The sequence below is a fragment of the Cololabis saira genome, chromosome 14 (assembly GCF_033807715.1).
Source record: "Cololabis saira isolate AMF1-May2022 chromosome 14, fColSai1.1, whole genome shotgun sequence".
In the NCBI taxonomy this organism is placed as follows: Eukaryota; Metazoa; Chordata; class Actinopteri; order Beloniformes; family Belonidae; genus Cololabis; species Cololabis saira.
The window spans coordinates 22,327,163-22,399,251 of record NC_084600.1 but is presented as its reverse complement, the minus strand read 5'-3'; the positions used below and the strand labels follow the sequence as shown (position 1 = coordinate 22,399,251).

At 41.2% G+C, this 72,089-nt stretch overlaps 2 protein-coding genes across 2 annotated transcripts; one reads left to right on the top strand and one right to left on the bottom strand.

The window, feature by feature from the left end:
- Positions 1–36,682: 36,682 nt before the first annotated feature.
- rnft1 (ring finger protein, transmembrane 1) lies at positions 36,683–42,985 on the top strand. The gene is made up of 9 exons (XM_061740167.1): positions 36,683–36,852; positions 38,747–39,189; positions 39,277–39,353; positions 39,458–39,558; positions 40,350–40,503; positions 40,585–40,743; positions 40,853–40,918; positions 41,001–41,102; positions 42,066–42,985. The coding sequence occupies exons 1-9, from the start codon at positions 36,827–36,829 to the stop codon at positions 42,198–42,200; spliced, it is 1,263 nt and encodes a 420-aa protein (XP_061596151.1). The 5' UTR covers positions 36,683–36,826; the 3' UTR covers positions 42,201–42,985.
- A 288-nt stretch (positions 42,986–43,273) lies between these two features.
- Positions 43,274–63,443, bottom strand: rps6kb1a (ribosomal protein S6 kinase b, polypeptide 1a). Its single transcript, XM_061740166.1, has 15 exons — positions 63,286–63,443; positions 60,522–60,565; positions 59,536–59,656; positions 55,924–55,992; positions 55,399–55,546; positions 55,197–55,254; positions 54,185–54,285; positions 53,943–54,033; positions 53,717–53,807; positions 53,538–53,645; positions 53,394–53,456; positions 53,144–53,221; positions 50,703–50,810; positions 48,226–48,338; positions 43,274–45,925 (listed from the first exon to the last, which is right to left on the bottom strand). Exons 1-15 carry the CDS (start codon positions 63,415–63,417, stop codon positions 45,661–45,663), a joined length of 1,590 nt encoding a protein of 529 aa, XP_061596150.1. The 5' UTR covers positions 63,418–63,443; the 3' UTR covers positions 43,274–45,660.
- Positions 63,444–72,089: the final 8,646 nt, after the last annotated feature.

Here is a 72,089-nt window from a genome sequence, read left to right as displayed (position 1 = left end):
GCTAAATTAGATTTGCAATGTGCCTTTTATTTATTTATTTGCCTTTCAACAACTGATTAGTCTCCCATGGCCCCCTCAGAGTTTCATGCTAGACTTAGCATTTCAATTCAGCACACATCTAGTTTATCCTGGAGCCAAATAAGTGTCTGTCTCCAGTGGGAGTTTCAGCCCACAAGAGCGCAACCACTTCTGTGCATGGTGGAGGGGTGGGTGAGGACGACAGGAGGGGAGGCAAAAGAAAGAAGGGGAGGTGGAGGGGGGAGGCATTGCACTCACGAAGATGAAAAATGACAATGGCTGATCGCCGTGAGGGGGACAAGATCTTCTAGCATAGACGGCAACGCAATTACAGCAGACAAACTTGACAACACATAATATCGCTCCCTTTTTAGTGAGCTACACACAGCTGGAGAGGCAGGGGGGCTGTTCTAATCTTTTTTCTTCTTTTGCTCTCCACAGCACAAGTCCAGAGGCAACAACAGCAGAAGTGGAAGAGGGCGAGGGAGCTGAGGGCGGCTATTTGTAACAGGAAAACACCTTACCAGTACATCTTAATGACAGGTGACGAATGAGCCTCAAGTTCAGTTAGGTTATTCCCTCTTCATAAATCAAGACAAACTGCAGACAGGGGTGTATGTAAGAAGATTGGTTTACTCACTGCTCCAGAACAAACCTAAATGACACCAATGAAGCAAGCAATCTAGATCACAGATGTAGGCAGGGGGGTGTGTGTGTGTGAAATTTCTGCTTGTAAGCACTCCGTCACGCCAGCAGTACCTCACCTTTTATGACCCACAGAGTTCTGGCCCGAAAACCATTTAAATGCTTGAATTATTACATAAATAGAGAGCTGCCGTCATGATTTTTGGGCTTCTATTCAGCGGCTACAGTTTTTGTATTTTTTCACCCAACGGATCCAAGAGGAGTCTCGTCTGGATCTCATGGGAATTCTCCATTTTTTTTGCCAGCCTATCTAGGGGTCGCGGTTATGAACATCTGGGACACACACCGTTCTGGTATGTCGGGACTTTAATGACGTTAAAAAAAGAGAGAAAAAGGCTGGTGATTTAAGACCCTTCTTTGTTGGGCCATCTATTCTTCCAGACTTCCATTTCTACACCTCCCTTACCCTCTTACCGCAGGCTGTGCTGGATGAGACGGATGCATTTTACTGGACTTTTCATTTGCCAGTGAGCTTGGTGCAGGAATAATTACCTGTCTTTATGATCAATTACCTGATTACTCACCAGAGACGCACAAGATGTCTCAGGAACAGAGTCTGGGCCCAACTGCAGCGGAGGACGGGATCTCTGCGCTGCATGTGCACGGCAAGCACTGAAAAATAAGCATGAAAAAAAGCACGTGAATGTATATGATTAAGCATGCATAAAGAAAGTGTATGAATTGGAAACATAATGCTCACACACACACAGACACCAAGGACAACAGTTTCTACGTTTTCCCTGAAGCTACAGAGAGAGTCAAGGACACGGGGACGAGGGAACCACTGAGAACACAAGGAAGTCATTATGAACCAGTCTGACACACATCACAACTAGGGAGCATCCTTTTGTGGGGAAAATTGTCCCTCCACTCCTTTTTTATGATGAGAAATGATTATCCAATATATAAGGTGGGAATAAGCTGTAAATCAGGCCCTGGATGATATAATGTCCAGATGTGATACCCATGATCTGAATAAACACCCGAATCAAACCAATAAACAGGCTAATAATTAGCACTGTACTGTTTATCAGGAGTTTTCTGAGCATTAGTGTCCTTTACCTGAAAGTACTGCAAGAGGAAATTTAGCAGAGCAAAGGGTGATGCATGGAAATAAGTGCATGTGTATATCAACATATATACCACAAAAAGAAATAGATGAAAAAGTACTTTTCTACAAAACATTAAATACAAATTAGTATTCTTTTACTTTTAATGCTTGAGGCAAAAATGTTTGATTTTGCTGCAGGTGAAGTCACAGGACTGGGTCCATGTCTGGAAGAAGTAGCTCTAAACCACTACCAGCTCCTTGGCTTGTTTGTCTGCAGCCATAACCCTAACTGTAAACGTGCACATGTGCAGGAGGAATGATGTTATATGATTAGTCTGCAACAAAAGCTATTGCCAGTGGAGTTTTCAGCTTTTGTCGGTGCACGTCCAGTGAGCATGGATGGAGGTATGTTTGTTTATGATGGTGTGATGTGGACTGTGCAGATTGAGACATGCAGATCTGCTTTGTTTTGAAAATTCGGTTTTGAAATGGACTAGCACAGATGTAGAAGTGATGTATTACAAATCACTCCCCCGAAGCTCCTTTTACCCAGAGTTTGACAGCTCTCTGTCAGGCAGCCGGCTGTCTTGACAGCTGTCACTCTCAGAGATCAGTCTCTAGTTAACAAACTAGCAAGCTATAAGGGTGTCCACCTTTCTCTTCCATCCACAAACTATCAGTTGAGGGATATGATTGAAGTGAAATCCAAATCAGCAATAAAGGAAAATCTATGTGATGCTTGTGTTATGAACACACCCAGGAAGCTCAGCCAGGCTCCCGTTAGTGTTCCTTTATCTTTAATTCTCAGTTCATTGTATTTCCTTTTCAGGTATTAGGTTGTCAGTCCCCAGGTGGTGTTGTTGGGCCTTAATTCATGTTTTACACTCCTAATCACCCCACTCTGCCACACTTACCGTTTCAGCGCAGCTAGCCAAGAATGGAGCAACTCAGGCGTGCTCAAAAACAGGATAACTGACAGGTTAATGCTTTTTTTTAGCAGAATGAGCATGCAAAGTTCAATTTTCAATTAAATTGTATTTATATAGCGTCTAATACAACAAAAGTTGTCTCCAGATGCTTTCCAGAGACCCAAAACATGACCCCCGAGCAATTATTACATAAACAATGGCAGGTAAAAACTCCCAAAGTCTGAAAAACAGCAGTTCAAAATGTGCCTGAGGTACTCCACAAGTTATGATGATAGGCTCAGACTTATGCTCATCCATGGAAACAACAAAGCCCCTGACTTTTGAGATATAAAAAGGACACGGTGGAACCGCTCAGTCAGTTAAGCTACATGTTGTCCCATGATTAAGCATTAAATAACAATCATGAGTATTATTTTTGAAATAAAGAGTTCCAGTTCTTGAAACAATAATTGAGCATGACCTTTTTAAAAAGGCCTTTTTTTTAAGCACCCACATCAGTTCTGCTTCTGTTTATATGAGGACTTGAAGTTCAGAGAGGAACCTGTCTCCCATGAAGACATTTCTTTCACACGCTGAAAACAACAAAATCTTTCCGATCCGTTTTCCAAGTTTCCACCTGCGATGACGACCGGCACAAATGGAGAAAAAAGCCAACCATAGGGTGGAAAAGTAGAAGCATTACCAAGTCAGATATTATGCTAACTCATTTGTCTTGGATATTTCAGTGAGGTCTGGCTTCACTTCACAAGAGGTGAAAATGTGTGATTCCAGATTCCTAGAAAGAATGACTCAAAATGAATGAATAATGTACATTTTTTTCTTACTCAAAGAAAAACAGTCGTTCCTCAGACATATTGCACAGTTTGGTAAGTCAGTCACACAGACAAAGCTGCACTCAGGGGCAATCACAGCTATGAATAGCTCTGGTGGAAAAAAACAAAACCTTGAAGCTGACTACTTTGATGAGAGACTGGCTGAGTGGCAGGAAAACACAAATACTACTCTACAGCCCTTTCTTCTCCTCTTGTAGATGCCACATTAACATAATATAGCCCGCTTGGATTCCTTCATCTCCACACAATCATGAGTCCCCATTTAGCGCTGTACACTGGTCAATAAATCCTAGGCAGCGAGTCACAGCCACCCTCCATGGCTCATAGATATGCAGAAGTTATGATCCAGAGGTTCTCTTATTTTTCTCTATGGGAGAAGCTATTGACCTTTTCCGGGCGCTGCATGCATCAACGCGAATAAGAACAAAGCGGCAGCCTGGCAGACAGGCGCTGTGGTCACAGCAGCCTATCATCATTCAGGTTACATGGAGGGGTAAATCATAGAGGAATTCAGAGCACAAGGAGGGCAGCACGGCTTTTGTAATGTCGAGAATATCAAAAACGGTGGAGTCAAAGGTGCCGTTAAAGTGATGTGAGAGCTTACTGGGATGTTTCTGAATGAACAAATACCTGGAATAAAGTACTGCTCTGAGGTGAAGAGAATCAGAAGCTTCTGAGTGCAGGAGACACATCAAACACATGGCTTGTTCAGTTCTGAGGAACTGCAAAGGGGTTGGAACTCAGTCAGTTCTTCTTTTATTTATTTATTTTTTCAATTGATTTGCTTAGATAATGTTCTGTCTTGCATGTACAACGTCCTCCGAGTCGTCACAGCCTCCTCAGTACTCACACTTCCAGCACCATACGGCTGTAAAGATCCTTAAGAATCTTCAAGTAGGATTTGATCAAAAGAGTTGGGTTAAATCATGTGCATCATTTAAGTTTTTATTTAGTTTTGTGAATTCTCATTGTGTTATTGGGGAGTCTGCTGGTTCTCTAGTGAGGAGCTGCCCTGGCTTTGTAATAACCTTTCTATCCTCCTCCTAACCTGGTTTCCCTCTTCTTTTTCTGTCGAAAGATATAGAGAATTTAAAAATAATACATAAATAGATGAACAAATCTGCATGTCCAACTTTTTTTTTTAAAGGTTTTTCCCAAAGGGGGCACCTTTGATCCAATATTTGAACTCATTGTTTATCTTTTTAGCCAGTTAAAACTCCTATGAGAGATTTAATTGATAAATACTTAGTTCAGTAGAAAGGGTCTGGTGACATTGATGGATTTGAAGCATGAATGGAGAGGCAGTCGCCGTAACATCCGCCTTCCTCACCGTCTTACCCACTAATAGCTCTGCCCGGCCTGGTCTGGCACAGCGCATGTTTGATTCCATAGTTCTCAAATTATAGAGCCACGTTTTATAAAGAAATCCACAATCCCCAACCAGAGCTGTCAAACGCCTGTTGAGTGGGAGGTTGCTATTGCTATCCACCACACAGTAATTACATTTTCATTACTATGCTTTGCTGTGCTCTACCTTTCTGTAATGGGTGTACATTTCCAGGCAGCTCTTTTGATCAAACATCACAGACACACTCGTAGAACAACTTCTGGATGAGGGCTGGAGCATACATGCTTATTTTCCAAATGTTAGCTTCTCTCTGCAGTTTTGAAGTGGTTGGAGGCTTGTTTTCATGTCATGACTACGCTGTTCTCGTAATGGGCCCCACTATTGGCAGCCTGTTTCAGTAAATTGGTCATATTGTGACTTTCGTTGTATCTCCTTGAGATCAAACGTTTTGGCTTTTTTTTCTTTGGCTTTTTGTCAAATCGCTCATTTCTGAAACTTTAAAAAAAATACTCATTTGCATGTCATGTTTCTTAAAGGAAGATATTATGTCATTTTTTTTCAGTTTAATGTTTATGGCATGCTTTGTTTATAATAGTGCAGCGATACAGTCCTAGCTCCCATATCTTTACTGGTCTGATCAAAGCAATCGATTTGGGCGGGCGGCTTCGGGACACACAACGTGACTCCACCCCTCTGAAGATTGCATGCTGGTCCATCTTTTGAAATTGGTATTACATCTTTGCACCACACACTTCTGAAGAACACTAAATGCTGCACCACGTGACTTTAAGAGGAGAAATTTAAGGAAAACCTGAATGATTTTACTCTGATCTGGATCTGTGGCATCACAGTTCACTGCAAATCTGAATGAATGAGCCTGCTGAAAACTAAGGTACAGGCTTGCATTTACTGATCATTTCAGATACTAAAAATACCGGAATTTTCTTCATGTAATACTTCCAATTTTTAACCCTGGTTATGATGAGCTTTCCAAAGCAGAAGTAACAGTCGCATCACAATTCCAGATAGGCCAAAGGATGCAGGAGAGGTGCAAAACACAGGGGACGAGGAAATTTAAGGCAAACATTGTCAAAATGAGAAATTCAGAAAGAGACTGCAGACAGAGTAGTAAGAGTACAGTGAGAGGGACTGCAGTGCTTGTTGGCAATATATTATGTAATCCTCGACATTTTTCTACTACCTGTGACTAATTTGTTGTGGCTTTAGGATGATCATGGCTGACTGAAAAATCTACACCAGCAAAAGAGCTGGACCCAAAAGTTTAATCAATGTATAATAACAATAGAAAGTCTCGGTGGAGTAAATTGTAATGAATGCTGTGTAGACATGTAGTGCGAGTCACACTGAGTCACTCTCATTGTGAAGGTGGAGAGGCTCAATTATACAAAGATCTGGGATGAGGGAGGGGGAGCAGGGATTTTGCACTTGTTTGACTGCACGCCTCATGACTTCCTGGGAGCTTTCCGCCTGCATTCATTCCTGACACTGTGAGATGTTAGCGAGAAACTCCCATTAGAGGAGAGGAAGAGAGGAGGGGTCAGGAGAGTAGCAGGGCAGGAGCGAAGGAAATGAGAACAGAGATAGCGAGAGACATGCTGACAGAGAGGGTGAAAATGGGTAGATGTTAGAGGAACATGAAAAAAGACCTCTCACCTCTTTTTCATACTGATCATACTGATGAGAGTGCTAATAGTTATCTAATTATCAAATAGTAACCTCATGGAGAGGAAAGCTTGAAGAAAACTCAGAATGCACTTTGCACCATAGTTGGACATTTGACACTGTTCGTAGTGTAAATCTCAGCTGGGTTATATCTGTTCCTGCTGTCACCGGGGGAGAGGCGGGGGTACACCCTGGACAGGTCACCAGTCCAACACAGGGACGCAAACAGCCATGCATGCTCACACTCCGCCCTGCAGTCGGGTTCAAAATCACTAAAACACAGACATGTTTTTTAAACTGTTGGAGGAAGGTGGAGAAACATCCCCCAAACACTTAGAGAGACCCAGCCTAGGAGTTGAACCGGAACCTTCTTCTTGCTATGATGCAACAGTATTAACCACCACAGCAGTTTCCTACGCAGAGGGAAAGAGAGACAGGCCTTTAAATACCACTAAATCACCAAGACTCATCAGTGTTAGACTAGATATTTAGGAACATTTGGCCTCTTCTTCCTTCTGAAGCAGACTGGCTGCTCCAGTTGTTTATCTTTTAACTCCTTCAAACTGCTCACAAATCTGCAGGGCTGTGAGCAATTGGGATCAGGATCCAGTTGGCAAGTCCTGATTGATATGGAACTGCACATGTTAAAATATTGTGCAGCTCTCTGACCACTGGTGTCGCGACCGCAGGATCAAGAGGTTCTGAGACACAAGCCTTTCCCTTCAATGACAACCACTGGAACCGCCTGCAAGAGTTGGCAGCACGACTCCTAAAGTAGACATGAGCCGACACATCCTCCTCAGCACTAAATTAGTGTGTTCCACCCTCTGTCTTCTTCTTTAAACGCAGAGCACATAAGCATAGACCCTATTACCTGCTGGGTTGAAATATTTAAGAGGTCTACTTTCCAGCCCTGAGATTTCTGCGAACAGCTTTTATTCCAGAAGATGAATACATATGAAATAATAAAAATATAAACCTGCTGGTGCATCATTGGGTAACATTATATTATTCAGCATTCAGGGGTAAAGCCACTGAAAATCTGGATGGCATCCCAGCAAAGGATTTTAAGGTGTTTACATTGCAATTAAACAAGCAAATAGGAATAACATGTTTCCTAATTGAACTGAATTAAATAAGGGGACAAGGGGAAGAAGCATGAAGAACCACGAAGGTTGTCAAATAAGTCTGACAACCTAAGACAAGTCTAATTGCAAATATGCACAAGAAAATCAAGATTAAAGCTAAACTAAATAACACAATAATTAAACAAAATAAAAGTCACAGGAGAATGAAACAGTTTTAATATGTAAAAGATGTGCCACCAGATATGGGGGGAGGATCCAGATACAGACGGAACCCGGTTGCAGTTTTACCGTGTAGCAGGCAATCTCACAAAACCAGAGGAGAATGAAGAGTTTTTGATTCAAAAAGAAAATAAAAGGATGTTGTGGGTCAAAAGATAAACCAGGCTGAACTAGTTAGCAGAGAAGTATCTGCAGATGGCAGGTGTGTACAAAGCAGGCAAACTGATTGAAACAGAGCACAGGTGAAGTGGGTGTGGCAGAAGGGTAACAGAGAGCAACAAGAGAGACTGAGGACATCTGGTGGCTGAACAGTGTGAAACATGGAACTACAGGATCCAAATGACAGCCAATCAGAGCTGGAGTCCAGCCTCTTCATGAAAGTTAGACATAACTTGTGGAGCGGCTGGCTTGGTGGAGAGTGAGTGGGTGTTCCTTTTTTTTGGGTGGCTTTCAGGGTGGACCATGGACGGGGGTAAGACTGATTACACAAGCAGCTGCACAAGCATACTCCCCCTGGCACTGTTGGTTCTGGCTGATTATTTAACAGGAGCAACTGGAAGTGGTTGACATGGTTTCATGGGCTTTGTGCAGTGCACACTCCTCAATTATGGATGGGAAAAGTGACACTGTGACAGCTGTAGCTCTCAGGGGGTCGGACGGGGAGGCAAAGTGAGAGACGGCGAGAGAGAGTATGCAAGGAGTGATTCTTCCCTCCCCGAGCAGGAAGATATGAGACAGTCTCCTGCATAGATGTGACACACACATAGACACGTGCACAAATACACGTGCATGCACACATACACACACACAAACCTTCTTCCTGTTCTTGTTAAATTAAATATGCCCTGAAAATGACGGGAAGGGTGGGGGTAATGAGGAAATTATTCACAGTCCTTGACATGCTTTAAATCAGATTATACTCTCCCCCTGCCTCACCGGGCCCAGTCGGAAGACACAGACCAATCCATTTTTTGCTTAAGGCATACCACCTCTCTCCAACTCCCTCTCTCTCTATCTCTCACTCTCTCTCTTACACAGACACACACACACACACAATGAGATGTATAGAAAGGCTCATCTGCATCCATCTCAGTTAGAGGCAGGGGAGTGAGCAGAGGCAAATTATCCACAGCTTTTCCCACGTCTGGATGCAAAGTAGGAACTGGGCTCAGATCCGCCGCCATCCTGGAGAATCATTACATCCAATCCTGAAGGGAGCCGTGGTGGGTGCAGCTGAGACGAGCCAAAAGAGCATGGTTGTCTAATGAAATGCATATTAACCAATTGAGCAGGAGAGAGGGGTGTGAGAGAATGAGGGTGAGGGAGATCACCGGCACGAGCCCGCCCCCCTTTTCCATGCCATTACATAGCTCCAATGAGGAAACAGAGGACCCATTGTTTAGCGTCAAGGGCTCTTATAGCGAGAGAGACACCCTCACCGGTGCACCCTGCAATTATGTGATAATGAGGTCTATGTATTTGACATGTCATAGCTGGCAGCAGGGACAGTGCAGGAAGAGTCACAAGGAGCACAATGCAGAGTCAAGTCTCAGCTGCTTTAGCTCCTGAAGTAAATCTAGAACACACTGTCACACACTACATGCTATCTTACTTAATATGAAGGAGCTTTTCAGCGGTGACCTTGCAGGCAGCCTACCATATATGATCTATGGTAATGTATGTAAATTCAGAGCAACGATTGCATAAATTAAAGCTTAAGATGTGTATTTAGAGATGCATGCTTGTGTGTGTGTGTGTCCACATTTGATGTGGCGGGTCACACAGCCCACAGCAGGTTGGGTTAAAGCCCGCAGCCAGGTCTCAGAGGTAGTAACATTCAGTCTGTGCAAACACAGTTGAGTGAAAAAAAAATAAATTAAAAAAAGTCCATCCCACACTCACACTGTATGAGGGGTGAAATGAGACACGGAAAATAAGATCCAGGCATAAAGGCTCATGTGACTATTAATTCAGTCCTACATGTATATGCATGTGTACGTGTGAATTTTATCACGTTAGGGATGGGAATTGTTAATAATTTACCGATACTGGCTCCATTAACGATATCGGTTATCAATTCAGTTCTTTATTGATTCTCTTATCAATTCTCATCCAGTTATATAACATACAAATCTAATACAAATGACTTTGGTTGCATACACACTTTAATTTCAAGTATGTACCAATATTTTACACTCAACTTCATCTAAATCAAAGCTGGCCTAAGCTGAATAACAGGAAACTTTTCAAACGAACATTGTGACATAAATACAATCGTAATGATCAACTTTTGGACACAGTTTTTATGCAGAAAATGTTTCAGAGTGTTGGAGGTATTTCCCCCTTTGATGTGACCAAAGCTCTGAACCTGTTGCAAACAAGCGCCAACCCTCTCACTTCCGCATCGATGCTCGTGCAGGACTGAGGTTCGCTGCAGTTCCTGGACTGACCGATAGAGAACGGCTGCAAAAGCAGAACAATCTCCATTGACTCCCATGTTCAAGTGTCCCACTTTAGAGCATAAATAATCATATTTAAAGCCTGGTTCAAAAACTGCTGGAATTGGTTTGTACCACGCCAGGAGTTTATATTACGCATTAAATTTATTTCTAATATAATTATTTGGCAGTCGGCTCAGCCAATTGCTGGCCATTATCCCTTCCTTATTTGTAATTGTCAAGCTACCGCCCTTCGCAAAGAAATCATCCGTTTGTATGAACCCAGTATAGATAGGTATAGGTAAAGGGGACAGCCATTTTTGATTTATCCTTTGAGACAATATATCAAATGATGCATCCTGCGGTAAAAGTCTGAGGACAGATCTGCAGATATTTCGGCGGGGTTCGGCTGAAGGCGCTGTGAGCAAAATTAACTCTCATTGATTTGCAGTGGGCGTATTCCAGAGGGACAAGGCTGCGCTCGGTACGAAGGAAAACAGGCTTCAAAACTGAGTCAAGGGACCAAATGCTTCGTCCATTGTTATATAGGCCTACAGTCTGTGTTTGCACCTGGCCCTATTGTCCTATTTTCGTGAAATATGACCAAACTTTGGTGAGTTTCTGCCTCCATGCCACATTGAAAACATTCTGAACCAAAATACGAAGCGTGTAGATGACATCATCACGCAAATACGTCAGACGTTGGCAGAACCATTAACTGAATTGTTAAGCAGACGAGTTAACGATTCCAAAGGAATCGAAATACTCAACTTTCATCCCTAGCAGGTGTATGGATGTATAAGCTGTTAAACAAGTCAGTGAACTACAGTAGTTCACAAAACCTTCACTGCATACCTGCTACAGCTGAAGAGCCTTGTTTTCAAATAACCACTCTAAAGCTTGAATTATGGTTCCACGTTAAACCAATGCAGAGCCTACGCCGTTGCCGTGATGCCGTCGTGAATCCTTCGGACTTCTCCGTCACTCCATTTCGCCGCGGTGCAATACCCCCCTGAGCGCTAGTTGATACTTTTGTTTAGCTTCCGGTTTTTCCAGTCACAGTGAATCAAAGAGATAAGAACAACTATTGTGCAAAAAAACAAAACAACCCCCCAAAAAATAATCACACACACACGAATAAAAGAGCGCTGAAAGTTCACTACCGCTTCACAAACCGGAACCGGAAATGCGTTGCTACCAAGCAAACCAATCACAGCCCTCTCGGTCTGCGTTGGGTCTGCGTCGCCTCGACGCTTAGTCACATTTTTTGAGAGGTGCACGTCAGGCTACGGCGTAGGCTACGGAGAGACTCCCGTGTAGCTGCGTACCCTACGGCGTAGGTTTAACGCAGAACCATAATTCAGACTTAACGAGTTGTACCTGATGCCACAATGATGCACTACATCCAACACTGGTACTGCAGAAGTCGAGCCTTGTGCATGGACAACAAAGCATGGCGATATTGACCAAACATCTTATCTCAAAATCTTTGGACACAATGATGAAACACGGCACATGGCACAAGCATTTTCCATTATTTCTTACCTTCTTAATGTTGATAACAGTGTTATTGAAAACCATTCTTCCTGCAAAAAAGTGTTATCATGAAATGAATTCCCCATATTAAACAAAGAGAGTGCTTTGATTTTGACCTAAAACACAGTGAAAAGGTTGGTTGATATGCACAGCTCTTAATATGCACTTGATGCTGCCTTGATTGTCCTCCGTTGTAAGTCACTTTGAATAAAAGTAACTACTACGTGTAGTTTAATGTAACGCAGTGCCATGTGGTCGGCTGAATGTGCAGCCGTTCAAAAGGGCAAACAGAGTAGTGTCGGATGCAATGAGGTCTTCACACTGGATGAGAGAGAAAGCTGCTCAGACTAAACTGCATAGTTTTGTCAGCAGGTTGTGGTTTAAGCTACATTTGACAAGGCGGTAATACTCACCAGACTCAGATTAGTCATCAGATTTAGATAGATATGGTTTTATTTGTCATTGAGCCAGCGTCCCGACACAACAAACTAACCAGAGAAAAGGAGAAGAATGCACAAACAAAATGAAACCCATATGACAGTCATTCTTGGGGTTTTCTTATCAGACCAAACTGGAAGAAATAACAGTATGATCTCAATTGTTTGTTTTACATACAAAACAAATTATTTGCTTATTCTAATAATTTTTGGGAAAACTATAAACATGAAGGCAACAAGGTACCTACTGGTGACTCAAATCAATAAATAGATGTAATTTAGAAAAACAAAAAACACAATGACAGTCATGGCAATACTCTGTAGCAATATATTGACCACACTGCAAAATCAGCCCCTCTAGAAATAAGCCAAATATTTCTAAACCTAGTCAAAATTGACTTATTTTAAGCAAATATTTCTTTGACAAATTTTTCATGACCAGAATTTTTTAAACTAGCAAAACATTTTAAAATAGTATTCTAATTTTCTTGAAACAGTGCATTTTAACTGTCTTAGAAATTCATTTTTGCAGTGCATCTTTTAGAGTGAGAAAGTGAACGATGAAACGAATAGCACTACAGCTTCCTGCTGCAGCATGTTGATCAATTATGACTGGAAGAAAGGAGTCATATTTCTAACAGGTTTGGAAATAGCTGTATTTTCCAAGACCAAAATGGCCATATTTACCCTTTAAAACATTGCCACTTGTGACACACTGACATCCTGTTCCCAGTAGTGCTCTTTGTTCGCGGCATTTAATCACCATAACAAAACTAATAATCGTAGTTTTTGGACACTTCTGATGCCACAAACTTTGCATACAAGGTTGTAACCAGTATGTACTGCTTACTGGTCCAGCGATTGTTGTTAGTATGTAGTATGCCACGATAAAAGCAGCCTTTTAATGCACTGACACATTGCACAATGGGATACAATATGCGAGGCAGACTGGTCATTTTTACCACTGATATGTTCACATAGCATCCAGGTATTTTTAGCATGCTGCTGACAGCGCAGTGGTCTGCAGCCTGAGGGACGTGTACTACGTTTTAGCAGAGTCACTCACTAGTGCACATATTGTATGGTACTTTGAAAATACCCTCTGTTCCTGCTTTCCCATTTTGTATTTAAAATAGAAAACTGCAGTTCCTTTGTTTTCCTTTAGCCTGTTATTCACTCTTGACCTTGGAGCGGAAAAACAAAAGAAAACATCCATACTTTTCTGATTTGATGCTGAAGCATGAACAACCCAAAGCACAAACGATACATTAATTATACCTGCAGCCTGGTGATGCCAGAAAGATATAAGGATTGGGTCTTCATCTTTGTGGGTCTATTCCTGACCAACAGAGACAGCTCCTGCTTCATGTCATCAGTCACTCAATATATCAGACCAGATCGTATTATCTTGTCCCGTCAAGAAATGTCTTTTTAAATCTTATCCAAATGAAAGATTTCTAAATGCACTCTTACTCCGATCAAATTCACTTTTACAGGTCAAGCATCCCCTTGCTGAGTAGGGTTCTCTTCTTGTTTGTTTGTTTTATTTTGGAGGGGCTGAGGATGTGTGGAGGGTGGGGTGTTAGTATTTAACATTACCCTGTGATGAATCCTGAACTGAGTGCAACATCGACACCGCACGTGTGTAACACCTTTGCCGTCATGGAGAGTGAGTGAAGTTGCTGCCACATGTTCAGAGGTTTGGTGGGATCATAGACATCCTGAGTCACCTCTGGTGCGATGGGAATCGTTTGATGCCTCGGATATTAGTTGCGTAGGAACATGCGTACGAAGGTGCAGAAATAATTTCATGACCATGTGTATGAGCATTTCTGCCTCTGTGCCCCTTTTCACCCCCCATAATTCAGACAGACAAGCAGACAAACAAATGCACAGTTGCATTTGCACACGTGCGCAATTCATTTTCACATATACATAAAAATGACTCACCCAGATGTGCTGTGTTGGCTCATTTGCAAACACACACAAATACAACCAACTATTAAGACAGAAATAAAGAGGTGTCCTGTATGACGGCAGCCTTTTACACTGACCATTTTCACCTACCGGCAGTAATCTTACTATCTACGTATATAAAACAGCAGGATGGTTAACATTCTTGTTTGCGGAAATGTTAAGCACCCTGCTGTTTCCAGGGTCAGAAGCATCCGCCTGACTTTGTCCCTGAGGAGAGACAGAGTAAGCTATTATCTTCAACATCTACCTCCACAGCTGAGGCCAAGGGCAATGACAACAAATATGGCAGAAAATAATGCCTTAGACACAGAGGGACTGAAGTGGAGGACAAATGGCAAACACACAGAATGAAAGGAGAAAGGGATACGGAGAGATGCTGGAAATGTTGTCCTTTAGTGTAAACAATGAGACAGATGAGTGGCTGCCAGTGAATGTCCTCAAATAACTGCAGACACTCGTGGAGGAAACACATGCCGACGGGTATTTTAGACCTAGATTTTAGACCCACAAGGAGGAGATTGATACACTGTTTGACGTTCACCCAGGATGTGCACTATCTACAATTCTGTCGGAGCACTTGAGGGCATCGGGACACACACTCACGTTTCAAACCGTTTTTCAGGTTCAAAATCATTCTGAGATCTTTGAATTCCTTTGTAAATTAATTTCTGATCAAATAATGTTGTAATTTCTTTATATTAAAGTAATAGCCCAATGATGTAAACATACGTGGAAAAAAATATGTTTTGATGCATTCCTGAAATTATTCTTACTGGGGATTTTTCATTTCTGTAGGAGGCATCTTGCCTGACGACAGCTGGGATGAACTCCAGACCCCCAACAAATCTGAACAAAATGGAAACACTTTACTTTTAGCCTAAAATATGACTTATTTTCTATGTTACATAGAAAATAATTTGATAATTATAAAAGATAGCCAGCTTGGTTAATTTAATACAGTTAACTTCACTTGTTAAAAAATAATAATAATAGTAATAATCACCCCAGGCAAAACTAACTGCTCGTGCCTCACATGGCCCAGTTTTTCCTTTGGAGGATCTGGATCTTCTTCTTTTGGCTATTCCCTTTCAGGGAAGCAGACCCTGACAGAATTGACCCCCCCTAAGCGAAATGTTATTTGGAGGCCCCACACCCTCACACCTCTCCCCATCCCAAATGTATCATAGGTATAAAATGACTGTATAACAACATGATATTTAACTTGACATCCTTTATCAATGATACAGATTCACTGTAAGTACAGATACAGTAGTTTTACTGTATGAGTCAAATAAAATAAAGTAAAAAATCAACCTGAAAAAATTATTATTATTATTATTAAATAAACTTAAATAAACTGAAATAAATAAATATCAAATTTAAAAAATCAACCTGAAATAAATAAATAAAATATTAAATAAAAAACTGAAATAATAAATATTGAATACAAAAACAAACTGAAATAAATAAACAAGATAGCCATCAATTACTCATCAAAAGAAAGCTTCTTCCACCACCTCAATCCCCCACAAAAAAACCTCAGAGCAGGTCTGAAATTAGAAGTAAACATGCACGTGTGCCTTTTACAGATGCACATGTCTCTATTTTCTGGATTCAAGTAATCAATGAGGTTGAACACTTCTTAACAACATCAATTGATATACAACTAGCCAATATGTTATATATTGGCTGAAGTTTATAGCTTATATACAAACAAACTGATCATTTTACCACTCTTTTTCAGCAGGCATTCAATAAATGTTCATCAGGACTGCTGGAAAAACACAATTCTCTAGTCCAGACAGAGATTCCTATCTAATGAGTGGCAGCAGGTGTTTGTGCAAAAGTTTCATATTCAACAACATACCCACCTTCAAGTCAAGCATGAGTTTCTTCGTTATTTGCCTTTTTTTTTAATCTTCTGCTCGCTTCTGATTCGTGATGTCTTTTGAACAACATCCAGAAATCTCACCTTCTGCAGCTCTGCAAGAGCCTGCCTGCACACACACCCCTCTGATTGGTCAGATATCGAGTGCCGTCAATCATTGGGCGGTCAGATTAGAGGTCTCTTCTCTCCTCCTCCTCACGGTAGCGCATATGCACAAATGTGGCCCCCGTTGGAAGATGAGGCCCTACGCACAGCGTGTGTTCAGCGTTTAGGGAGGGATGGCCCTGCAGGGAAGCCACTGGAAGCATCGGGGAAGCATCTTACCTCATCATCTGCATCTTCCTCTGTCACACCAACCAACTTATCTTCATTCAGAGATATTTTTCTTTGGTCTTTGTATTTTCATTGTCCTGCCTGGCATCTTCACCTCAAGCATCCTTCCACAGTCAGTCACTATCCTTCCTCCTATGTGTCCCAACCATCTCAATCTTTCCTCATTTACTTTGATGCCCACTGCTCGCCTTGCCCTTGATGTGCTCACTCTTAATCCTCTCCATCCTTGTCATTCTCAAAGAAAATCTCCGATCTAAAATTTGCGCGCTAGGAAGTTTTAACACTCTCAGAATCAAAGAAAACCTTTCTTTGATTTCATGCAAAACAGCTAAAGTGTACTCGCTGGTTATTTTAGATTTGTATCAGTGACTTTCCAAACTGACTGAACGAAATGCAACACGTGTAGCAGCATGGTCTCCCTCCTGCAGCTGTCTCGACGTCTCTATTAATACTATCACTTTGCAAGCCTGTGAGATGAGTCTGTAGGAGTTCAGCATGAACAAGGACAAGATCGTACTTAAGAGCTGATTTCTTATGCATAAAGCATATTTTACCTCAAGTTAACAGCTTGATCCACAAGGTTATCAGTATAGAAAGAGTAGATTTTCTGAATTATGCAGTAAATGTAACCTTTACAGCTTTATAACACCACAACTCCAGAGTGGTAATGAATTCACATATTCAGATAGCTCTGTTTAACTTCAACGTGAACTGTTTAACATGAACAGCCACGCTGTGAAATAGGATAATGCCAAGACTTCCTGCTCCATTTACACCTTTGAAAGTTGATAATATATACTTTCAACAATCAGCAGCTGAGGGAGAAACCAGATTTATCATCTGCAGCATGCCTTTATTATGTCATGTTGTATTACAACACCTGGAGACCAGAAGCGCTTTATTCTTATGTTGCTTTTCCAAGGTGCAGAGGTCTTGTGGGATCAGCTGATGAAAATACATTAGGATGCAAAGCCAATTAAGTCTGCAGTGTTGAGGAGCAGTGAACATATAAAGCTTTATAATTCCCATTTCTGCATGACAAAGTCAGCAATATTCATAAGGATAATAAAGAAAATACGGAGAGGGGAAGTGCTCTGTTAAAGCCTGTCAGCTCTACCTGCACAGCTGTTTCACTGCACACCACACAGGCGATTCCAGCAGTGGCTACTGTAATTAGCTTTGGGCAATCAACACAAGATTACTTTCTTAATGATAGAGAAAAACAAATGATATGTATCCTACTGGTACAGGGGCTCTCGAGCAATCGACCACAAAACATCATTAAGAAGCCTCCCTTACACTTCAAATTAGCATGAAGCAGCTCAAATATAATTAAGCTGAGGTGGAGGTTAGTCCTCTTGGAGACAGGAGATTTTCAACAAATAACTGAGGTAGGTTATTAATAAAGCCTAAACCAGCCATCATGACTTTAATACATTTTCCACATATTTAAATGGCTTACTCATGCTTGAGAGGTCTACTTGCTCTCACCTAATGGGAGCATTGAGATCCTATCAAGGACTCAAATGAGGCATGGCGTGAAGGTAACAGTCCTATCCTCACCGCCACAAGTGGACGTTTCAGTCCTTGAACTGAATGATGAGACATGGAAGTCCCTGGTGTTGCTTTCTGGTGTTCAAAGAGGAAGTCAGAGAGGGCTGTTCTGAATTAAAAGTACATTCCTCTGTCTTTGGTTTGGTTAACAGTCCAAACGTGTCATTATGGAGACCAAATTTAGGCAGGAAATCTACGCATGGACACCTCCTTTAAACATGGACCCCATCGGTTAAAGTCATTTTTGACGTTTAAGATTTGGTTTGATATCTGTTTATAGTTGTGATTGTCGTCATTAGAATAAGGGGCCTTGTATCAGTAGGATGTTCTCAGCAAAGATTTAAATGCAAAAACGTGTGTTAAGGAAGTTTTGTTACCTCACGTGAACCTTTTCTTTTTTTTGGTGGTCCCCATCTTGTTGGGACCACTCATCTTGGTGGTAACCAAAACTCAGTCCTAATTAGGCAGGCTGCCATTTCTGGGGATCCTGGTTCACCCAGTACATACGTCATACAATCACAAATACATTTAGACAGAAAAAAGCGTAAAACAGAAAGTTTTAGTTAGAGCTAAGCTGTGAATTGAGATCCGATTAAAGTTCGGTTAAAACAGGAGTCAAGAAACAGGAGTCAGGAAAGCATCCTTACAGTCTGTAGCTAAGAAGAGAGCTGCATGAACTGCTAAGTGCTGCTTGTTATCATGATTTAAACAACGGTGGAGGACATGCACCTTCAAGACCTTGGGAAAGATTGGATGAGCGAGACAGTGAAAGACAGAGTTAGGGCCTGCGTTTATGAGACATCTGAGACTTATTTGCATTCACCGCTGGCGAGCAGTGGCAGCACACACGAAACCAACACCTCCACCATGACCCACGGGAGCACGTTTATCTTATGCTGAAGAGATGCGTCCTTTTTTTTTTGTAATTTTTTAAAATAAAGTTTATAGACTCATGGTTTAAGATGCAACCATGTCCTATGTATTCTCATACAGTTGATATGCAAAACAGCTCAATTTTACGTTTCCCAATAATGAGAAAATCCACTTTGGCAGGATTAAAATCAGTGTTGGTGGATGAAGAACTGTCGATGATGGGCTTTAGAAGTGAAGACAATATCACAACTGAAGGGTAGTTTTGAAAAAAGGGAAATGAAAAGTAAAAGTCTATGTTTCTGGATTTTGATTTAAAATTTACTCGAAAAAGAGAATTGTTTTTATCGTGTATAAGTTTATATTAAATGTCTTAGAAGTCATGAATCGCTTCACAATCACATTTTCTGCTACTGTACTTTATTTTCTGCTGCTGTACTTTATTTTATTCTCTCCATCCATGCTTATCTTCAATTATTATTTGAAAATAATATATATAAATAAATGTGGGGTGTTTACGTGGAGGGGGAGCCAGCAGGTGGAGGTGGGTAGTACCTTGGCTGGCGGGTGTTGCTGTCGGGGGTCTTGGATGGTTTTGGTATTGGAGCGCAGCATGGTGGGATTGGGTGTGTGTGGGTGCTCTCGGGGTGCATTGTGTATGTGGGTGTGAATGTGTATGTCAGTATCAGTGTGTAGTTTAAAATTGAATTTACAACTCTAAAAGTAAGCATTAAACTATTAATAGATCACTTTCTGCATTCCTTTATATGTTTGTTTGCTTTCAGTTCTCCAAGCTGCCATTTAAAGAGCTTGCTTTTGCTTTTTATGGCACTGAAAGATCACTTTGGTTCTGGGTCTTTTACATTTCCACTGGGTTCTTAGGTAGTTCAGGTAAATTGGGTCCACTGGAGTGTGTCGTTCCTCCTCAGCTGCAGCGCCGGTCACGCAGAAGACTAAAAAGTAGTCCAACCAGGACACACACTTCAGCTGTGGTCATGCAAATTCTGGTGGTAAACCTTTCTTTGGGTTGTATGTTGTTTAATTTTTAAGCTGCTGAATATAACTGCAGCGAATCAAACAGAGATTAGTAATCGATCAAACAGATTCAGTCTTTTCGGTCCCAATCAGAGGCCCCGTCTGACCCGGGTGGATTCTCATATTCATACAGTAGCTGTGTCTTCTCAACAGTTTAAAACGGCCATAAACGGCTGAGTTAGGAGCTGCTGTGGAAATCAATCGGAGAAAGGAATAAGGAATAATCAGCCCAAAGAGAAATGTCCTGCACCGTTTGAAGGGTAAAATATCTGCTAGATCTATTGTTAATCATCAAAAATGAAGGCGGTGGAAGAAAGTATACCCTGAAAGACGAAGTCCCTGCTGCTTACCTAACAGAAAAAGGAGAATACAGTGCACATGCCTCAAATCCACGTTTGTGTAGAGTAATGTGGTCAGCTTTAAGTGGTGAATAAACATACTTAAATATGTTCTCCTTATTCTTGTTTATTTTGAGAAGCATACATTTCCAGCTACCTTAAACTATTCCCAGCATTGACTTAAACGGTCTTGGTCACAGTTTATTCTGACGGGCTGCAGAAGTTGGCCTTTTTTTGCTTCACACGGTCAAACTGAGGGGCTCATTGTGTGAAGCTGAGGAGAAAGCCAGATGCTTCCCACAGACAGGCAGGTATTGCATTAAGTCCTGGGCCTGATGCACTGTGGGTACGCGTGTCAGTGGACACCAAAGCCCAGTAGTGGATCCTGTCATTCCTGCACTTTCCTGCTGGGCCGCAACAGCATCCACCCACTGCAGTAATTAACACAGGCCACAAGAATACGCGCTCACACACATGCGCTAAATGCAGGAGGGAGGCCTCCTACTCATTATAGGTCAAATTAGAAACAATCAATTGGAACGAGAAGCCAACAGACAGGAATTCATTCACGGGGGCCTGATCTCTGCAGTAAAAGTGCACCGGCTGGGTCAGCTATATATCTGGACATAACCTCGCCTATTGACTGGGGTCTGCCACACAATCAGCTTGTTAATCACCTTCACTGTCAGCTAATGGGATGTGTTTAAAGAGATTCCCCAATGCACGAGAAACCTTTTCAACATGGTTTGCAAAACTCACTTTTCCCCTCATCTCCAACCGAATCTACGAGCTGACAACAGTTTCTTCATTGCTGCACACATCTGCAAAACATTTCCTATTCAAGTGCTAAGATGTTTCTTAGTCTTTTTCATCATCATTATTATCCTTATTGCTTTGTCCAATACTAACACACACATGGAAAGGAATTGAACTGTCAAACTGCCACTGGCGAGGCCAACTGTTGCTCCAGCTCCGGGGCAGATGAAGGGAAGTGCTGGCTCCTGAAGAATGCACGCCTGCTGCTGCTGCTGCTGCTGCTGCCGCTCTGAACTGAGGATCTATTAGGACTGGCGCAGCAGCCCGGGCTTTTGGCCTCCACCTACAAGGGGGGAGTGGAGAAAGGAGGAGTGGATGAGCATGACCTCTGCATGCCATCGGCAGAGCCCATCACGGTGCCTCTTACAGGCCCTCAGCTTTTTATGTATTTATTTTTTTGAACTCTGTTTGAGCTCTTGTAATACTTTCCACTAACAGATTTCTTCCCTCGGTTATCCATGAAAAGCTGCTGAATGTTTAGTTGAAGTAAGCAGGGTCCTGGCAAATATACAAGGGCTATTTTTTTTTATTTTTTGCTACTAAGCATCATTAATAATAAAACTTAATAAACCCTTTAAAGAGCAATTGTTTATAGTGGTTGTTCCTCTGAGTCTGTCGTCACGATGACACTGAACAAATGTACCAGGTCATGGACATTAAGCTGTCCAGGGCAATGTGAACATCTAAGCGGACACCGTGTTAAAGTCAGTCTGAGCCACAATAACAAAACAATTACACGGCAGCACCAGCGAGAAGACGCGAGCGGCCGTGTGTGTCCGCTGTGAGTGGCTGAGAGTCTCCACGACTAATGCCGTGGCCCCGGTCCAGGCTGCACTCGTCGATCAGATTGACAATTGAGGGGCCGTGTTAGGGCTGATAAGGCTGTTTTCTTTTTTAAATCACGGCGGTGGTGCTGAGCTCCATCTATTAGGACTAAAGGGAAAAAACAACAAACCGTGCCAGTGGCTTGGAGACAAACTTGTGTGAGAGGCTACCGAGCCTGCAGAGGGGAGGGAAGATGGGGCATGTTTCGAACAAGCAGTGACACACAGAGGTCACCGTGGAACGGTTCTCTTCACCTTGGAGGCCACCGCCGGTGTGCTGTGGAGATGAGCCTAGAAGACGGCACATTAATCTACCCTTCAGCCCTCTCTGGGCCCACTTTTATGGATGCATGCACGTCAGCTGCTCAGCCAGCCTGTAAATCTTCATGCATTGTGTTGACTCGTCACAGACAGCTAATTATGAGAAGAAACACCACTGTTTACATCAACCATTTACAACATGTCAGTGCAGGACTAAATCACTCCAGCTGTTGTTATGTTTTAATTGGCGGTATAAAACTGTGTGATATCAGTAGCTGACATGGAGTGTTACAGGGTGCTGCAAAAAACAAAATAAATCAGCGCGCCAGCTGCTTCTCAATTCATCGCTTATCAAACAGCACCACCTGCTGCAAAGCGGAGAAACGTACAAACCCAATCTGCAAGGAGCTGGTGTGAAATATCTGCTTTGTGCTGGCCTTCAGGGTCTTTGAATGCTCTGCAGTGTATTTTATGATGCATAAAATTCACACAATATTAGCAGAGGTAACAATGGTGCTGCAGAGCACAGGGATACCCCTTTTTTATGTCTGTATGGAAAGCCATAAAGTCTTACAAGCGTTTGGGGGATAGTGTGGGTCAGATCTAATCATACAGTGCTGCATATCTGAGACAGTAATCCTCGTGACATTTGCACAAAAGGGATTATACAGGCCATAATTGCACCTATTTAATATCTAATATAGAAATACCATGACAAGAAAAAGAATATGTGGATGTTATGGAATTAACTGGTTTTCTACATTAATTTGTTATAAAATATGGTCTGATCTTCACATAAGTGACAATGATAGACAAACATAATCAGCTTACACTAATAACACAGAGAAAACCCTCAGAATTTAAAAAAAAATCAAAATTCCCTTCATGCGACATACAGCAGACACCTTCCACAGAAGATCAGCCCCTGGTCCCTCAACTCAATTCTCTGGGAAATGTTCAAAGACCACAACAGAGAGTCTGAGATACCAATCTGATGAGACCCCTCCCCACAACCCACAGGGCCCAAAGGACACACTGCTAACATCTTGGTACCAGACTCATCCTCAGATGTTCTCTGTTCAGATCCTGACTGGTCGGAACACTTTTGGAGCAACTGCACATATTAACGGGGTGCACATATTTGCGCTCTCTTGGGCTTGCCTTTTGCATTTATTTGAAATTCCTCCCTTATTGTCTAGAAAGCAAGACATTAAAAACTAAAATAATAAGACAATAGAATGTATAAAATAGACCATAAATAATGACTAGATTAGATTAATATAAAACAGAGTAGTAAGATCCAATAAAAATAGGGGTGAGCATAGAAAATTTAAAAGAGTTAAATGAGTCAGTTAAAAACCTGATTAAACAGTCTCTGTTGATTAAGATATTTTTGTGAGAGAATGTTTTTTTGTAACTTATGTTTTGTGGTTATCAAACATTTCCCCTGATTGAGTTTTTTATTTTTACCTCCACTAAATTTTACTCCCCAGTTTAATCTGAAAAGCTAGACCACATTTGCCTTTTAGATTAAAATGAACTCTTTCCTTTTGATCAAAGTAAAGAGTTTTTTCTAATGCACTCTCTTATTTTGTGTGCTCGTAACCTTTAGTTCTTGATCCTGGATGTGAGTTTGATACACATATATATTTATTTTTCATATATTACTGTTGTTTGAGTCTTGTTTGTAGGGACTGCACCAACACGAAACCTCTGGCAGCTCAGTGAGACATCAGAGGAAGCAGCCGGCACTGAGCAAGGAGAGAGGAAGGGGCGAAAGATGACTGAGGGAACTTAGAGTGTGTCAGAAATGATGTCAGGTCACCGCTCCTCTCATCTGCTCTCTGTCGAGCTCTATTCATCTTGGTAGATAGCAATTTATATGTCAAGTTAACCTCCCTCCGCAGACGTGCCTCAGATGTCTTGACTGGGGCAGAATAGCTCCACCGACAATTCCACAGTGCAATAACACAATTACAGAGAGTGGGGCCGAGCCGAGGAACAGCTCTCACAGTCACACTACATTAACCTCCTTTCAACGCAACGTCTGCCTCCCCGCTCACAGCCACGACATGCTTTTCCAGAGCAGACATTTGCCAAAACAAAACATCTTGAGCCGAGTTAAGAAAAACATTCAAAAGCGGCTCAAAGACATTGGAAAAATTGTCCTATTGAGTCGCTGAGCTGCTACTTTGGGACAGTTTCTTTTTGAATATATGCAACGTTCACCCTAAAAATCCTGTAAAAGTATTTGTTTGAAAATTCAGTTACTAAAACAACTCAATGTACAAACAGAAAATATACTTTTTGCATGTTGTTTATTGCCACAGTTGCAGAAAACAACAATTATAAAAACCACTGCTGAAGTGTACATATCCACTTTTGTCAATTGACCAACGTTCAAAGAGAAATCTCACTTTTAAATCAACTTACTGGGATAATAAGAGATAGTCACTAGTTAGAGTAGGTAGACTGCACATTAAAAAACATATTTAATAACTGATCATCTTTAAAGACAAATTCCCACAAAGAACAGAAAGTCCTCTTTGTTTCCCCCTGAGATGAATGAGCTTATTAGATGAGACTGTATCTCTGAGAGATGATTTAATATGTAGATACAGTCAAACTGCAGTGCTGCCAACAGTCTTGACTTATATCTTAGCTGAGTTTATCAGATGTTACAGAAGCAGGATTTAGCCGTCCAGAGCAGCGGCTTAAACATGACTGCTGGGGATTCTGTATGAGCTGGGTTTCTGCTCATTTTTAAGGCTTGTTTTGTTGACAGCAGACAAAAACATATGCAGATTTGAGCAGATTCTTTGTGAATTCAGTAGCATAAAGAAATCCAGTAGTGGAGAGGACAGTTGAGAAGATTTCTAGACTTCTCATCCCACCATCCAGGAGACAAAGGCTGCCAGGGACGTACCAAAAACATTATTAAAGTAAAATTACAGGATTAAAGCAATTGTAGGACTATTACTAAATGGATAAGGAAACTGCTGTCAATAAATGCAAAAGGAGGAGAGTGCTGCTATAAAATTAGACCAACGCATATACTGAGCAGAAGACACCAACTCTTTCTTTTATGACAATAAATTTACATTTTAAGCCTCTGACAAGAATCAAAAATGTAATTTCATTTATAAAACGGTGTGGACAGGATCCTGGCAGAAAAATCAAGGTCATTTTAACTTTGTATGTGTACAAAAGGTGTTGAAAAATTGACTGTTTAAACATGCTATCTCTTATAATCCTACAATACAATCCTTGCCATCTAATAATAGACCAAAGGTTGGTGTACCCTAGAAACATCCCTCGAGGCACTCCACTCATCCATCACCATGGACTGTTGTTCCTGCTGGACCCGGACAGGAAGTACAGCAGCTTCAGGAGTAGAAAAGCTGTTTCTGTAACAGCTTTATTCCCTAAACCATCAGCCTTCTGAACTCCAATAACACAAAAATAACACACGGTCACTCACAGGGAACCTCTCTTGTCTGGGCTGTGCTGTATATCAGACCACATTATATTAACCTACAGTATCTTTTGTAAATACTAAGAGAAAACGTGCAATGAAATTTCCCTTTCATGTGCTACAATTGTGTGTATTTAAATGACAATAAATTCTGTTCATGTCTAAAGAATATTAAGGCAAAAAGGGTTGTAGAGAAGCACATTCTTAAAAGGTCTTACTTTAACTAGGATGTAACTAAAACACTGTACCATCTCAACTTTTCACATCTGACTCTGGAAATGTATTGTATCCAACAAGTCTTATAAGCCGTCAAGTTGTTACTAGCAGAATTTGAGGATGTTTCTTGTTTAAAAAATATATATTTATAATTGAGGCAGAACTGCACTTTCAGTGCTTATATAGAAATATGTACAACATGGTGAGAAACAAGACATTTTCAAGTTTCTCAGCCTTTGATCTTTATCACAATCTCATTTAAAGGAGATATTTCACATAGAAAATAATTTTTTTCTCTTCATAATAAGTCAGTTGGGTGTCTGAAATGACTAACAAATCTAAAACTAGAGTATAAAGCAACCTTGTAGCTTAATTTGGGGCTGAAAATATGTTGTTTAGTTTGATTCTCCACCAAACCTTCACTTCCAGCTGCGTTTGCTGAACTTTGGAAGTGGGCTCCACAAAGCTGTATGACGGACCTGAAAAGACACGCAGGGTGCGTGAAGGCTGGAGTTCAGGGGCTGACTCCACCCCCGAAAACGAACAGAACTGTAAAAACATTCCTGTAAAGGGAGCTTTCACACTGTATCTCTGTGGTATTTTGACCAAACATGACAGTCGTTTTAATTAAGTAATTATGTTTTCATTTTCTCAACAAGGGTTTTAGTCATCATCCCTCGGCGCAGCCGGACAACTACTTCTGAAACAATCAAGACAGTCATTCATAGAAACTCTCCATGAACACACCACATGCGGTAAACCTCCAGCACTCATGGTGAATGACAGATTTAGTTCTTGAAGTTAAATCCCAGAAGAGTAAGTACACATAGAGATATCCAGAGAGCACCGTGTGCCACTAATGAGACCACAGCACGGCCAGCGATTGTATGTTTTACACCGACTGTTGTCGTTGTCCTTGCGGTTAAATAAGACGTTTCACTTCAGTGACAACAAATGTGGGGACGTCCCGGCCAGCAAAGGCACCACACAAGAGCAGAGCAACGTTCAGTGTCGTCTGGTTTACTTCAGCCAAGCGAGCCTGTAGCCAAAGCTCGAAAGCTTTTTCAAGCTTTTAGCTTCATCGACACGAAAAAGCTCTGTGAATAACAGTGAACATGAAAAGAGAGCTAAACATGATCCCATTACAGAGCTGCTGCTGTTGCTGAAATGATTTCAGTCATCCAAAAAAAAACATACAAAAAAACGGACACACACACATACACACACAGTATAACTACTTTGAAAACAGGAGGACAGTAAGCAGCTTAACTGATGCTTATGATGACATGTTACAGTAAAACCACCACCGCAAATGTGATTGCATTTGAGTAGCAAACGTACAAGGCCCAGTGATCCACAGGGCGCATCAGAAATAGGCTGATTTCCCACAGGAAACCTCTTCCAAAAAATGAATAAAATAAGATGAAAAATTAACAAGATGACTTGGACTCGGGACTTCACTGGAGAAACTTCATTTGTGGGAAACAGTTAAAAAACAAAAAGGCCTACAAAAGACTACAATTTAGTCTGAGTTGTATTCTTTCAGTTCACACCCACCAACATTGGAACATAAAACAACTTCAAAGAAAATATACTTGATCATGTCATGTTCCCACAAAGATGGAAGTGATTCTATTGAACCAGAAATGGGAAGAATGCACCAACACTGATTCAGTTATTTTCTTGTTAAGTTTCGACTGAATAATAAGTAAGATTCAAAACAGGTTTGCTCTACAAACAGTGGCAACAATCATGAAGTGGATGATGATATACGGTTTTGCTTGGTTTGTGTTTTCCAGCATTCTTATAGCCTATCATGGCCTCGGTTTTGTTGTATCAAAGTCAGCCTACAATCACCTTAAGAATATATCAAGGTTAAAGATCTGATGTCTCAGCAGAACTTGGAAAAACTGGTCCATGCATTCATCTTTAGTGGGCTTGATTATTGTAACAGCATCTTTACAAGTCTACCTAAAGTCAGTTAGACAACTGCAGCTCATCCAGAACTCTGCTGCTTGAGTCCTCACTAAGACCAAAAAAATGGAACACATCAGTCCAGCTCTGAGGTCTTTACACTGGCTGCCTGTCCTTCAGAGGATAGACTTTAAAGTTCTGATTCTGGTATAATGAGAACACAGGAAAACCAAAGCCCAACAGAAAACCCCAGAACATCGAGCAACGGTGTCCTGCAATACTGACCTGGAGATGTCAAGACGCACTGACACTTAAAGACGTTAATAACATGGCCAGTAGAGCAGGAGATCTCTGCAAGTATCTACTTTATAAGGAAAATAAGATTGTTACCAATTTCAGCATTGATAACTGTCATAGGGAACGAATTAAAAAAATATATAATGATGCAGGAAACAGAATATCTGTTCTTAAAAAGCATGTTTTTTTATAATGTTACAAGTGTGAAATAAAAGACTAAAATGGATTAGAATGATTTTTAGTGCTTGAAATTGTTGCTTTCACTTTCACTCACAATGAACCCTGTGTAAACATACTATCATGACAAACTCTTCATAACCACCCTCACCTTCCCCAGATATTTGTTTTGTACAAAAAAACATATCAACACTTTGGATAGTGTCCCATCTGCCCTGATTGTGTCTGCACCTGTGTCTCGTCATGTCTCGTTATCCCCTATGTATATCTGGTCTTGTCATTCCCTTGTTCCCTGTTGGACCGTACTGTTTTGTTCCCCATGTTTCCTGCCACGGTTTGCCTTCCCAAGTTTTTTGATCCTTGTTTAGTTTGTTTTTATCCTGCAATGCAGTGCTTTTAGTTTGGTCTTTTTGTTAATAAACCCTTTTTTTGCTGACTCCTTCCTCCCGCCTCCTGCTCTCCTGCGTTTGGGTCCACACCTTATACCCCCAGACGTGACAGAGTGCATTACCCCAGCATTAGCGCACATTTCCTTGTGATAAAGTTCATAAAGCTGTTTTTGCAACAACGAGAGACTTCCTCTACCACATAGATACGTATGGACTGTTGCTGTTCGATTCAATTCATTTCAATGTACTTTATTGTCCCACTTGGGGAAATTCGTCTTGGACTCGACAGCTGAGTCACAAATGCCTTGACAGCTACAGTGACAAAACAATACAATCACCGGGCGCACCATTTCAGCAACAATTAAAATGCACACATACACTAATTGAAACATGCTAAAAATCCCCATAATAAAACACAATATAAAAAATAAATGAATAAAATTAGTGCACGTCCTTTGTCCTCATGGAGCATTGTTCAGGAGTTTGATGGAGGTTGGCACAAATGACTTCTTAAAGTGATTCATTTTGCACTTGGGAACCCTGTATCGTCTCCCAGAGGGCAGGAGCTCATTTTCTGAGTAAAGGATGTGGAAGGCTGAGCTACCATCCTCTGGGCCTGCCTGACAACTGTTTGTTCATAGTTGAACTGCAAGGAATGATGGTCCCTTTTCCCCATCACCTTCATGGGCCAGTTTCACAAAATGCTCTATTTCAGAAAAGTAAGCTTTCTGTTTGTGCAGGAGACTAAAAATGGTGGTGCCGTAAGTAAACTTAAAAAAAAAGGGTCCCGGGGTACCCCGTTTGTGCATTAATTTGTGTAAAGTGTAGGAAGGACGGGAGAACTGGCACAATCCTGCGGGGCACCTGTGCTAATTGATAAATCTATGGGAGGCTGTTTATTACCTGCTGACTTCTATTGGTTAAAAATGAATAATACCATTTAATTAAAAAAGGGTTTACTTCAGCTTTGAGATGAGGAGATGGGGTTGAAGTATATTAAAAGCTGAACTAAAATCAATAAATAAAATCCGTGCATATGCTTAAGGGGCCTACCTTGTCTGCACATATATTAATGGTTAATACCATGCTGGTAAGAACCTAAGGCTTATATATATGTGCATTTTAATATAAAATACATATGATATATATTTTTTTTGATATGTCACATATATTTATCTTATCTAGCAAGCATGCAGGTGAACAGGCCAGTGTGTATGTCTATATGTGTGTGTGTGTGTGTGTGTGTGTGTGTGTGTGTGTGTGTGTGTGTGTGTGTGTGTGTGTGTGTGTGTGTGTCTGTGTGTATATGTCCGTGTGGCTATGTGTGTGTGTATGTGTGTCTGTGTGGCTATGTGTGTGTCTGTGTGTGTGTGTGTGTGTGTGTGTGTGTGTGTGTGTGTGTGTGTGTGTGTGTGTGTGTGTGTGTGTGTGTGTGTGTAATAGTCCTATCAATGCTCCACCTGAACTGTAACTATAGTGGAGGATGGGGGGGCGCAACCCCGCCACCCGAGAGACCAGAGGGTGACTAGGAAGAACCTGGAACACAGGCCACCCGCAACCCCACAGAGGGCGAGAAGAGGGAGACCATGGGAAGGGGCAGACAGAGAACCCACGGCGGCGGACCGGGACCCAGGCAAACCCCGACCACCCGGCCCGGGCCGGACATGCGGCCAGGAGGCCCACACCCCCAGGCCTTTTTGGCGTCTATCGTCGCCACGGTAACGCTTTTGACAAAAAGAGAAAAGTAATGCCCATCGTCACAGGATGGAGACGCACATTTTGATGTATAACACACCTGGGTGCACGTTACAGTTCGGGCCGCATCAACTGCCAAAGGAATGGCATAAATTGCGCCAAAATTACACGATTAATTCAAAATGGCCGTCTTCCTGTTCGATTTCGGCCATGACTCCAAGAGACTTTTCTTTAAGTTGCGACATGACACAGGTGTGTACCGATTTTCATGCATGTACGTCAAACCGTATTGTGGGGCTTGAGGCATGAAGTTTTATCTGTATGGACCAATCAGATGAAGGGGGGGGGGGGGGGGCGCGTTTTTTGGCGTCTATCGTCGCCACGGTAACGCTTTTGACTGAGAAAAGTAATGCGCATCGTCGCAGGATCTAGACGCACATTTTGATGTATAACACAACCTGGGTGCACGTTACAGTTCGGGCCGCATTAACGGCTGAAGAAATGGCATAAATTGTGCATAAATGACACAATTAATTAAAAATGGCAGACTTCCTGTTCGGTTTCGGCCATGGCGCCAAGAGACTTTTCTTTAAAGGGGACCTATTATGAAAAACACGTTTTTTCTTGTTTTAACATACCGTATATAAAGTGGTCTCCCATCACCCTCCCAGCAGAGGGGAGATGAAATCCCATGAATTTCTGCAAGGTCTGTGACCCCTGCCCGACAGAATCCCCCAGTGTCACGTGATTTTTTTTGAGCCGATTAGAATCTGCGCCTATGACTGTGACGTCACCCTAGGCGCAGAGGTTCGGCCTCCGCTGCTGAAACAACGCCCACAACCAGCTCTCTCCGCCGGCTGGAGCTCGGCCATTGTTCAGAAGCGGTGGCTGTTTGAACAGCGAGGGAGAGTAGAAATGAGATTTTGCATCGACATTTACCCTCATAAAAGGATCAGTTCCCACAGCACGGACCCGGCAACTGCACACGAGTCAGCGGTAAGTTCCTTTTTTTTATGTTATTTATATTTGTATGATCTTTGCATGGGCTAAGTATTTAGCTTAGCTCCGGAGCACCGGCGCTGATACGGAGCTGCCGGAGCTGCTCACGGACCGGCCCGGCTCCAGTGTTCCCTAACGGAGCCACTCACTCGTTAGGTAAATTAGTAATACATTTTTTCTGTCTGGTTTCAGATCTTCCAAGCACCTGAAGCTGTTCAACGACACCTTCAGAAAACGCACGGTCCTTCCTTGAGCCAGCAATAGTGCATGAATGTTATTTATATACAACTCATATTTTATTTTTTTAACTATAAAGTTGCCATTTGTGAAAATTCAGTGTTGTGATTTATTTACAGTTAACATGATTCATCTGTCTTGTAACGTAAGAAATAATGAGAAATCTTCCTGTGTGAATACGAGGTGACTAAAGGCTGATTTATGGTTCTGCGTTTCACCAACGCAGAGCCTACGGCGTAGGGTACGTGTCGATTTAACGCAGAACCGTAAATCAGGCTTTAAGATCCGTTTACAGCGTGTAACTGAATGAGAGCGTCCGACTATTACGTCGAGCTGCGTGACATCGGACGCTCTCTGTCCACACTGAAACTGTTAAACTCGCGGCCAGTTAGGACAGTCTAATACAAAAAAAATAAAGCCATAGAATTGATTTTGTCGCAGAAGCTTCTCGCATGGGACACGTTTTGTGTACGACGCAGCCGGCTGCTCTGGCCGGAGCGAGGCTTATTCTCCTCCCCTCCTAAACGTCATTCAAGCAGCCAATCAGCGCAGAGCCTCACTATCATAGCCCCCCCGCCCTTAAAATGAAGCACAGAAAAAGGCTTTAGAAGCGGTAAAACTAGATACAGGGCCCACAGGCTGGATTTCTGATTTATGTAGAAAAAAAAAAAGCTTTAGATTGTTTTTAAGACATTCAAGGCCTGTTTAAAATATACATTAAATGCCATAATATGTCCCCTTTAAGTTGCGATATGATACAGGTGCGTACCGATTTTCATGCATGTACGTCAAACCGTATTGTGAGGCTTGAGGCACGAAGTTTTCTAGGGGGCGCTGTTGAGCCATTTGAGCCATGTTGAGCCCATTAATGCAAACCATTAAATATCACATTTTTCACCAGGCCTGGCAAAATTTGTGTGTTTGTCAGAAAATACTTTTATGGAATTTAAGCTAAACTAAAATATTTTAATTTACAAAAGACCAATTACTGAATGTAAAAAAGTTTATTTTTACATATTTACATTTTTTTTTCTTTTATGGCTTATTTAATTTTAATATTTGAATGACTAAACATAAACATTGATTCTTTTGTGTTTTCATCAATGACTGAGGACAGATGAGGAGAAGCTGGATCAACTTTTAGACAAAGTTTCATAACCCGTTTCATGCACAAAGTTAGATGAACAAGTGGAAAGAAACAGTGGAACTGACTTACGTTATTTCAACTCTGATCACACACAAAACTCAAATAAATGTTGATTCTAATTTCATATAATGATTCCCTCAAGTCCTGGTCGATTATCCTTTCATGTAATAACACAGCTGTTTCTCATAATTATTTTGGAACCCGGCTTCTCGCAGGAAATATGAATATATCCAGCTTGATTATTTTGTTGATTTTGTTTTACTATAGTCCCAGTTTATGCAGAAATACAGGAAACAAAAAAACTTTTTTCCATTCTGTACCAAGGTAAACTTGAGTTCATTCCTGCTCAGGTCAGATCTGTTTTCATAGATGATTTATTGATCTGTGGATTGAACAGAAGCAGGCAGGGTTTTGGTATTTTCATAGGTCACCACATCATCATCACCATCATCTTCATCATTGATCACCTGGAAAACACAGCATATAGGTTCAGATACCTGTCAGTCTTTCACTTGGTGAGATTTGGTGAGATTTCTTTGTCAGTTATTTACTTTCATCTCCAAAAGATTCCCAATATGTTCATTATTATAATTTAACTGAAAGTAAATGATGAAGATTTAAAACTCACAGTTTTGTTATGATCAATGTTGTTACCTGAAATTACAAAAAAAAGAGCCTTTTTTAGTTTTCAACATTTTCTTGATAAAAGTTTCATGTGTTCATGTTTTCAACGTTAGTTTTTGTCCAGATGTGGACTGACACGACGATGATGGAGAGAGCTGCCACACCCACGGGAACATAGACCCATCTCCACCAATGACCTTCCAAGACAATGAAGTATTGTACAGTCTTATGCACGCTATAATCTAAAATCATTTGCCCATTTAAACTTAAATTTAGAAGAAACTACAGGTTCCTGAAAATGTGGTTTCACTAGCATAATCTTGCCTCTGCGAGGGCTTAAAGTTACGTAAATTAAACCTCAGGTTCCTCACACGACATGTTAAGACCTACTGTTTTTAAATAAATAAATGAATAGATAAATAAGCCAATGGATGGAAGCTGTGTGTACCAAATAGTTTTAAAATTCATTTTAAAAACAGCAACATGAGTTCCGCCGCTACTGGAATAAAGATGTAATTAGCACCCAGATGTTTCTTAACAAATGTACCTGATGAATTGCTCAACAGCCAGTTGGAGCATCTTTTACAAACAGTTTCTTTTGTTCATTTTGTGTTTAACACAATGTCAAGTAGGAAAGACATCAGCAACAAACTTAAAGGAGAAACTGTAGTTGTCCAATCATTTTCCAAACAATCTGGACTCCATCAATCATTTCGATTGATGCTCTAAACTTCTATACGTGTAAATGTGATTCTCTGGTTCTGAAGAAAAACAAAATGAACCTGAAACACTCAAAAAAGTGTGAGAACACCAGAAATGACAATAAAGCCATTTAAATAAGAATACAACCAGATTGAATACCAACAAATTATTGAATAACTAATGATCAGTTTACTTATTGTGTTCATCATAAATGACAAACCTGTATCATCATTTCCAGCAGAGGTGAATGTTGTTGATGGTGGTGGAGGGATTGTTGTCATCTTTATGGCCTTTGAAGCTCCTGCGAGAACATTTAGTTTAGATCTGTTTGTTAAATGAAGTTTCTCAATCAAACCAAAATTATTTTAACGTTACACATTTTTTTGAATGAGAAAGTTCAAGCTGAACATAATATTATATTAGTACACTTACTGATGTTAACAGACAGTTGAACGGCAGAGTCTGTAACTTGTTGTCCTGATCTGAACTGTCTGCAGGTGTAAACACCTTCATCTTCAGCTGTGACTTTCTCTAAAACTAGGAAACAGTCCTCCTTAACTCTCAGTCTGTCTGATTTATCTCCAGCGTTTTCGTGAATCCTCCCATGTTCAAACAGTGGTACTCGTTTGTCTGAATCAGCATAGAGCCAGGTGGTACTTTTGCAGTTATCACCAAAGTCTTTAACATCTTTACAAGGTAGAGTGACATCATCTCCAACACTGATGATGATGGTGGATCTTTGAGTTTTTGCTGTTGAGAAAATAGAAAAACACAAACTTAGACTACATCACTGATGACATGTTCAAACATTGTACTTTATTTAGGTTAATATTTTAAATATATTGGATATATGTTTGAAGAATCCATTGAACACAAGTCTTCCTGTTATTATTATAAATCACATATCTTCTTCGTGTCTTTACATACTTCTAATGTAGTATTATGACTTGTACTTTTATTACCACTCAAACATTTGGCATGTCAATAATGATGCAGACTAGCATGTAAAAGTTGAAGATGCTTATACATGACTCAACATTTTGGTAACCATTGTTGATTCAAACCCTGTAAAGATGATGAAGAAAAAAAACAACAAACCTAGAAACAGTGTCATTGTACCACATGAGGCTTGTCGCAGAGTATTTTCATGATGCAGATTTCCAGACATGTACATGATTCAACCATTGAACAGCAGATGACATTTCAACATGGTTTCTTTGTTCATTATCTGATAAAAAATAAAAGAAACTGACATATAAACTGGTTTTGGTCGTTTAGAAAATAACTGATCTGTGGGACCTGACCGGATCAGAGCTCAAATGATAAAAATCAAGTTTTATCATTTAAAAAGGGTTTTCAGGTTTTCAAAATTACACGATTAATACAAAATGGCCGACTTCCTGTTCGGAATCGGCCATGGCGCCAAGAGACTTTTCTTTAAGTTGCGACATGATACAGGCGTGTAGCGATTTTCCTGCATGTACGTCAAACCGTATTGTGGGGCTTGAGGCACAAAGTTTTCTAGGGGGCGCTGTTGAGCCATTAGGCCACCCTCATTAATGCAAACCATTAAATATCAAAATTTTCCCCAGGCCTGGTTTGCGTGCAAAATTTGGTGACTTTTGGGGCACGTTTAGGGGGGAAAAAGGCCCTCCTTTCGTCGGAAGAAGGAAAATAAAAAACGAGGGGAAAAAAAACAATTCCTACAGATACAATAATAGGGCCTTCGCACAGGGGCGTCAATTGGGTATGGCAAGGTATGGCAGCCGCCACACCTTGGCTTCAAGGGAAAATGTAAATGTTTGTTTTTTAAATACATTTATGGAATTATGTCTATTGTGTCTATTTGTATTGATTATTCTATTACTTAATACATATAGAATAACTACAAATGCAAATCAGAACAACATGATTGATTTCACTAGTTATTATACACTGCAAAAACTGAAAATCTTAACAAGAATATTTGTCTCATTTCTAGTTAAAATGTCTAATTTTTAGTAAAAAAAAATCTCATATAATTTAAGACAAGACTCAAAAACAACCATTCTCACCTGTTTCAAGTAGATTTTCACTTAAAATAAGTGGAAAAATCTGCCAGTGGAACAAGATTTTTTTGCTTGTAATGAGAAGATAAATCTTGTCCCACTGGCAGATTTTTCTACTTATTTCAAGTGAAAATTTACTTGAAACAGGTGAAAATGGTCAAATAACAAGTTATTATTCTGGTAATGACTCTTGTTTTAAGTGTAATGAGATTTTTTGACTAAAAATTAGACATTTTAACTAGAAATAAGACAAATATTCCTGGTAAGATTTTGAGTTTTTGCAGTGAGCGAGACTGCATTTGAAAAAGTTCCAATTTTCTTGACCACACAGATAAGCTACATAGCAGACTTCTGTGATGAGTATTTGCTGGACGTGTTGATTGATACTCTAGTTCAGTTCTGTGACTCGTAACCCTGCCATACCTTAGCTTCGACTGAATTGACGCCACTGCCTTCGCACTGTCAGTGCTCGGGCCCTAATAATATTAATAACGCAGTACATAACACTTCCAGTAGATGGCGCTATGGTGAGATTTTACGTCCGAGTCGCCGCATAAATCCAAAAGAAGAAGTCCGCAGCGTCTGCCGTGACGTCCATCAACGTCAAAATGTCTCGCACGGCTTAAGAGCTAACAGTTTAGTTTTATGTTTTTTTTTCATTTACTTTTGGTTTCCTTTCTTTCCATGGCTTGGATTTAGTTCTAAATGGCGACCGAGAGCTTACCATGAAACTCCGGGTGCAGAATGACAGGTGAGCTGGAGCTTTAGCAGCAGTAAACATATGTTTGGTTTCAGAGCTAAGAGCTGTCTGGGATCTGGACACTCTTACATTCATTTACTACAAATACTTGACTGAACTGATACCTACAGAGATGGTCAAAGTTTGCTTGAGTGCTGGTTAATCTACTGTAAAATGTTTTCGTAAAAAAAAGAAGAAAAGAAACCGTGGGACGAGCCATGTCAACCTTTTCTGTCAGATAGTTAATACTTGAAATACAACACAATTCAACACAAGGTAATTCAAAGTGCTTTCCATCAACATTAAAAGCAGCAAGACACAATTAAACAGTAAATAACAAATAAAATAAGAAAATAGGTAAAATAGTAAAAAGCACAAGTTGTTAAAAAGTAAGGGCAGTAGAATACAGCAGGTAAGTATTTAATTTAAGAGTACGGTACACATCAGTAAACAGTAATGTTTTAGCCCTGATTTAAAGGATCTACAGTTGGAGCAGACCTCAGGTCTACAGGAAGTTTGTTCCACCGGTGAGGAGCAGAATAACTGAACGCTGCCTCACCTTGCTTGGTTCTGGTTCTTGGGAACCACAACAAACCAGATCCAGATGAACCTCAGGGGTCTGGGAGCTTCATAGGGAACTAACACATCAAGCATGTATTTTTTCAGGTCTTTGTAGACCAGCAGTAAGATTTTAAACTCTATCCTTTGACTCACTGGAAGCCAGTGTAGTGATTTCATGACTGGTGTAATATGGTCCAGTTTCCTGGTGTTTGTAAGGACTCTGGCTGCAGCGTTCTGGATCAGCTGCAGCTGCCTGATAGATTTATTGTTAAGGCCTGTAAAGATGCCATTGCAATAATCCAACCTGCTGAAAATGAATGCATGAATAAGCTTTTCCATGTCTTGTTTAGACAGAAACCTGTTAATTCTAGCAATGTTTTTCAGGTGGTAATAGGCAGATTTAGTGATAAACTTTAGATGGCTGTTGAAGTTCAGGTCTGAGTCAATAATTACACCAAGATTTCTGGCTTGAGCCAAGGTGAGCGCTGATCTTTTCCCTTTCATTTTTAGGGCCAAAAATTATCACCTCTGTCTTTTCTGCCTTTATCTGGAGAAAATTCTATCACATCCACTCAGTTTCAGTTTATTTTTATTTGTTAGAGAGGGACAACGTACATTAAGAAACATTTTATAAAATAAAATGTAAATGTACCCAATTGTAGCCAAAAGGCTAGTTTACATTGGCCGTCCCCCTGCCAGAAATAATAGGCTAGTACCTAGTAAAAAAGATTAAAACACAAGTACAAACACATCAGCAATAACATTAATAACAATATTCATCATTGATTTGATGAATATTACTCAATGAGAGTAAGGGACTGTAGTCACGTGAAATATAGAGTTGCGTGTGCTACACTTAATCCAGGTAAGAGTAAATCTACTGAATACCTATTTATAAAAAATACTCTTGCTTGTTTTATTTTTGTGTCATGTCCGAAGACCCATCCTTTACAGGATTATAAGACACCAAAAACAGAAAATCATCAATATACAATATCACACTCACTTAATTTGGGAGCTACACACTGTACACCAGAAAAACAAAATAAATAAACCAAATTAAAAAATAAATAAATAAAATAAAAATACTTAATATTTCTGTATTTAATATGTATTTGTATGTTTGATTGTCTGTATTGTAATGTCTACTGTTTTCATATTCCTCACGGTACCACATTGCATTGTAAATTTCATTTTTCCTTCATGAACTTTGGCCCCCTCCCAAAAGCTTTCAATAGCTTACTTTGGGGGACCCATTCATACATGCCAAAGGACCATTATAGATGTCTAATTGGTCTCAATTGTATACGTTTATCTAACAGCAGGTGTTTGTCTTGTGTGACAGAATTGATCCCAGAAGAGTACTGAAACCGAGGGAGTCTCCTGCTGTCATGCAGCCTTATTCCAGTGAGGGGAATGGTTTATCCCTGACCCTGCAACCAGAGCTTCTCACCAGGACACCGGTCACCCCCGCCGCGGCCGCCGGGCCTGACAGCAACGAGGTGCGGGTGACCATGACCGGCGGTCCTGGGGAGTCGAGTGGAGGCGCTTCCTCCAGGAGGTCCAGGGTCGGCTCCCACAGCCACTCGCATTCACATCCGCACGGACACGATCGGGCGCAGCGCGGCTCCAGTTCTGAGCCGGAGCTTGACCCCCCGGACCCGGATCTGGACTCTGGGGAACCCAGCACCTCCCTGTCTGAGCTTCGATGTCTGTTCCGCTGGCTCCAAAAGAGTCTTCCTTTCCTCATCATATTGTGTGCTAAACTGGTCATCCAGCATGCTCTAGGTGAGGATGAGTTGCCCTTGGAAACATTAAACCCGTAACCCTGACCGCGAAGCGGCCTGTAGTAATTTATTTCTCTGCCTTTGACAGGTTTAGCAGTTGGGGTTGGCCTCTTCACAACGTTTTTATATGTGAATAAAAACATTCAAACTCAAGCTTTTCTTCAGGTATGTTAAGAACCGAAAGCTCCTTGATTTGTGGTTGCAGTTATGAATACAACTTTTAAAACCTCTAACCTAATCCAAACCTTTTGACTTCTTCTTTCCTACAGGATCGCCACTCAAAGCTGCAGTGCATTTGGCTGTTTGTGTTCCTCGTCTTTTCCACCCTCCTGCTTTACTACACCTTTCTCACTGAGACACTTTATCATTGGTAAGACCTGCTCACTTATCCTACCTTAATCTGGTGGTTCTGAGTGGGCTGCCAGAAAACACACTGATGTTAACGTCTGAGCCTTCAGAGGTGCGAAACAACCACAAAACCAAAAATACAACCCCTGATGATGGATCAGTGTGCTTTCCTGTTTTTTAAAACTCACTCAGCAGTGTTTTTGACCGATAGAGGCCTAAAAGGATGGAGGAGGAGAAAGATCATGATATTTATATTCTCTTTTGAGCCCTGAAAGCCCATGTGGGCGGCCGTGGCAGCCAGTTGTAGGACAACCAACTACACCAAAGCTTGTAGAAGGGTGTACCCATCCAGAGATCTGATGGGGTCAATTTCTAAATTAAAACCTGGCAATATGACTGTTTAACACTTATCACAAGAGCAACAGAGGTGCAGTCTTGAGTAATGTCACTCTCTTGATAAGTTTACACTTACTGTTTTGGGTGGGCACGCTCCTCTGTCTTTAGTCAGTGTGTTTGTAGATAAAGTGTTGCAGGCAGTTATGATAAGTGAGCTTGTGTTGTATTTTGAGAGTGTGATGCTATGTTGGGGTTTATTTATTTATTAATGGGGGTGTTTTCCATCAACTTTTGTTTATTCTTTTGTAAAATATTGTTTTATGTATTCAGTTTGTGGAGTATTTTGGTTACAATCATTGGATTATTTAAATACTACCGGACTTCAGCGTTGGAATAATTCCTTACGGAAAGTAACCAGAAAAACTGTGAATGCACTGAGATGTGGTTTAGTTAACCTGAGTATGAACTTCCTTCCAGCCTCATCTTTCTCAGTCCCTCCATCGACCCCCTGGGTTTCTGGGAGATCCTTTGGGCAGTTGGCACCACCAACTTCATAATAAAGTTCCTCTTTATGGGAATTAAGTGCCTTATCCTGCTGCTGCCCTCGTCGTTGGTGAGCTACAGAACCCAGGTACGACGGCCCGTCTGATATGTCTTTCTTCGGGTCTGCTGCCGCGTACCGGCAGTGTTTTAGGGTGGTCTGTGTGTGCAGGGGCGGTGGCTGATGCTGACTGAAGAGCTGGGTCAAGTCCACCAGGCTACAGCGCCTGTTCCACTCTGGTTTCGCTACCTGGTCACCTACCAGGAGGCTGACGGCAACCTCGGGCTCACGCTGGGGGTCCTGCTGGCTCTGGTCTACCTCATTCTGAAGGTGAGATCCCAGAAACAAGTTCCTTTTATAGATTTGTAACTGGAACAATGTTTAAAACCTCTTTCTAGTTTGACAGCTACCCTGAAAAGTGTCTTTCGCTCAATTTCAGCTGTTAGGATTGTACAGCCAGTGGACGTCTTTACTGAAAACTGTGCGGGTGTTCCTAGCCGGCGAGGTTAGTAAACACTTTCTTACCTAAACAGTAACTTACATTTGGGAGGCAGCTGTATTAAAGTGTTCTGTTGTTGTTTTTCCAGCATACAGGCATGGCAGCAACAAGAGGTCAGTGTAGCGAGGCAGGAGATGTCTGTCCCATCTGCCAGGGGGAGTACAAGGAGCCCCGGACTCTGCTCTGCCAGGTAACAGCACAGCATCATGATACACTATACACATGCTCCACACCAAGCAAACAGGAAGAAGCTCAGGTTTAGTCCTATAAAGACGTTTAAAACAAATCATAGTTCCAAATGACGTCATTCTGTTCTCAAAGTCCCGTTTTGGGAGTTCTCAGAGCTTGCTCTCAATATACAGTATTATCTTGTGTGGTGGCACAGAATTGTTGTGTGATTGGTCTGAAATGTAAAGTGGACGTGGTTACTGTGGAGAAGCAGAAACGTCTTCTTGCCAGGAGAACCTAGCTGCACATTGTGTCTGGGACAGCTTCACTGACCAAATCTTCCTCCTCTTCCTTCTTCATCAACTCTTAAACTATCATCTCAGTCATTGTCACCACACAGTTGCTGTTTTGTTGTTCCTGTTGCGGTACGTGTGCAGGGTGGCTAATTTGATTATTATAAGCGACTTTGATTCGTTTTTTGTGAAGTTAATTTGAAATATCAGGAGTCATGGCTTGTTACTCAGAGCTGTGGCTTGTTTCAAGCATGAAATTATTTGCAGCTTCTCATTTTCCTTGTGTAGAATCTTTTTCGTGCGGTATCAACCCGACGTGCTCGACATGTCACTAAACTTCGGGGGGGGGAGTATGAAACTCTACTTATTCACACTGATCCCTACTCTTTTCATGATATATAACCACATGATTTCTCCACACTAGTGTTGTCATCATTAATACGACTGCCATCCCGTGCATGAGCTTCACACGTAGGTGCTGCAGTGGGGGGCCTGAGCGGCCTCCGCACTTGAGTTTCCCATCAAGTATGAAATGTGGCCAGAACCAACTTTGTTATTGTTCTTGCCACCTCAAGTGAACACATCACAACAAGATGTGCACCAGAAAACCTGCACATGTGGCCAACAGCTGTTTTCAGTGTCGATGGAAGATCTGATTTTTTTATTTTTTTTTTAACTTCTCTGCTGTGCAGCACATTTTCTGCGACGAGTGCATCGCTCTGTGGTTCAACCGGGAGAAGAGCTGCCCCCTCTGCCGCACAGTCATCACAGAGAAGGTCTACAAATGGAGGGACGGCGCCACGTCTCCACACCTGCAGATTTACTGATCAGGAATCACCCGGATGTGGGACATTTGTATTAGCTTTTATTAAACGTGACTCTCCAAACCCCACTGACGAGTAATGTCGTACACACTGTTTAGGTATTCAGCCGAGGGCGGGGCTCGCTGCGGGCCAAAGTCTGGGGACGACCCAGGGCCTGCAGTTTCTGACTTAGTTCCTTCTATATCCCTACTTCAAAACAACTGTTCCCTCTCCTTTTTGAAGTTGTGTAGTTTTTATTTACCTTTTTTTATGGTCAGATAAACTTACCTGATGGGTCAGAAGACTGTTGTGCTGCCACCTTCTTTTTGTAAATACGTGAGGAAAAGAAAAAAAGATTAAAAAGTATTTTAACAGACGTTTCTTTGCCATACACTTGAACAAAAGCATCACATGGACCCGACTTGTTCTAGTTATTCTGACTTTATAATGGGGAACTTTTTGGACGTGTCAGAATAAATATGTGGAGGTGAACGGCACCGTTCCTCTGCTCACAGGTCCTTGGTTCAGACCAACTGCTCTGCTTGAATGTAAACCTGCAGTTGGAAGGTTTTTATGAGGCCTGGTACATCATCGGGAACGTGAATCTGTTTTTGAGGTGGAATAAGAATTCTTATTAGCTCTTTTTTCCTGTGTATTTCTCTTTGCCTGATGAAAAGAATGCAACTTAAGTTCTAAGATTTATTCAAATTATTTTTCTATGAAGGGGTAACTTTTTCCTGTTTTTGTAAAAACCAAAGACCTGAATCTATTTTATGTATGAAAATCCTTTCACATTTATTCATACAATATCTGAATAAAGATCTACATTTTAATTGATGTATTTATTGGTGTGGTTACTTGTGTGCGGAGTCAGTGACTTGTCCCGCCTCCTACAAACTGCTATAAGTAAAACAGTAAAGACATGTTGAAAAAGGAGGTGTGCTGCATGTCAAGACATTTCGTTAAGGCCTCAGGAACTGTCTTTCTCTGATAACAATGAGATATGTCCTATTTTCAAAAAAAGCTTAGAAAAGGAATTTGAAAAAAAAAAAAAAAATTGCCTAGTGCCATTTACAGAGTCTAGAAACAGCCAGCCAGCGATTTAATGTATTTATTTTGGTTCCATTATGTACATGAAACACATCATTCATCGACCTGCCCTTTTAAATGGGGAATGTCATCAGAAATAATGTTCAATGCCCACCAGTGATCAAAACATCCCTTCTCAAAAGATGCATTTCCTCATACAAAGTATTCTCGATGTGATGATCAATGTCAAACATGTCAGTGTGGAAGGTGGCTTATAAGCTTATCTGAATAAGCAACCCAACTCTCTCGTGGGAATCATTTGTGACCGTCAGTCGCACCTGATCCCACTCTGGTCAGATCAAAACTGTTAAAGCAAAGAAATACACATCCTATAGGAGTGAATGTTAGTGATCAGTCCTGGCTTATTCAGCACACTTTTACTTTATAATTAGTCGTACAAACATAATGTACACAAAATCAAAAGGCACAATGCCACTCCCATTGCTTTTTTTTCCTGCAATGTGCCATCTTTTTTCTTCAAACACTGCAAAATGGTTAAGAAAAAAACCAAACCAAAACAGCAGTCTCCAAGCTGATCTATGAAGCAGTACCACTTTAACCCACATGGTGGCGGCATTTCACCAGCGGCATCATGTGTCAGACAGTGTTATTACCAGATCTCCCCACTCTGAGCCCAGTGTTGTCGGTGGCACTTTTGTCAACACGGATCTTTATGCCCCCTGTGGTCTGAAGTGGTACTGCTACATACACTGGTTTTAAATATTAAACTGCCCTCTGATAAACTCATTTGAATCTGTAATATCACATAAAATAAATAGTGTCAGATATTTAAGCCAATTTCAAATTTAAAAAAAAAGAGCTGCATCTGAGGTTGTAAGACGTGTTGTGTGGAAATAAAATTATACTGTACATGATCACTATTACAAATCAATGACAATTCTGACTTATCTTCATAATACTACGTCATAAATACATACTTTGCATAGTGTGCATAATGCAGTGGAAGCACAATGGCACTTAAAATAAATAAGAGAGACTAAGAGGAGTAAGGTGGAGTGACTTCTCATTTAGCCGTACCGGAATGGTAGAAGAAGAAATCAGTTCAGGCTGATTGTTATTACAACTTAGATATGTTTACACAACAGTGGGGGGGAGAAAACATCTGCAATGTTAACTTACAAAAAACAAGCATCAGTGTACAAAACAAAGTCAGTATGATAAAATATCAAACAGTATGAACAAAACACTGGAACTCTGTGATAAATCAGGGACTCATCTCCTTCAGTTGTTTCCCAATGTTTACCAGAAGAAGAAAAAACGACATTCGGCTAACTGCAACAGCGCTGTTGACGTATTCAGTAAACTCCAAGTATTTGGATTGTAACAAACAGTCTAAATACAAACTGTCATTCATTACACGTTCCAGTAACTTTGTGGGGATCTGCCTCAAACCGTGGTCACTTTTTATATTTGAGAGGTGAATGGTTCGACTTCTGCATCTCTTACATAGCAGCGTCACATCACAAACTTAAACGTCTTAGCTCAGACAGGTTTCAGTTGATGGTCCGCTAAAATAAATCTAATATAACGCCCCCCCAAAAGAAAAGACAAAAAATACTCAAATCCCCAATGCTATCAACGCAGCTGGAATCATTAAAAGGCCAAAAGCATTTTGGATGATCGTGTATGTTGGTTTCCAGCCACACCTGTGGCAATGACGCGGCAAAAGCAAAATAAGCACAGATTTCAGTGACACATAGAAAGGCTTTTGGAGTGTTTACATTCAAAACAAAGAAAGTGTTGCCTCTGGACAGACGTCCAACAGGAAACATTCAAGTCATACGTGTGAAGCAGTGGCGGCATTTGGTCAGGATTGTGGTGGTGCCCTCATCCCAGTCTTTTAGTAGGTGCTTTTCTGTTTGTCATGCTCCACTTCTTCCTCACCGATACTCCCATGGAAAAGGAAATGCAGCTCTGCGTTCAGAGTGAAACTGGTGTCCAATAACTGCTGAACGTGTAGCCTGAAAGCTCTGATCACAGTGCAGTAGAAACAACACAAGAAGGCATGTTGACAAAGAAAAAAAAAAACACTGTCTCATAAAATAAGTATCTGTAAACATAACACAGCGCAGGCTGAAGATAAAAGAGCACCAGGAGATGATAGTGCCAGGTAAGTATACCAAAACCACCTCAGCAAAACAAACGAACTGACTCTCCACGCCAGAGACGAGTCAGAAATGAAGTTGCACTTCAACTGCTAACTGTGAACGGCGGGCGCAGGAGGCCAGGGGGAGCAGAGAGGACTCAGGGAGGCGCTGCTGGAAGAGCTGGTGATCAGCGTCGACAGTGTCAGTCAGATAAAAAATAAAATAATTCTACAGGTATTTCAAAAAAAAAAAAAAAAAGGATTAAAAGTTTGTAGGTAAGCCAAGCGTCATAGGTTCATTCGCAGGTGCTCGGGCCGCTTGGAGTTCATAGGGTAGGTCTGCTTTTTGTAGGGCCCTGCGTGAAGGCCGGCTGGGTGCTTGATGGGGAGCGGAGCAGACACCTCCGCGTTGCTGCTGCTGCTCGTGTCCATGTGCTCCACGGCCGACACCTCCATGGGCTGCTCCGCCGAGCTGCTGGGGGACAGCAGGGCAGGCCCGCTGGTCGCCGGGGGGCCCCGGGGCCAGCAATCTCCTCCTGCAAACTTCAGCGGACTGCAGGAGAACACACCGGATGTAAAAATTAAGTATTTTTCATCTGACATACTGTTAAGAACACATCGGCAGTAGTAGCAGATATCTCGTTTTTTTTGTCAATGAAAGTAAATTCAGAGGTTTGGATGGAAACCTGGCATATATGCTAGTAGGGCTGAACGATTAATTGCATTTGCGATAATATCGCGACGTGATAAAACAAGATTTTCTAACCACAAAGGCTGCAATTTGACAAGTCACGTGATTTGGTCACGTGATGTGCGAGTGAGCAGAGCCGGCAGGGAAAACAAGTCAACAGTGCCGCCGTGTCACCTAAATCTACCATGGCCTCAGTGTTAGGGCTCGGTCAGGTGGGGCTTTATAAAAATATGGGCTTTATTAATGTATTAAATATATGAGCGTGGAGTCGGCGTGGCGAGGAGTTGCAATAAGCACGAGCCGGGCGCGCGCCGGCGGACAGTGGAGTCTCGCTGTGAAGGCTGATTTATGGTTCCGCGTTAAAACTGACGCAGAGCTACGCCGTAGGGTGCGTGTCGACGCGTATCCTGCGCTGTAGGCTCTGCGTTGGTGTAACGCGGAACCATAAATCAGCCTTGAGCCACACCTGCAGCCCGTCAGCTCATCAGGAGAGGTTAAACAGCGGGGCTGCCAGTTGTTCATTGCTGGTTCGTTTTGTTAACAATGTGAGCTTTGTTGGTTTGTTTGCTGGTGGTTTTTTTTTTCTCTCTGTGATTTTTGACTTATTTGTGAAGAAGTTCTGAGTTCCCTGTGAGGAAGTTTTTTTTGTTCCCTGTGGGAGTTTTTCTGTGTTTTTCTATTAAACTACGCCTCGTTTTGGCTAAAGTTTAACCCAGTTTGGTGTTCAGAGAACGACCCATAACACTCGTGTGTACAGACGTGTGTAAACGTGTTAAAGAGGTAAAGCCACAGATTTGTTTTCTTTATTGTTGTAATCTGTGCTTTGAATAAATCTGACATTGTTTATTATAAAACAGACTGATTTATTGCTTGTGTAGTTGAAAAATACATGAGAACAGGACCTTGAAAAAAATAATCGCATATTAAATCGCAATTAGATTATTTTCAAAAATCGTTCAGCCCTATATGCTAGACCAGTGTTTCCCAACCCTGGTCCTCGGGGCCCCCTGTCCTGCATGTCTTAGATGCTACCCTGCTTCAGCCCACCCTGATACGAGCAGTTGTGCTGTCAACAGAACTGTTCAGGCTTTGATGACAAGCTAATGAGGACCATTAATTAGAGTGAGGTGTGTTGAAGCTGGGAAACATCTAAAACATGCAGGACAGGCAACCCCAGAGGACCAGGATAGGATAGAAACACTGTGCTAGACAATAGTTGTTGAAATAGGTTTTAAACAAACACAAAAACACTGTTAAACATAGAGCTGGTGGTACTATAAGACCTACACAGCAGCTCAGAGTCAGATTTATGCTGGGTGGTATCAGGGCCACGTTAACAATCTTACACTGCAGCTGTGAGGGGAAAGCATTGGAGGGAGTGAAGAGTTGCATGTGGTGGATTTCATGTTAGTAACTAATTCCACTGCTGGAAGGTGACTGGAATATTTACACTGCAAAAACAGCCCTGCTAGAAATACGCCTATAATTACTAAATCTAGTCAAATCTGTTTTATTATGAACAAAAATATCTCAAACAATGGAGTAAGAAAGATTTTCTTGACTAGAACGCCAGCAAAATAGTCTGAAAACAGTCTTATCTTATCTTGAAACAAAGCTTTTTAAATTTCTAAGAAATTCGTTTTTGCAGTGTATTATCAACTTGATTTAGGGTCTGTCAGTATCCGTTCAGCAGACATGTCATCGTCTCAGAACAGAACTCATTTTATCATAATTTCAGGACCCAATTTTGTATGTTTGCTAGTTATTCTAATCCATCTTTCCTGCGTGCTGAATTACGCATTTTTCTATAATGCAGCAAACTCAGAACATATTTATGACTGCTTTACTCTGATTTTAAAACAAGAAAAGCTCATTACTATTACACCTATTTATGTGATTGTCGAGCAAATGCTTCCCTTTTTCTACAACTCTGTTAACATATCCACTTTTGTTTATTACAGCCATGCTGAAAGAAAGCAGCTGTCGCAACATTGGAAAGAAACTTACACTTCACTGTCTGAGAATAGATTCGAGTAGGCCAAGAGGCTGGATTTACAAGGTCAGCAAGTGAGTCACCAATGAGGGGGAGGCTTGCTTCGGGAAAATTTGTTAATGACCGATGTGATTCAACAGAACAAGAGACAAAAACAACATGCCATTACCTCACAGGTGTTCTCGGGCTTCCAGGGAACTTCCGCGGCGAGCGGACCTTTGGCTCAAACGAGAACTTCTCTTTGACATTTTCAAGCACAGATGGAGCTACATATGTGAAACCCTGGGGCAGAGGTGGGGGACAAAAACAGAGATCTCAAGTCCACCTCTTCAAAGAGCATAGTTCCAAAAACAAACCACAGCTGATGATGAGCAGTGAAATGCTAAGTAAACCATATCATGCAATGTGGTGGGACAGTGAGTGAAGCTTCCAGGAAAACAAGCAGGATTAAAACAGATGGGAAGCATTAACTGATTCCCGTAAGGCCCACTTGTTTCAAAGAAAAATAAAGATGCCTTTTTTTGTCCGGAGCTGGCCTCCATGTTTTTTTATGTTTAATGGGAAATTACACACAAACAGTAAAGAGTGAATGTAAAATGCAAACTTAACACTTCGATTTAGCACCAGCACCTTCAAGAGTCAAGTCTGCTGTGAAACATTAGATCTTTACAGCCCACAACTTTTTTCACTCTTAAAAACACACATACTGTGCTGCTGAGGTCTGGGTTTAAAACTCTTAAGATGCTATTTCTCTAAAGCTGAAGACAGTGTTAACAAAATACTTCTGAAATATAGACGAATGACAAATCTACAAAAGCAATACTAAGAAAAACGTAATCTTCTGAATAACAAAAATCTTAAAAGTTAATATATTGAAGACCCATTTTCCATAAAAGACTTAATCTCGAACATTAATAAACATGAATTATCCAGCATCAGTACCTTTTAATAAATGTTATTATCACGATCAAATGTTTGAGCTAAACAGGCTTCCGTTGGCAGCTGGAAGGCGAAGGAGCACATAGACAAAACGAAAGTAACGCTAGCTGTGGCAGATAAACGACCTCTAGCTGCAGCTGCACTTCATTTACAAATTGGACAGCTTGTCTAGACCGGTGCAAACAGACAACATAAAATAAAGACCCAAGTCTGGGTCAAAACGTATACTTGTATCGCCATGCTTTCAAGCTCTTTGCTTGAGGGTGGTTGTCATGGTAACATGATGCTCCACCGAGTGATGCTGACTGATGACAGCACCGACTCTTGTCATGCGGCTCGTGGTGCAGCGTTTGAGTAAGAAAACGGCATTTTGAACACGACTCGAACTGAGAAATAGTACAGTGTGATCCAGTTACGGGCCGACACGTGTGCCTCAACACTTGTGGAAACATCCTGAGATACTGGATACTGGGAAGATTACTTTAATAGCCAAAACGAGGGAAGGTAAGCTTGACTTATATTTCTATACCGTAGCTGAAGGCCATTGTTTATGCGGTTCTATCATTACACCACTAGATGGCAGTACAAGCCATTTTCTGCAACGCTGTATCCTGCAGAACTGAGATCCCCCTGGTTTACTTTCTTTATCTCCGATATAGCAGTGGAGCAAATAAACTCTTAACTTGTGTTTGTGGGAGCCGATGAAGTTAAAGCAGCAATAACTTAAGAATCCATCTGTCGTTCCACCCAGGAAATCTTTTACAGTTTGTTGCAGTTGACTCTCACCACATAATCATAACAGAGATTTTGATCAGAAATGTCTTTATCGTACCTCTAGTTATCATATGTATATTTCAGATAAAGTTGGTTATAAACCTCTAAATAGACCTGATATTCTGTTATTAATCTATTTTGCATGTCTTTTGGAAAGGGATTTCAACTGATATCAAGAATCAAAATGAAGAAAAATAAATAAATCTTCGGACTGAACTCCCTGAACTTGGCTAAACTGAAGCACCACCTCTGCAGCTGGAAGCATAAATGATGCATGATTGCTATAACATGGAACTATAAAGATTTTACGACTTTTTAACAGATTTAAACTGCATAGCTTGCTTTTGCTAATTGTGAAAAAAAAAAAAAATCAGTCTACATGTCCCAAAAAACTGCATAATAAATAGTTTGCCATCAGTTAAACCTCAACCAAAGCAAAATCACGTGGTAGTGGCCGAGGTCACAAGTCTATCACTTCTTTTATTCATCATCAGATCTGCATCAAGCTCCAATATGGCCTTTCTGGAGCCCAACCGAAATCTTTTGTAGTGCCGGAGAACTTTATTCCTAGTCACATTTTTTCCAGCTGGAAAGTTTGAACATTCACATTGTACGGGTTCGTCTGTATTTTCATCATCATATTGTTCTGTTACTAGCTTTGGGGCGACTTTCCCATAGCTATTTTGTTTTTCAAGTTTTATTACAGGATTTTGTTCCAATACTAATGATAGAAAAGAATGATCTCGTCTTCAAACTGTCACTGGGAAGGACTGCCTGGGTGGGCAAAAACGCTCTACCATACAATTTTAGATGCAGGCATGAAATAAAATCGACACATTCGCCAAAAGATCATACTTCCGATACTGATGACGGTGCGGAGAGCGAAGCTGAAAGATTCATATTAAACTGTGTCATACGGCATTAGATACTCACCAGGAAGACTTGATTAGCACTTTCACTGAGTGTGGAGTCATCTGGACTGTCCACGGGAGTCTGGCTGGTGAACTTGGAGTCGAACTGGCTGACATCATCAGCTGATTGCTACCAAAAGAAAAAAGCAAGTCAGTTAAATCCCACATTCTTAACGTGAAACACTGCAGGAGTGAGAAATCACGGACTCGTCTGTGCATCTGTGTTTGCGTGAAAAAGGAGCTCGTGAAAAGTCTGGTCATCACAACAATCTGATGAATAAAGAGGAATAAGATTGTGCTCTTCTATTCTTAAGAACATTAATTCAGCTTAAGAAATTTTATGGGATATTTGGTTTAAAACAGGCAACATATAATGTTCTTTTATGATTAAAAATAAACCCTTCTTCCATCTTTATAATGCTCACTTTTTAGCAAAGCACTTATAAGGAACACAGTTATGATTGGAAAAAAAAATAAATGTGTTTTAATGTTAAATTAAGTGTTTTGAATGTAAAACCTTTAAAATAGGAAGACAAATTTCCTGTTGCTGCTGTACCAGTAAGATGCTGTCAAGTTATTATTATTAGTATTATTATTATTATTATTATGTATAGTATATTATATTATTATTAGTATAGGTATCGGATAGGTGAATGGATGAATGAATGGGATGCCTGGGTCTGGGGCCCTCCGTTGTCGGGCCTGCGCGGGTGTCGCCTTGTTGGGGGGTTCCCTCTCTCCGGGCCCGTCTCCGGTCCCCCCCGCTGCCTCTACGGCGGGGCGCCCCTCTGGTCTTGGAGGGCCACTTTCGTGGGGGACGGGTGCGCCTGCCCGCGTCGGCGGCCGGGGCGGCTCTGTCTCTCCGGGCAGGCTGGCCCCCTGCCGGGTGGGGGTCGTTGGCCTGAAGGGTGAGGGCCTCCTGGCCGCGTGTCCGGCCCGGACCGGGTGGCCGGGGATTGCCTGGGTCGCGGTCCGCCGCCGCGGGATCCCTGGCTGCTTCTTTCCGCGCCGTGGGGGCCCCGCCCGCGGGCCCCCTCGGCCGCCGCCGGGCGGGGGGGGGCCTCGCAGGCGGTGGGTTGCCTCCCTCCTACTTCTCCCCTCTGTGGGGTTTGCCGGTGGCCTGGGTTCCGGGCTCTTCCTTGTCGGCCTCTGGTCTCGCGGGTGGCGGGGTCGCTCCCCCCCCTCCCCCACTATAGATACACTTCAGGTGGAGCTTTGTTTGGTTTATTTCACACACACACACACACACACACACACACACACACACACACACACACACACACACACACACACACACACACACACACACACACACACACACACACACACACACACACACACACACACACACACACACACACACACACACACACACACACACACACACACACACACACACACACACACACACACACACACGCATGATCATATACATACACACACACACACATAGACATACACACTGGCTTGTTCACCTGCATGCTGGCTCTCTAGTTTTTGGGTTTAGGTAGCGGTAGCGATAGCTTAGCTCAGACTGCGATCAGATCTCAAGATTTAGGTCGATTGCTGTTCGTGTTTTGGTTGGCTCCGTGCCGGTTTCGTGCTTTGTTTGTGGTTTTTTGTTGCAGATTTCCAGTGCTTGACGTGTGTCTCCGTGTGTTCCTGCTTCCTGGATTGGCAGTGGATGTCGTCACCCCCCCCCCCCACCCCCTCCCCCCCCCCCCCAAAAAAAAAAAAAAAAAAAAAAAAAAAACACTGGGTTTGTATGTGTATATTTATGTATGTGTACGCATATGTGTGCGTATATATATGTATATATTACATATAGTAATAATGCACATATATACACTTTTGGTTTCTACCGTCATGGTATCAATCAATAATATGTGTGCAGACAAGGTAAAAAAAAAAAAAAAAAAAGATGCTGTCAAGTTAAACTATTACAGTAACGTTATGTTTACAACATAAATAATACATACTTATTTCCCTTAATTGAGCCTTATAATTGCACTTAATTAAGTTAAATTATTATATAATTCCTAATTATAATAATAATTCCCTTAATAGCGCCCCATACCTTAATAATTAAGCCTCAGCATCGGACTGCTGTCAGACTACACCCCCTCCTGGACAAACTTTCTAATCACACAATCATGTTTTCATATCACAACGTGATCAAGCTCTTTAGTGTCCTACACAATAATCAATAATTTTTTACTTCATTTTTGGACACCACTGCACAGAATTCAGTGTATAATAGTGTCACTGGGCGGTGGTTAAGTCGGCCAGTTCCCCCCTCTGTGTGAAAGGTTTAAGTTAACGTATGGAGTTGATTATCGCTCTAACAGACAACATCTAAATCAAGAACCTTAAGAGTCAGTAATCAGCCTCTCTAACATTCAGGAGGACACGCCAGTGCTCGTAGTTGGTTACAAGAAGGTGCTGTGTAGAAGCTAAACTCACCAGAAACGGTTTAAATGGAGGCTCTACTTTGCGAGCGAGGAGGTCATCCCAGTTAATTTGCCGGAAGAATTGGTGGGCCTGGAGGAAGCAGCAACGGAAACCATGAGAATGCCAGCGTGGTTTTTCACGTGACTAAAGCATTTACAGGTTTTCACAGAGTTCTTTTCTTTTAATTATTGTTTTGCATCCAAAACCAGTGTGTTATCACATATCAATGAATTGTGAGTCTACCATTAATGTGCAAGATTACCTGGACCTCAGCAGCGTCTCCTGGTCCAGCCCCGAGTCGCAATGAGGCACTTCGTTTCAGCAGCTACAAATGATGAAACATCTTAAACCATTTTCCATTAGACGCCAGTGAACTGTGGGGAAAATAGAGGTTTGAACAACCTACCTTTTTTAGGAGGTCCCTGGCTTCTTGTGTGAGGTAAGGTGGAAGGCTGAGTTTGCATTTCAAGATTTTGTCAATGGTCTTTTTTCGATTTTCACCCGTGAATGGAGGCTAAAATCAGAAATAAGGGTTCAAGCTATGTGTTTAAGCCAATGCTGCAGGACTGATTGTTATGTACTTACCGCTCCTGTCAGCATGTCGTACATGAGAGCTCCCAGACTCCACCAGTCCACAGCCCGATTGTGTCCACTCCTCATCAAGATTTCTGGAGCCCTGAGTAAGTAGAAACATGGTGATAGATCAGACACACAGTAGCTTTAAAGAGGAGGAAATATGAATCTATGAGCAGATGTCTTCACAGTTACACTCTTTATTCATCTTCAAGGTCGGAATAATGACGTGTCTTACATGTATTCGATGGTGCCACAGAAGGTGTGGGTGACCGTCCCATCATGGATAGACTCTTTGCACAAACCAAAGTCTGTCAACTTCACATGTCCTACAAGAGAAATGTAGGTTACATCAGGGGAAACCCCAAACCAACAATAATTTAAGTCTCCGGTTAAGAGGAAGGATTTATCCTGGGAGTTCGAGGTTTGAGGTGTGTCCTTCTAATGCCACCTGCTCTTTGCAGGGTCAGTTTCTCGTACCATTGTTGTTGAGCATGATGTTCTCAGGCTTCAAGTCTCTGTAGATGATGCCTTTCTGGTGCAGATGACCCAGCGCCATTGAGATCTCCGCCAGATAAAAACTGTCAACAGAAAAAATAAGACATGACAAATCCAGCATTTAACAGAATTATCAGACTTTACAAAGTAATTAGCAACAAAAATTGATTCCCCATCATTTATCAGAGATCTGCAGTCAAGGTGTTATTTTTATTTATTCTAGGAATATTAAGTACTCTCTTTAGTTTAGAAACCTTAGTTTATGTATTTATTATTTTCATCTGCATGCCATTTCAACAGTGTAACTACATCCACGCTGCCTGTGAAACAGCGTCAATTATCCGTCTGTTTTTTGTTCTCAAATATCAAACTGAAATCAGAATCCAGGTATGTGTAAACAAAAACCACTGGACATCATGGTAGAGGCCACTATGAGACTTGAGAAAGAGTGATGGGCGGAAGAAAGGAGACAGTGACCAACCAAGAGATCTCAGCCGAGTGTTAGAAAGAGTCTACCATGCTTTGGTAAATTAACAGTCGTTCCTCTATTGTGTTGCACCATTTCTTTTTTGTGACACAGCACAGCTGAGGACAGAGTGTTACTCAAACTGACAACATCTGAGTACTAAACAAACTTCCCAGCACATGTTGGTAAATAATAAAGATGGTAGAGATAGGATAAATCACTGAAACCAGTAATGCAGTAATACAGATGAGAGGCGATAAGCTGCACCGTCGATAATACAGAAGCTCTATTCAGCGTTTCTATGATTACGAACCAAGTGTGAGCGATACAAAATATAAAAGACTGAGACTGCAAAAGAAATCCAAGATTTAAATGATTATGCTACATATAAAAATAAAACCTCTCTTTCCTTTGTATTCATTTTGCAGGTGAATTTCAGACTGCTCACCAGAAACATGACAAATGGGTCAAAGGACACCCAAACTACATCCTTATCCATGTTTAGAAAGCTCGGCTTCACTGACTCACCATGCTGTGTCTTCCATGAAGATGCCTTCTCTTTCCAGCTGCATAAACAACTCCCCACCTGCAGTCACAACAGACAAAAAATATCATCCATGTGTCTTAAACAGAGAGCTCGTGCAGTCTGGGAGAAGCTACTTTCCCTTGTTCACACAGATGTCTGCAATCATTATCTGAGCTGCACTTATTCTGCGATTACTAGACTCACCACTCAGATACTCCAGAATGAGGTACAACTTCCCTCCCGTCTGGAAGGCATAGATGAGGTCCACGATGAAAGGATGCTTCACCTCCTCCAAAATATTCCTCTCGGCTTTGGTGTGCGCTGTGTCTTTCGCATTACGCACAATCATGGCCTGGCGAGACACAAAATAGCTAAGTTAGGGATTTGAAAGTATTCAGCCAATAAACTGAATCTCATTAGTGAGAATACAAGCTTTAACATCATCGGCGGGGCAGGAATCAGAATGACAGGACGGTAACTACAATAGACCCATTAAGCCAATAAACAAGGTCATTACCTCAAACCTCAAGCTTCAGGGAAAATGAGTTGGCTTTGCAAGCAAAAACAGACCTCAGCTCTGCATAAACAGCAGAAAAGAGGCCACGCTGAACTACTTGTTTTTGCTAACATATAGATAAGATAGTTGAAACATTATTTCTATAACATCACACTGCTGAGGGAAGCTTTAGTAGGTAAAAAGATCTCAGAGCAACAAAGAGATTTGTTCACCTTCTTTAAAACTTTCATGGCAAATATCTTCCCAGAGGTGGCGCCCGACACCTTCCGAACCTGAAACACCTGTGGAAAATCATTTTAAGAGAATTCAGATGTTTGTAGAGGTGTTTTCCATGGTTTTGCATGCATCGTTTAAGATTTGTTAAACTTGAAAGAAAAAAATAAAACTGGCCAGAGTGTGATATAATTAGAAATGACACAACCAACAACTTTGCTGGATTGCATTCAGCACGCATAATAACATTTTCTGCTAATATAATTGCTTTAAGTAATGCAACTTGTGTCTAAAAATCAACACCTGCATAGAGCAAGATAACAAGCTCATTATGAGCTTAAATTTGATTACAGCTCATGATGATAAAAGCTAGTGGTGGTGCATTCTACTGGGCTCATAGACCTGAAGGAACTTCTTATGACTGACTCCGACATTAACATTAAAAAAATTAAAAAATAGCTTATTGGTAAATGGATGGACGATTTCGCTCAGTGACCAGCAGTTAAGATGAAAAAAGAATCTCAAGATTTGAAAAACAAGTTTTTGTTAAATATAATATATATATATATATATAATAGAATTCTCACAAATCCTAAGATTAAATGCAAGGAGTGCAAGGAATTACAGTTGTGTCACTGCAAGTTAAAGAGGCAATTGTGTCATTTTTTGATTACACATGCGGCATTTCAATGGTGCAACCAACTTTTTTTCCCAACCACACACAAAATAAACACATCTGTAAAAGCTAAAAGAGTTGTGGACAAAGAGTAAAAAAAGACAAAACAAGAGGCATGAAAAAATTCATTTCCAGTTACTTTGTCAAAGAAATTCCCCGGTTCTTGGAATTTCAGGACTAGCAAGTGACACTGGGGTATTTCCAGAAATTGTAGGGAAAAGTCCCAGTTTAATTAACTATGCTTACAGGCCAGTTTATCAGGTGAACCATGTGCACTTAAAAAGGTGGCAGGTGAGTGTAAAGTTGAATACAGTTGTACCCAAAACATTAATAAAAGAGCTAAAAACTGCAAACAGGCCACATATAAACACATCTGAGAAATGATATCCAACTTCAAGTCGACGAAACATCCGGGTCTCCTCTCAGGGGGACATGCCCAGAAGATCTCACCAGGGAGGGATCCAGGGACATCCTCAACAGACGCCCGAACCACCTCATCTAGCTCCACTCTGAGCCCCTCACCCGTATCTAAGGGAGAGCCCCGACACCCTGCAGAGGAAACTAATTGCCACCACTTGTACCCGCAATCTTGTTCGTTCGGTCACTACCCACAGCTGGAGACCATAGGTGAGGGGAGGTACGTAGACCGAGTGTTAAATCGAGAGCTTTGCCTTTTTTCTCAGCTCCTTCTTTACCACGGCAGATAGTTGCAGCGTCCGAAACACTTGGGACGCTGCATCGACCCGCCTGTCGATCCCCCGCTCCATTCTTCACTCACTCTTGAACAAGACCCCAAGGTACTTGAACTCCTCCACTCGGCTGCAAACTGCTCCAGCAAGAGTTGAAGGTCTTGACCTGACGAAGTCAACAGAACCACGTCATCTACAAAAAGCAGAGACCCAATTCCGAGGCCACCAGAGCCCCTCTGCTCCTCCTGTCCATGAAAGTAATGAACATAATGAACAGAGTCAGTGATAAAGGGCAGCCTTGGCAGAGCCTGAACCCCACGGGATACAAGTCAGACTTACAGCCCACAATGCGGACCAGGCTCTGACTCTGGATGCAGAGGGACCGGACAGCCCGAGGAAGGGATTCCAGCACCCCAAACTCCCAGAAACCCCCCTGCAGGAGTCCCCAAAGGGTCACGGTTGAATAATTCCTTCTCCAAATCCACAAAACACATGTGGACTGGTTCTGGAAACTCCAATGCCCCCTCCAGGACCCTGCTGAGGGTGTAGAGCTAATCCACCTTTCCCCTGCCGGGGCAAAACCCACACTGCTCCTCTTCAATCTGATATTCGACTACCTGATGGATCCTCCTATCCAGTACCCCAGAACGGAGCTTACAAGGGAGACTGAGGAGTGTGAAGTTGCCCAAGCGTGTAAACTAAAACAGCCCCAAAACATCAAGAGCCTTAAGGAACTCAGGGTGGATCTCATACATCCCTGGTGCCTTGCAAGGAGCTTCTTAACCACCTTGGTGACCTCAGCCCCAGAGATAGGAAAGCCCATCTCCAAATTTGAAGGCTCTGCTTCCTCATAATAAGGCTTGTTGGTGGGACTGAGGAGATCCTCAGAGTATTCCCTCCCAGATCCACAACATCCCTATTCACGGTCAGCAGTACACCAACCCCACTACACAGAGTATTGGTGGTGCACCGCTCTCCCCTCCTGAGCCGCCGGATGGTGGACCAGAATCTCTCAGGCACCACTGAAGAAGTGTTCCCCTTGGCCTGCCGGTACATCAGCTGCCTCTGGAGTCCTACAGGCCAACAACTACACCTACAAAACTATTTTTAAGCAATATTACATCTTGAAGAAGTACAGAAGAGGATTAGGGCCACGGAAGAAAAACAATTGAAATCTGAGAAAAAAGTCAGAATTCTGACTTTTTTTTTAGGGTGCTTTCAGACCTGTGGCCCGGATTCAGGGGCTAAATCGATACAGTTGTTGCGTTTCTCATTCGTAGGGTTTGTGTTCAAAGGGCAAACGTCTGTACCGGTTCAAAGCTGATAACAAATGCCATGCGCGAACCAGCTGCTCTCTGATTGGTCAAATGAACGCGGAAGGAGTTTCCTCTTCCGCACCCCGGGAAAAACAAGCCCTTTTCACAGAGAGGGTGCAAAGCGCAGACCGCAGCCGCCGGCTTTAGGCTGATTTAGGTGTAGGGTACGGCGTAGGCTCTGCGTCGATTTAACGCGGAACCATAATTCAGGCTTTACCCATTAATTTATGTGCTACCGGCACAGAGCGGAGCTCAGCGGCGGGCGAGAGCAGGGCAGGGTTTGCGCTGTGCAAACCCTGCCCGAATTGAAAATTATTTAATTTCACCGTTCCGCGCTGGGACGACATCTCGGCATGTCCAATAGGAGAGAAGGTGGTGGAGGCTGCGCCGACTCTTCTCCTTGCGCCGCGGTCGCACATACACAATGAATGGAGTTGTGTCGGTTGCTGCGTCGATTATGTTCTCAATACAAATAAAAAAAATTAACCGCTTCAGGTCTCGAATGGAATCGGGCCGAGACCACCTCTCCTAGGTGATCTCGGCTCGCTTGTTTTGCGCCGTTTCCGAGCGCGATTGCTGTGTTCAGATATACCAAATCGTTCCGAAACAACTGCTCCAAACAGGACAGGTGTGAAAGCACCCTGTTTTAGGTTTCTGAAAAAAGTCAGAATTGTCACATTAAAGTCAGAATTCAGATTTTTTTTAAAGAAATTTATTTAAAAAAAAATGCTCCCTACATTTTTTGTTTGTTTTAAGTTTCTGAAAAAAAAAAAAAAAAAAAAAAAAAATCACAATTCTGAGATTAAAGTCAGAATTCTGACTTTTTTCTCAAAACAAATGTTTTTTTCTTCAGTGGCCCTAATCCTCTTCCGTAAAGAGGAATATAGGGAAGAGGGATTTATGTGTTGAAGATGTTGACAGAGATCTCACCTTTCCATAGCCACCTTTTCCCAAAACTTTCAGCAGCTCAAAGCATTCAGGCCTGATCTGCTCCGTTCCCTTGTTCACGCTGTTCTCTGAAATTTCAAACTTCTCACAGTCATCCATGTTACTGGCAAAACAAATAGGGAAAAAAATTATAAAAGAGGGGGAAACAAAACAAAATAAAACACTGACATCAATGTTTCAACATTGTTTTTGCAACTTCCAGGATGTTCCATGCATCAATGATCTTTTCCGTCTTTAATTACTTCCTTCATTACTTTTCCTTTTGGAAAAACTTCCATATACTTGTCCAAACTGCAAATGTTTGGTTTTGCAACAAATATCATGTTGCAAAAAAAATAAAATATATATTTTATAATACAACTGACAGATTGAGAGAGTTTGAGAGCCTCAAGATGAACAGCTGGCGGCCCCAATTCTCCCCTTATAAGTCATTTAATCAGAACCGACATACTCCCACTTGCATGGTAGGTTTGTTGGTCAACATAAATGGGCCTTAAGCACAAGAGAGTTGTTTTTTTTTGTCTAAGCCTAATAACTGCTTGGACAGGCTCCAGAAATCGGCCACCAGCTATGAGATAGCATGCATTCAGACCTCACATGCAGATCCAGATAAGATGATAATCAGTGATGATTACATAATTCCTTCTACTGGGTAAATGCTTCCTTGTGAAATACAGGGGATCAGTTTGAATCAGTTGTCAAATGATGCAAATTGTAAGTTGCAGCCTTTGAGTTGCCAGGAGCCGGTATGAGACCGACACAGAGCTCCACAGTCCATGCAGATCATAACACACTGAATGATGCTCCAACACAAGCTGAATTGGGGCTACCAGTTAAAAGCAGAATAAAAACTGAATGACATATGTGACTCATTACACCGCTGCAGTTAAATTTAGAGGCTCTTAATGCCAGTTTCAGGTCATCCACAGAAAACTCTTGGCACATTCAAGTGAATCACAATTACTCACAATTCAAAGTTACTGCACTGGTCCATGTATTCACCCAGCTGAGCCTGAAAACAGAGCAAAACACTGAAGCAAAGCTCAACGCTGAAAAGCACCTTTATTTGACAGCCTTGTTCAATTAGATAAACATGATCATATCACACATTGACTATTGCCTGCCTAGCTGGTCATTAGCATGTTCCACAGCACTCAAGCCGATTGAATCCTTTATAAAAAAGGACTAGAAATCTAAGACAAAAAACCCATTCTTATAATACTTGTAACATTTAAAAAAACGTAAATGTTTAAGCAGTAGGCGGGAAAATCTGAAACAGCCTTCCATCTACAATAAGAAATTGTCCCTCATACTCTTCCTTTGAGAGAAATCTCAAGGAATGGCTTAAAACGTCTCAAATCTGTGATCATTAATTGTTTATTGTATTAACTATTGCAGAGTTGTTGTGATTTTAAATTGTTGTTGATATTGTGTGTCATGTAATGTTGCTTGTATCTTTTTACTGAGTCTTGCAGGGGGACTGCCAATGCAAATGAGCCTTTTGGCTACAATTGGGTATATTTACATTTTAAAATGTTTATCAATGTACAATGTCCCTCTATACACAATAAAGTGAAAAATGAAATGATGAACCTTACACATTTGACTTTTAATATTTGCCAGTTCCCAAAATATCTTAATTGGCCTAATTAGATTAGCAGTTAAACTGATTAAGAGACTAATCTACAAGCAGCTTAAAGGGGCAGGTTATCAAGTTCTTCCCACTTAATAATAAACAAAGCAGTGACAAAAGTGGAAATGTAAACTTTTAACCTCTTTTTAATGTGTGAACGCGAGCTAACAGTGGCAGGGTTTTTTTTTTTTATATGGTTTTATTATGTTGTTACTTTACGGCACAGAGCTGTGATTTATAAAACAAATATAGTATATGTATAGGGTTGCCAAGTCCGTGATAAATAAATAAGGGACACCTCATCGGCAGGGCCGGCCAACCCCATTGCCTTCACCTTTCCTGGCGTGGGGAATTTTTTTAGCCCCTTTTTTTGTGAGTGAAACGATTTTTTTTAACTATTTCACTCGAACCTGAACTTAATTAAATGCATATTTTTGAATGCCATGAACACATGGAATACAAATTATTATCCAGAAATTCACTTTAATACAAAATAACAAAATGAACTGAATAAAACAAGTATCTTTCTTAAACAGAAACCTGTCCTGCTTAAAATTGTATAGATTTATATAAAACAATAGAAAAAAAGCAGAACATCTATTCTGTAATAGTTCACATTTTTAGTGCAAAAAACAAAAGTGCAAACAGAAAGTCTGTAGAAAACTTTGTGCCTCAAAGGCCATGACTGTAGGCTGAAGTTGGAGTAAAACAGAATAAAATAACTTAGGAACTCAACAGCTCAATGCCATTTTGCATTGGCATTTTATGACTATTTTTTGACTTTCACAGTAATCCCTGACAAAGTGCGTCCCTTTTCAGCTCAATCGTACTTTAGTTTATAAATACGGGACGATTCCGTTTATCTGCCATCACAGTGTCGAAGCAACTGTCATCGGATCCTGTAACTAACATCTCGTCCCGCGGCTGGAGATGCGGAGCCCGGTGCCTCCATTATCGGACAGCCGGTGTTCTGCCAACCCTCGCTCCCTACCGAGAAATGCTACTTTGTGGTTCTGCGCATGCGCACAGTCGATTTTCAAAGTTTGATTGCTACGTCCATGATTTCTTGCACGATGTAAAATTGATAACATGGGATGTTGAGTATTTGATCCTTCAAAATACACTACCAATGACATGAATTGCATTACACTTTGTGAACATTATACGATAAAAAGAGAGAAAAAAAGAATCATATGGCTTTATTTGATATTCATTCAGTCATTCGCCTTTATTTAACCAGGCAGGTCATTAATAATAACAATGACGGCCTGGCAAGAAACAAGGACCACTTGGGGCAAAAGGAAGTGGGCTAGGGAGTAAAACACAGTAAAATTGTAGCTCTACAAAAGGTGGAAAACCACTAGGGAGCATTTTTTGGCAAAGCAGCAGAAATTGGCAGAACACCGACTATTTGAGTCAAATTCACATTTTCCTCAATAGGTTTCCTCACACATCGCTTTTATAACTGAATCACAGTTTATTTATATCGATACCAAGCTTATTTATCTCCATGAAAACAAGCCATTTAACTTTGAGGATGCGTTCTCCATATATATTTGTTGTGGGGGTGGTTCCCAATTATAACACCCCCGCCCGAAATAAAAAGTTTAAAGTAGTGTGTGTATAATAATAATAATAATAATAATAATAATAATAGTAGTAGTAATAATAATAATAATAATAGTAGTAATAATAATAATAGTAGTAGTAATAATAATAATAGTAGTAGTGATAATAATAATAATAATAATAATAATAATAATAATAATAATAATAATAATAATAAAATAATAATAATAATAATACTATTAATAATAATAGTAGTAGTAGTAATATAATAATAATAATAATAATAATAATAATAATAATAATACTATTAATAGTAGTAGTGGTAATATAATAATAGTAGTAATAATACTACTACTACTACTACTAATAATAATAATAGTAGTAGTAGTAGTAAGTGATGCAGAGGGAGAATCCGCGGGAACGGTGCTGTAGAGCGTGTCCGATAATGGAACCTGCAGGTCGCAGGGCGGGCCTGGGAGCTGCTAGCCGCTAGCCCGGGGCTAACCAGCCGAGCTGGGGACTTAACTCACCCCATCCTCCAGTTCGTCGTCAGAGACATTGTCATCCGGTTGGTCCAAGTCGATGTCGAAAACCCCGGCCATGTCCGCGGCGCTACACTTGGCGTTTTGATGAGAAAACTCAGCCCCGCTCCCCCACCTCATGGGAGAGCCGTCGCCGCTCCAGCCGGCTGCAGCAGAGAGCGTGAAGCCGGATTTATGGTTCCGCGTTAAATCGACGCAGAGCTTACGCCGTAAGGTACAGCGTAGCCTACGGCGTAGGCTCTGCGTTGGTGTAACGCCGAACCATAAATCAGCCTTGAGCTGACTCGGCTAACCACAACAACACAGGCGGGGAGGCAGCGCCGCCGGCGGCCGTCAGCGGTACTGCAGCACTCTGCTCCGTGAAAATACAGCAGGAATAAAAGTTTCTCACTTTTTTTTGTCTGCATGCATATTAATGGTTAATACCAAGTTGGTAAAAACCTGAAGCATATATATGCATTTTAATATATAATCAAGTTAATATATAACAATATATACTCTTTATTTTTTTTAATATATAAATGTATGTGTGTATGTATGTATGTATGTATGTATGTATGTATGTATGTATGTATGTATGTATGTATGTATGTATGTGTGTGTGTGTGTGTGTGTGTGTGTGTGTGTGTGTGTGTGTGTGTGTGTGTGTGTGTGTGTGTGTGTGTGTGTGTGTGTGTGTGTGTGTGTGTGTATGTATGTATGTATGTATGTATGTATGTATGTATGTATGTATGTATGTATGTAACATTTTGTTGGTCAATTTTATCAAGATATTATTTTGAGGTTGATGATATGGATTATACTATTGTAGATTATTAAAAAAAGAAGGTAAATTATGGGATGGCCAATTGATTACTGATTAATTAATCTACCTCTATTATTAATAAAATAGATATGAAATTAAGGTGTGTAAAAGCTATGTAGATGTCATTTAAACTGGTGAAACAGCAAGACTACTGTGCAGTACTGGGCAAACCTCTGTCCGTGTGTATGTATTTATGAAGCTTAATTTCAACAAAATTGAAAAAAAAAGTTAGCAAAGTCTTCTCACTTTCTTCATGATTTCCATCACCAGTGCACATACTATTTTTGTAGGCCAAATTGGCCATTGTTTCATAATAATAGTAATCATAATATTAATTATTATTAAATAAAAAGGTCAAATGAGCCTGTAGTCAGCAATCTTCTGATTGATTCAGATTATTTTCCTGCTAAAAAAACAAAATCATAATAAAAAAAAGAAAGATTGTACTCCTGTACTTCAACATCACAATCAATATGTAGTCCAGTGGTCCCCAATCCTGGTCTTCGGGGCCCACCGTCCTGCATGTTTTAGATGCTACCTGCTTCAAGCAAACTGGGATACAATTGGCTGTGACATTAACACACTTGTCCAGACCTTGATAACAAGCTGGTGACAACCCTTAATTAGAATCAGGTGAGCTGATGCATGCAGGACAGTGGACCCCGAGGACCAGGTTTGGGGACCACTAATCTAGCCTATATTTACCACCAGTAGGGGGCAGCATTGAAAAAGGGAATACATGTAGGGCGTACAGGCCATTTCTCACTTCATCTGTCAATCCAACAATTCACTGAACTTCTTCACACTTCATCCAAAAATACTCACTTATCAGCAGTTTTACTGTAAATAATCAAAGCTTGTAGATCCATTTGTAGCACACAGCTTCCTCCACACCTATATATTTGGTACTTAAAGATAAATAAAACAAACAAAAATGCAGTCGTCCCCAAGTTATCATTTAAGAATAATTAATAAAGTGGATATTTGAGCTGTGGGTGGAAACCAAGGTACCTGGACAAAATAGATGCAGAGACACATACAGTATGAAAGAGAACATGTAAAAACAATCAAAGGCCTGAACTGATATTCCAACAAGGAATATTCTGGCTGTGAGCTGACAGTCTTGATCAAAACACCACTGTACATCTTCATCAAGAAGTAGAACCTTTCTTTATTGAATGATAAAATCTCTAATGAGGCAACATTTGATACGACGAAGACCCAACAGTATTACGTACAGGATAGACTGAACGGCTTCAAGTGAAAAGTGGCAAAAAAAACTTGTGTCAGGAGATGAAATTTTGACTAATATGATATGAACAACAGAAGTCAACAGAAGCTTTTTAGAAATAAAGTTTTTATCCAGGGAATCTGAGTTAAAGCTTGACCATATTTCACAAACATTTTGGTACTTCTCTAATAAATGTCTGAATCAGCATCATTTCAACATATCAATTCTGCTTTAAATGATTGTGGTTGATGTAGGAGTTTTTTTCTCACCAAAAAACTTGGAAATTTCCACATCAGAGTTTGTTGTTTTTAAGGATTTTGAGCCATGATTATTTCTCAAACTTAGGATGTCAAGTTTTGAGGTGAAGCTGAAGGCAACTCTCTTGTGTGATCAGTGAGGGCAGTGAAGCGATTTAAAGGAGTCAGGATGCAAACAGATTTACATATTAACTCAGTAACACACACATCAAACCATTACAGTTTCCAGTATCATTAAACGATACAGCAAATCAAGCATTTTTCTATTCAAACGGGCCCAACAATTTCTAAGATTAGGCCTATAAACAGATTTTTTTCAATTTTTATTTTCTGAATTGGGCATTGCAGCATGTTTCATGATGTTAGAGTTAACTGGAAAGCCTGTTAAGTGCATATAAAATAAATTTAATCTTCAGCAATCTTTTCCTGCTCTGCTCCTTCAGTACAGCTGCAGTGAAAACAACCTACAGAGAGAGCCAGCTGAGGTTTTTGTTTACAAAAACAAATCTCACTTAAACTGAATATGACCCTCACCATATTGGGGTAAAAGTAGCAGTCATTACATATGAAATCCCCACTACATTCTCAGTTTAGAAGCAGCAAGGTCCGTCTTCAGGATAATTACTTTTAATGTAGGGTGGATGGAGGGGTGGGGCAGTGGTCCGGAGGCTGGGGAAAGCCCCCTTGCAGGGAGGCATTAGTTGTTTTTCTTAGATTGCCCGGTGATCAAAACCAGCTTTAGTGCATGACAAAATCAGTTTTCTGTGTGTTCTCTGTTTTGTTTAGCTTTGTTTATGTTTACAAAAGATCAGACGAGACACCGGTAGAAAGTTGCTCTGCTCTGTTGTGGGTTTGTGTGAAGATTTGAGGTTTGTGTTGTGTTCATTCAATATCACTTTGCACAGCAAATGGCTGTGCTGTGTCCTTGTGTTTGGGTTTCGTCAGTATGAAAGGCTATTAATCTAGGACTCACAGTCTTTTTTTGTTTAATGCACATGCCTGGTGTTTACAACTGGTGCAGTTCAGATCCAGCTGCAACATCAAGTGCAATAACAGAATATATGCAGGTACAGTCATGTGCAAGCGTTAATACCACTTATTTTTTTCTTTTTTTTAACCATTATAAAAGTAATGTGACCATAGTAGTATTATGCAAACAGAACCTCATATGAAAAATGTCATGACTTGTTTCAATGTGCCATTATTTATTTAAGTAATATGAAGACTGAATCATATGAGCAATACTAAGTACCCCCTTACTGCTTCCACAGGATTTAAGAGGGTCAATTTTAACTAAGTGCATCTAACCATCAGTCCTTGATGAGTTGATGATCAGCAGGTGTGCAGGGCTCTACTGAGACAAACATTTGTCCAATTTGCTGGTCTGGTGTGCAGTAGCAGAATGCCAAAAGGGAAAGACATAAGCAATGTTCTAAACAGCTTTGAGTGCAACATTTTGTGAGAAAGGTTTGTCACGAGTGGAAAGAATTTGAAGACAGTTGCCAAACATCCCAAGAGACCCTACAGGACTCTCTGAGCACAGTTAGAATCAGACAAGGATATTATAATTAGACAACAGTCGAGAGAAAGCCTCTTCTGTCTAAAAATAACATGTAAGCACAACCGGGGGTCACGACACTGCATCTGAACAAACCGCAAGACTTCTGGAACAATGTCTTATGGACACCTGAGACCAAAGTGGAGATGGTTGATTAGAGAGAATCAAACACAGCATTTCAGCAGAAACACCTCATACCCACTGTCAAGCATGGCGGCAGAGGAGGGATGATTTGATGTTGTTCTGCGGTCACAGCACCTGGCTATCTTACAGTCAGTGATTCATGAACTCCTCCTCAACAAGGGTATTCTAGAGGCAAATGCAATACCACCTGCCACCAGCTTGGTCAAAACTAGATTATACAAGAGGACGGTGATCTGAACCACACCGGCAAATCTACACCAGAATGGCTGAAGGATAAAGTGCTACAGATGGACCTTAATAGAGCTGTATGTGAATGCCCACAATCTCCACGAACTGAAGCCGAGTTTTAAAGAACAATGGGCCAAAATCCCTTCACAACGATGTGAGAAAGCCATAAAGTCGTACAGGAAATGACTCCTTCAAGTCATAACGTGCATGCAGTTGGCCTTTACTGTGGGTGCTCGCGATCTGTTGTTGTTGTAGTTGCGGTTCTCTCCTCCTAACCGTCCTCTCAACCCCCAACCGCTCGAGGGAGATGGTCATCCTTCTGGTTCTGTCGGAGGTTTCTTTCAGTTAAAGGGGAGCTTTGTTTCTTTTCTTTCCACAGTTGTCTGGTGCTTGCTCAGGATTGGATCAAAGAAAGGTTTTGATCCAATCTGTTGGTGTCCGGATATCATTATTATTTTATTGCCTTTGTATTTATTGCACTACTTTGGAATGAGTTGAACTGTATTGTTGAAGTGCTTTGAGATGACATTTGTCATGATTTGGCACCACAGAAATAAAGCTGAACTGAATTAAATTGAATCTGTATGAGCAATATGACTTGTCTTGCCACTTGGCAGGTGTAACACCAAAAAGGAAAAAAAAGGTAATTTATGGCCAGTTTTCCTGGAGAAGTAGAAGTAGATAGCACTTGGAGGGTCAGGTGAGGTTGTAAAAGAGCAAATGTCTCCTGGTGGAGAAGCACAGCAGGAAAGCCATTCCAGATGAGCGGAGAGCCCAGCACGTCTGCTCTGCAGTCTGGCATAGATGTGTCTGGTTTTGTTTGCTCTTTGTGGTTGTTTGCAGCATGTTGATGGGCACACTGCGCACAACCACACTGCATGCGGTAGAAAGGCCTCATGCATAGTACAGGGACAACACTAAAATTAGCCCTGATTGCAATGCCACAAAGGCGAAGAGCTTAAATTTGTAAGAGTAAGGTCATATGGTTTCGATGTAAGTATAAAGGCACTCTGACATCTTTTTATATGTATTATGTTGGACATAAAATAATGCTGGAAACAGAAGAAAGTCCTGTTTCCTTTGATTCTAAAGGAATGACAGTCAGGATTGCATCAGTTGGGTACAGCAGATCAAAACTGATGCTGACTATAAGTTTCTTTGCCACTGTTGCAACCACAACCGTGTGTTTTCACCGTTGACTTCTGTGACTGGTCAACCATTTCAAAGCTTTTGTGCCACAGTAATCCTCAGCCTCACTCGTTTTACATCAAAACCTGTGACATCTTGAAAAAAGAAATACATTAAAAACGACTTAAATTAGATCAGCTCTTGTTATCATAAAAGAGAAGGACACAGCCCTTCATTTCAGATTACAGTCTGATATTTATAGTGTGTTTAATACGGACTGCTTGTATATTATGCTTTATAACCTCATGTCGTCATGTTACTAATTGTAGCTCACAGTAGTAAATGCTTCTACTGGTCACTGCAACCGCTGTTGTCTTCGTTTTGACTGAATTTAGCTTCAAAGTTGGTGTTAAGAGACGGAGAAAGCAGAGAAAATGAATCATAGCAAGAGACTGAATAAAACCTGGCAAAGAACAACATAAACAACCTCCAGTAAGACCACACTCAGGGCTGGATTACCGACCCCGAGGTGCTACGTCCACTCAAATTCCTGCATAGTGCCTACTATATTTTTAGAGTGAGTGGATGCCTTTTCTGTGAGCTTAAAACAGTCAAATCCAAGGAATATCATTTACAGGGCTGTGCAAGAAACTGTTAATTTAAAAAAAGAATATTGTTGTACTGAATTCAGAATATAATTATAATACACCAGCCATGTGTTCAAAGTTATTATTCAACTTGTATTTTCATTTTCTGGAGTTGTGGTCCGTGTCATTGTTTATCATTTTCTTATGTTGAGTAAAAATGTACCGAGACATGACTTTACAGGCTAGTTTTACTCTTTGCTCAGAAAATCATGATCTTGAAGGTTAAGTTTTAAGAGTCCCCGCATTTAAAAACACACAAAAAACAACAACAACAAACCCTCGGTACTAGTGGGATCTCTGCACAAACCTGACATTTAACATGGCCTGACATCAACTTCATATTATCCGTAGACAAGGATATAATTGTGTAGCAATGTTCCCAGCAAGACATGACAGAAGCAGACAAAAGAAAAAAAAGGCTCACAAAAACAAAAACAGGTTTCAGAGGAGAGATATAAAAGATACAAAAGGAGAATGCAGAGTGGAGGCTACCAGATGAATGTGAGGGATTTGGTGGAAAGCCCCTGCAGCACACTGGCACAGTGATGTTCAGTACGTACAGTAAATGAAACTTTGCTTTTGGCCCTCATGCACACTGTATCCTTGTTTGTTTGTTTCTTTTCTGTAAAGATGCTTTTTTTCATTCTTTTTAATCCATAACTGCCGGTGCTCTTTGTTACCGGGTTTTCTCGGTTTCTTTCATGCATGTGACACACAGCTCTTTTTGTTGTGTCTTTCTTTCACTCTCTGCTGTAATCAACGTAGGATTTTCTGTGAGACGGAGCTGCTCGTTACCTGGTCCCTGCAGGTTAATTTGGCCTAACTTGTGTGAGATGTTGAGTGGTGGTAGGTCGGACTAGAGGGAAGAGGAAGCAAGGCTGCACACTGATAAGCTGTGTATCACAGAGTGATGATATTTGAATGCAGCGCAAAGGGCGGGGCCTTTCTGAACATCTTGTTTTGGGCTGGCGTTGACTTGCGACATGTGTGGAGAATGACAGCTTCCATTATTTTTTTTGTAAACCTGCAGTGAAATGTGGTGTTTTCACACGTTCGCAGTGCAGCCATTGGCAGATTTTCCAGTTCAGTTTCGTGTTGCTTCATTTTGCAAGGGAAGGGTGAGAACGCACATTAACAGCGCTGGTATGCTTGGAAGGCGGTATGAGACATTCCTGAGTAATATTTCTGAGATGGCATCATGTCATGACACAGAACCCTACGATGATGATGAGGAAAGCTGCACATAAGCAGGCCTCATCACCTGAGGATAAACTTGGCTGTTGAGGTTAGTTCATCCCATCAGATTTCAAGCTTTGCAAAGGTTGACTCAGTGATTCTCATCTCAGATGGGTGTGTTGGGTTTCTAACAGTGTGTGTTTGTGTACGTGTGACTTACATTTGTACAATTTTACGCCCACTCTGCTCCCAGGCATGCTCTGCCTTGCTGTGTTTCCTGATCAGCAGTCACATTCCTTGTGGATGTATAACACAGCCAACTTGTGGGATATGAAATCTATGATAAGTGAAGGAGAATGAGAAGCAGTGATGTTGGTTTTATTTGGTCTTGTTATGACATGCAGGCAAATGGAGAGAGAGAAGTACTGTATTTTTTGGTGCTCTATCCATGGACTAAACCCCAAGGAACATTTGGAAATGTGGCAAATAATCAATCTGAGGGTTATTTTTTAAAAAAAGTGGTGGTTATAAGTTTATTTACTGATATGTTTCTCTAAAATCTTACCAATAATAATCTGAAATGTCCATATTGCAACTCTAAAATGATTTTAAAATAATATTCCGAGTCTTTGGTTGAAGGTTTGAGGAAAAAGTCTGTCGCAAGGAGCAAAGGATGAGTGTGTTTTGTCACCAGCACTGCCACCTGGCATTTGCCATTAAATGGTCTGCCATGTTGGCAGCATGTGGGCAGGAAAAGCAAAGGCTTCTGCCAAATTATGCTCAATCAAAATACCCACACATCATGAGTCAGTTCAGCTCAAGATGTGTTCTGCTGTGTAAAATTCAAGTGCAGAAACGACTCATCATAACAACAATAACGGCTCGAATGGCTGCTCCGGAGTATATTGTAAATCATCAACGCTACAGGCCATCTGAGTGCCTGTTGATAAGTTTAGTAGACAGTCTAGCACTCTGAAGAGATCTTGTGATCTAATTCAAATGAGGGCAATATCTCTCCTCTCAGATGGAGTGAATCATGAAAAGTATAAAGCTGCTGATAAGCCCGTTTGATCTTGGTATGCCGAAGCCACAATAAAGGAAGCAAATGCTTTTGGAGTCGGGGCTTCACACTAACCACAGCTATGATGTATGAGTGTGCAGAGACATGTGTGCGTATGACAGAAACAGATATTCTCACACCGTTGTGTTTATCATTTTGTCATTTCCAAATGCAAAACTGACATCTGAACATGTTCATGCTTGGAACAAGGTTTATAGAGTTGGTGGTGGTTCTGCTGAAGACGCACATTTCATAAATATCCCTCAAACATTTTCATTCTTGCACATTTTCCTGGTAATCTTATTAGTATGGCATTTCCACTACTCCTTTCCTGTTAAGCACTTTAAGCACAGGAAAAAACCCGATAGGTGTTTTATATGAAAAAACAATCTTGAAACTCTCAAGCTAATTATTCTCAGCAACATGTCACTTTGTTATGAAATCTCGGAGCCTCACGCAACTCTCGTTAGCTGCTCATTATGCACACATCGTGCTTCCAAGACCATTTGTAATTTCACAAAACTCTGCTCGCACTTCCACTTTTTGACCTCTGAAGTA

Bases quoted from the DNA above. Each gene is read 5' to 3' on its own strand.
- rps6kb1a (XM_061740166.1), bottom strand. From the start codon at position 63,417: ATGAGGTGGGGGAGCGGGGCTGAGTTTTCTCATCAAAACGCCAAGTGT. The intron at 53,646-53,716 runs GTAAGTACATAA...TTCTGATTTTAG, and splicing joins ACGACATGCTGACAGGAGCG to CCTCCATTCACGGGTGAAAA. The intron at 53,457-53,537 runs GTAGGTTGTTCA...CATCATTTGTAG, and splicing joins CCAGGGACCTCCTAAAAAAG to CTGCTGAAACGAAGTGCCTC.
- rnft1 (XM_061740167.1), top strand. From the start codon at position 36,827: ATGAAACTCCGGGTGCAGAATGACAG. The intron at 39,190-39,276 runs GTGAGGATGAGT...TGCCTTTGACAG, and splicing joins GGTCATCCAGCATGCTCTAG to GTTTAGCAGTTGGGGTTGGC. The intron at 41,103-42,065 runs GTAACAGCACAG...TCTGCTGTGCAG, and splicing joins CCCGGACTCTGCTCTGCCAG to CACATTTTCTGCGACGAGTG.